The sequence below is a fragment of the Mangifera indica genome, chromosome 2, assembly GCF_011075055.1.
Source record: "Mangifera indica cultivar Alphonso chromosome 2, CATAS_Mindica_2.1, whole genome shotgun sequence".
In the NCBI taxonomy this organism is placed as follows: Eukaryota; Viridiplantae; Streptophyta; class Magnoliopsida; order Sapindales; family Anacardiaceae; genus Mangifera; species Mangifera indica.
The window spans coordinates 12,832,299-12,904,387 of NC_058138.1; the positions used below are offsets into that span (position 1 = coordinate 12,832,299).

General features: G+C 31.1%; 5 protein-coding genes across 5 annotated transcripts in view; 2 read left to right on the forward strand and 3 right to left on the reverse strand.

The window, feature by feature from the left end:
* Window positions 1-3,795: 3,795 nt before the first annotated feature.
* Window positions 3,796-9,164, reverse strand: LOC123208375 (E3 ubiquitin-protein ligase RHF2A-like). Its single transcript, XM_044625847.1, has 9 exons — window positions 9,005-9,164; window positions 8,719-8,851; window positions 8,586-8,632; window positions 7,034-7,096; window positions 6,835-6,943; window positions 6,347-6,729; window positions 6,125-6,232; window positions 5,622-6,014; window positions 3,796-4,001 (listed from the first exon to the last, which is right to left on the reverse strand). Exons 2-8 carry the CDS (start codon window positions 8,848-8,850, stop codon window positions 5,669-5,671), a joined length of 1,188 nt encoding a protein of 395 aa, XP_044481782.1. The 5' UTR covers window position 8,851; window positions 9,005-9,164; the 3' UTR covers window positions 3,796-4,001; window positions 5,622-5,668.
* Window positions 9,165-12,823: 3,659 nt separating this feature from the next.
* Window positions 12,824-14,574, forward strand: LOC123208374 (capsanthin/capsorubin synthase, chromoplastic-like). The gene has a single exon (XM_044625846.1). It carries the CDS (start codon window positions 12,987-12,989, stop codon window positions 14,478-14,480), a length of 1,494 nt encoding a protein of 497 aa, XP_044481781.1. The 5' UTR covers window positions 12,824-12,986; the 3' UTR covers window positions 14,481-14,574.
* A 9,618-nt stretch (window positions 14,575-24,192) lies between these two features.
* Window positions 24,193-26,061, reverse strand: LOC123208553. Its single transcript, XM_044626085.1, has 2 exons — window positions 25,989-26,061; window positions 24,193-25,319 (listed from the first exon to the last, which is right to left on the reverse strand). Exons 1-2 carry the CDS (start codon window positions 26,059-26,061, stop codon window positions 24,193-24,195), a joined length of 1,200 nt encoding a protein of 399 aa, XP_044482020.1.
* A 23,875-nt stretch (window positions 26,062-49,936) lies between these two features.
* On the reverse strand, window positions 49,937-51,265 carry LOC123207588 (extensin-like). Its single transcript, XM_044625072.1, has 2 exons — window positions 50,413-51,265; window positions 49,937-50,367 (listed from the first exon to the last, which is right to left on the reverse strand). Exons 1-2 carry the CDS (start codon window positions 51,248-51,250, stop codon window positions 50,057-50,059), a joined length of 1,149 nt encoding a protein of 382 aa, XP_044481007.1. The 5' UTR covers window positions 51,251-51,265; the 3' UTR covers window positions 49,937-50,056.
* A 13,213-nt stretch (window positions 51,266-64,478) lies between these two features.
* The window catches only part of LOC123209473 (mitochondrial fission protein ELM1-like), a 7,735-nt gene continuing 124 nt past the window's right edge, over window positions 64,479-72,089 (forward strand). Inside the window, exons 1-10 of the mRNA XM_044627547.1 lie at window positions 64,479-64,834; window positions 66,427-66,662; window positions 67,371-67,467; window positions 68,979-69,128; window positions 69,225-69,350; window positions 70,752-70,883; window positions 70,971-71,034; window positions 71,301-71,394; window positions 71,471-71,579; window positions 71,708-72,089. The exon at window positions 71,708-72,089 is cut by the window's right edge and continues 124 nt beyond it. Of these exons, the coding sequence (XP_044483482.1) occupies window positions 64,652-64,834; window positions 66,427-66,662; window positions 67,371-67,467; window positions 68,979-69,128; window positions 69,225-69,350; window positions 70,752-70,883; window positions 70,971-71,034; window positions 71,301-71,394; window positions 71,471-71,579; window positions 71,708-71,809 (1,293 nt within the window). The 5' untranslated portion in view covers window positions 64,479-64,651 and the 3' untranslated portion in view covers window positions 71,810-72,089. The remainder of the gene's footprint in view (window positions 64,835-66,426; window positions 66,663-67,370; window positions 67,468-68,978; window positions 69,129-69,224; window positions 69,351-70,751; window positions 70,884-70,970; window positions 71,035-71,300; window positions 71,395-71,470; window positions 71,580-71,707) is intronic.

Sequence of the window (72,089 nt, forward strand, 5' to 3'; positions counted from 1 at the left end):
GAAATATACATTTTGATCCATTTTCATTCTCTCAGCCTAAAAATCTACATTGCACTTCAAAGCACGGTTAGAACTACATCCAACCAAAAATCCACATTAAAGAGTAATTAATGAAGTTTAAGTTTTAATAACTGGTTCTTGGTCTGTAAATGAGATTTTCTTCCATGGAATTCAAGACCTGCTTAATTTATTTGGTCTCTAGTTTCTATAAAAATAATATTTGTAATATTTCACACTTCTGTTTTCTTTTTGTTTGATTCATGAGTTAATTTTGCATGATATGAAAATAACAGGCATATTTTGATAAAGTCCACAAAATATATGGTTGAATTCAAAACAAATTTAGATATTTTATACAAGAAGATGCTTAAGCCTTTTTCTAGAAATATTAAACATTGTTTTAGCTTTTGAGGTTAACAAACTGGAATGGGAACTACAATTATTGAAAACTTACTCTTCATGTTGTTTGATCTATTTGGATAAGCTTGTTGAATCCAAAAAATATGCAGACAAGCAGCAACCATGAGATCACCATAGTTGAACTTGTGTTTGAAAGTTTTTCAATGGTGGGAATGTCTTAGTGCTAGATTCGAATCGAGTTGAATCGAGTTTGAGTTTGAAACAACTTAAGTTCGACTTGATTTAAGGGAAGCTGAGCTTAAGTTTAGACAAGTTTAAGTTTGGTGAGGTTTATCTCATTTGAAGGGAGTCGAGCTCAAGTTTGGCTCGAGTTTAGTTACCGCATTAAGTTAAGCAAAACTTTAAACTCAACTTAATATTATAGTTAAGCGAAAAATGACTAAAAACGACGTTGTTTTAGTTGATTTGAATCAAATTCTTTTAGACTCGTAAGCTTGACAAGCTGAATATGCTTTAAAACTTGAACTTAAGCTTAAAAATATTTAATTCTCAAGCTTAAGCTCACTTTCAAATTTGCTTCAGTCAAATTCATTTCGAATTTGTTCAAACCGAGTTTACTATGAATCTCCCATGTCCAAGCTGTATATGTCTTTCACATGTCCCTCGTACAAAACTTAAGAATTCCAATTAATGAAATATTACAACTTTTCATTAAATTGAAGACTAGGTCAGTGAAAAGACATGTTAGATATGCAAAATTTGTAGTTTTTCAATTAACGTTGATAACGCAACGCCTGAAGAAGAAGCACACCAAGTTAGGTTAGGACTGATTTTTGTCCGCCATATATATAGACATGTTTGTCGAAATACAGATGGAAAAGATATTTTAAAACTTTATAATAAAGTTAGCTTAAAACTTTAAAAACAATATGAAAATTTTAAAAATATATTTGAAAATTTATAAGACCATTCTTTGGATAAAAACGATGACGCCTGCTATCACAAAGTACTCTAGTAAATTTCTACAACTCAGTTCAATATCTTGAATTAATCGAACAGAAGTAGTAAGAGAATATTTATCTGAGAGTTCCAAGAAATTCCTTTTCCTCTAGCCTCCGGGCATGAGAAATAAAAAATAACCTGAGCTTTTTTTTTTTTTTTTCCCTTTTTTCATTTCGGTCTACAATTTCTCTGATCACTTACAATTCATGATGATCTCATCAGTTTATCTTGGATTAATATCAATTACATGTGCAGGGTTTGTGGGGTTTCTAGTGTTGGCAACTCTCAAAGAGATAGAAAATCCAGATCCCAACCTAGGTGTCCCAGTTCATATGATAGCAATATGTTTTTCAACCATTTTGGCCAGCATCTTTCTTGTTTGTTCTCTTCACTGTGCTCATTTGTCTTACCAAGGCTTCAAGAAACTTAGTTGCAGGAGCATTAATGGATCTCCACCACAAATGGTAATGTCTAGCAACAAGATTGTGCCTGCTTCATCTGTATAGCATAAATTCGAGACCTTTTCTTAATATTTCAATATTACGATGATATGAATAATAGGCTAGTTTTATATACACAAAGCCTGGTACGTGCATGGATTTTCCTTTGTTTTGTCTTTCAAATTGTTCAGTCTGCAAAAAATTAACGGCCACCTTTGTCTAATCATGTGGTTTAGCTTGTGGAAAATCTTTTGTTATTTTCATCCGTTGGATGCGTCAAGTTTTTGGAATTAATTTTATTACTTCTGTTTGAATATGTGAATTCAGGAAAAATAGAATTTTATCTATTTTGATGCAAGTCCTACCATATATGTTTAAGCTGCCATAGTGTGCATTTGGGACTGTAGTAACCATTTTATTTTCAAGTTTGATAAATTGAAGTTAAAATTTATTATAATTCAAACTGATTGCTTATAATCGAAAATTCATATTATTTCTTATCATAAAACTATTGTTGGAAACAATGAAACATGCTAAAATTAACATTTTGTGAAATCTGTAAATTGAAACTTGGGTACCCGATTCCACATTCTAGTTTTCGGATGATTCAAAAAAGCTGCGAGATATTGACATGAGTCATTTTTATGACTCTATTTGCCCATATACTGGTTTTCTTTAGAAGACATGATCTCTCTATGTTTTGATTTCCATGGAAAAAAAATGAGAATTTTTCTCTGGAAAAAAAAAAAGTGTAATCCTTTTCAATTGGGGAGGCAGTTTGGATATTTAAGAGTCCAACTACGACCACACCAATTGTCCTTTGACAATTAAGCAAACTGGGTGAGTCGACATATCACGGGTGGATCCAAAGCCAATAACTATATATACATATTTTTTATATATAATTGAAATATATAAATGATGTATTATTATGTGATCGAATGTTAAATTATCAAAATTTATAAATGTTAATTATTGTGGTTAGATTATTATTTAATTATACCAGATAATTTTTATTAAATTATGAAACTGTAAAATGCTATCAGTTTCACTAGTCGTGAATGTTATCTCTAAAAATTCTAATATTTTATTAATTTTATTGACCTCTACCATTGTGTCCTACAATGTTATCAACGTTGATGTGAGTGACAGGCAAATATAGCCGTGGTTTGGCTGATATCTTCACTAAACGAATCACTAAAACTCACTTGAAAAAAAAACATAAAGTCACTTAGGCTCGAAGGGCAGTGGGAAAAAGGAAAATGGTACAATTGGGAACAAATTAATGAATAAAATTGAAGACTGCCAACGTAGGGAACTATATAACACCTGTCTGCATCCATGCAAGGCCATTTCTTTGGAAGACTGAATATTTCAAGGGGAGTTTGGTTTTTGGAAATTAAAGAGTTATAGTGGTAATTTACCTTTTTTTATTTATATTATCTTATTTATTTTATCAAATAATAAAAGAGTGATAATTTTTTATTACTAATAACGATATAATAAGTAATACAACCTTACTTTAAACAATTATCAAGATAATATTTTGTTACAATTCTATCATTCTTTATTAATTTTTTGATACTAAATATACATTAATTTTAATTAATATAATAAGTAATATAAAATATATTTTAAAATAATATCTTAGTATCATTTTATTACATTTATTCTAACACAATAATTATTTATACCCATCAAGTAATCTTCAAAGTAATCTATCTTTTTGATAATTTTATATTTTTGTTGGTCAATGATTACCTAAATCAAATGCACCCTAAAGGGAGTTTGGTTTAAAAAATTTTTTATTATTAAAATAGAAAAATTACCGTAAAGATATATTACTTTAAAGATTACTAAATATAAATTATAACTATTTGATAAAATTATATAAAAATACATAAATATAAATAATTATTGTTTTTCTTAAAAATAATAAAAAAACATAAATATATTATTTTATTCAAATACCCTTAGAAAATGCTTGCATGGATGGAAAACATTAAAAACATCTTATATAATATCATTCAATTTACCATCCAACACTCAAACCATTAAGTTTTCAATTTACAATCATCAACTGTTTTCTATGTTCAAATAAAAGTGGTTTCTGTCTCCAGCTTTATTCTGAATCATCTTCTCAAAGGAATTTCTACAGGATGAAAAGAGGCAAAGCATCACATTACAGTATGCCAATACCTGAAAAATGGAAGGTCAAGGTTAATATCAAAGGCTTCTACATAGTTGAATATTTACTCACTTGCAAAACATATCAATCATCAAATAATAATCCAAGATTCAAACAAAAACAAAATCGGAATTTGAAAGCTTTAATTCGAATCTAGGTAATATACACCCCCCAAGCTACAAATTCCACTCTGCTTCTCGCCCTCAGCAATCCTTGAAAAACCTTTTGATATTTCATATTAAAAAGACAAATATACAAAATGCTGGAAGATGCCAAATAATTGAAGTCATCCTAAATTGTCACACTGAAAGGAGAAATCTTCCTGCCAACACTAATTTAGGAATATGACAACATAGCAAAACCCAAATGATTTAACGATACACTTTCAATTTTAGCATTGACACATGCAAAAACAAGCAGACAAGCCTTCACACAAATTTTAATATACCCAATGTAATAAACAACTATTCCACCTCTGGTTTGGGTATGTGGCTTTCATTGCATAACTTGGGTAACTATACTTTGCATTCCAATTACCTCTCCATATAGTCACTTTAATCATGAAAAGACAGCTAGAGAACTAAACCAGCGGCCATCAAGGAAGCAAAATTTCCATGAGTAGACACAAAATAAGCATGTTACAGTAACTCTTAAAATTGAATCCGTTATCTAGAAGCTCTATCCAAATCTAGAAACTTTCCACACATGCAAACAAGTAATCAAGTATGCTCCAACACAAAACTTGAAAAGATTGGTTAGCTAAGCAAAAAGTTGCATCACAGGAGGGAAGTGGAAAGCTGACAGTGAACACCTTAATCAGAGAGTAACTATTACACGACATTAAACACAGTGCATCAACAAAAACTGTAGTACCACCCCAGGCATATTAAAAATAGAAAGATGAATGACTCAGACTCTGTAATAGCCCAGAATTGGCACACATTCACCAAAGATTTTATTATATGTCCTTGTAATGTTAACTCTAAGCTCCCCCCCTCAGATTGAAGGCAACATTCATCTACTTAATTTGTTCACATGTGCAAGAACTAGGAGACCAAACTTCTAAATTTTCTGTTTTGTTGTTGAGAACCCTATGATAAATAAAAAACATCATGACATTATAAAAATGCATCATTATTTAAAGACATCTTGTTTTGATAGGAGAAGCCCACACGTTTTCCAAAAGAGTGGGTTTAGTTACACAATATACAAACCAGAAGACATCTAGGAAATATTCACCAGAGAAGGATTCAGTTTTTACACCCAGAAGACATCTAGGAAATATTCACCTGAGAAGGATTGAGTTTTTACAACCAGAAGACATCTAGGAAATATTCACCTGAGGCGGATTGAGAATTTACACCCAGAAGACAATATTTCAAGTTTCCACATCATTGTTTTCTTTTGATTAAAAATTTCCAACTTTTGACAGATGAAAATAATTTGTAACATTGAAATTGATAAAGCAACCAAAAACAAAATTAATAAATGATTTTTCAACAAAAAAGAAAGATATCAATCAAAAGAGGGAATTATAATCACAAGCGAATTGGTGAACATGTATTGAAATTTAAAATATAGTTAAGAGAAGATACATGCATTTATCCAAATAAAGAAAGAATTTGAATTACCTTTCAAAATAAAATGCCTTGTGCTGATAGAATGGCTGGAACTAAATTTAATTTGAGCCAGAACTAGCAGCACATGAAGCTTGGCCCTTATTATCAGTCACAGGACTATTGACCAGACTTCCAGATATTTGCTGGTTGTTTGATTCAGGACCTGAGCTATTTGGATTGTTCAATTCAGTAACTAAGCTATTTGTACCGTTTGTTACAGATGCAGTGTCAGTTCTAACATTGTCTCTGGTTTCTAGATGCTCCATCATGCGTGATACTGTAGCAATTCCAATTCCAGTATTAACCTCCCTTCTACCTTCAGAACCAAGATCTGCCGTTGTATTGTTGCGAGAAAAAAATCTTTCTTTCCATCCCCTTGTACTCTTTGAAATAGACTCCTTATACCTGAGGAGAAGATAAAGGTGGTCAAGTTTCCTTAGCACTCCAACTTGAAGGCAATCATATGATTTAATCAAACCTTGTCAAAAGTATAGAATTTGTTAAGCAATTGATACCTCATTGAAACAGCATTAAATCGGGATTTAAGAGACTCTGAAAATGATTGGAACTCTGATGGTCCAGCTCTATCTTGACTATTTGGGGAAGATTGATTAGGTGAGCTCCTAAAAGAAAATAATAAAAGCATAATTGCAATTTGATACAAAAACAAAGAATTATAAATATTTTAAACAAATAGATATTTTCATGAACATAATAGTTGAAAGAATGGTAGATACCTATTATTTGCGGTATTTCCCTGCTTATTTGGAGAAAGAGCATTTGATCCAGATGGTGAAGCTAAACCATTGTCACCTTGAACAGAAAGCAGTTGTACATTTGATCGTGAAGGATCTTCACCCACAGATGGAGGAGATGAAGGTGTAGCTGTAGGAGCTGGTTCACCTTCTCCTCTCTGAATAGGAGATGAAGAGACAGGACCAGCTGGAGTTGAATTAGGATGACCTGAGAACACTAAGAACTGTGGACGGCCATGAGCTGATGATCTATTCCTGTGGCCTTCCCTTCTAGAAATGTGGCGTGCTCGCCCCATTGCAGCAGCTGCAGCTAAGTGCTGGATTATACGCTCTTCAAGTTCAGCATCATTTGCACCCACTGGCAACTGCATTGAAGGTAACAACATTGAAATGACACTACCTTTAGCAACGAGATATATGTGGTAGTATTGACCAAATAAGCTTCCAAATAGCATAACAAGAGTACAAACATGCTGTAACTCAAAATCTCCCAGAGTTGGATGATGAAATATGGTAGCATTTCTAGATGTATTAAAACTAAAGTTTCTCTCCCGCTCTACAGCCTCAAGCAATTCCTGGCTGCCAAAGTGAGCAAAATCATAAATTCCGTAGAACTAAATGTGTGAGGTAAATAAAGAAAACAAAGAAGACATGGTATGGGATGAAAACCTGGTAGGATCCTTCAGGCTGATAGCTTGCCAACACATGGGGCACTGGGAACTTCTCTGACACCTACAAGAATGAAATAATATTCGAAACTTGTATCAAATATCTGTTTCAAATCTAGAATTGCTATAAGATTTTGACTAGATTCTCTTCTGATAGTGAAAATATATAAAAGGTAAGTTATAACTAGTGATTGGTCATAACTTACATGAAAGCAACCAGAAAGCAACACTCTAATATATTGAATCATCATTAGCCAAAGAATATTAAAGGGAAAACTCTATCAACATCAGGAAATCTAAAATTGACAATATCAAGAGCAAGGCTCACATATCAACAGTGTCACATGGCATGAGAAAGATTTAACTTGGAGTTTGCATCATAAAGAGATTGAAGATGAAGCAAATTCGAATGTTTTCAAGAGACAGATAGCCACATGCAAGCATTTCTAACACATTCCCAACAATGGAGGAGTACATATGAATCATAAGTTGGTTTTCAATTTATGTTTTCATAGTAATCTCGACCGAAAACCAGCACTTTTAATTACAATCCATGCTTAATAGTTAACCAACCAATTTCTATTTGATGAAGCCTGTAGCCTCTCATCTGAGACATTCAACCATCAACACAAGAAACATAAAAATATTAATTTTACAATAGCACACCTACATCCAACCAAAGATCCTAGCAATAGATTTCCTCAGAGTTTGAAATAACCAATTTCACAGCAAACTAGCATGAGTTCCCATGTAAAACAATTTATACATTCAAGGATCTTGAAACTGCTTGATCCCATTTCATTTACTTAGCATGCAAACTCATGGGGTAATCTAGCATCTTTTGTGACATTCAAAGCTATCTATGTTTTTGGAATCAAATTTGATTGAATGTCTATCCTTGAATGAAAACGTGAGGCTTCCATTAAATTCAAGGGGGCAGAAGTGATTTTGAAAGCATCAAACATGTCTTTATCATGTTCAAAAGATTATTAGGGACATATATACAGACTTATCTTGTTTTTATCCCAACTATAGTCAAGTATTGAGCCTTTTTAAATAAAAAATTTAGCTATATAATCTCAAGAAGAGTAGAAATCAATTAAACATTTATCGGAAAAACAATGCACCATATAATCTTTATTGCATGTTCCCGTGCCCCATGAATCATGATTAACAAAGGTTACAGAATGAAGAACATCAAACAAAGATACTAGCTCCCAAGAAATGGAAAATAATTTTCAATCCAACAGAGGCTATCAGAGGTCACTTGGGTGTCTACATTGGCATATTAGTTAAACCAGCCATATGTAAAACTACAGTTGCAAGATAACTGATGACACTCTTGTAGTTTGGCCAGGACATAGCACGAATATAACTTCATAACAATTATTCACATAAAGAGCGCCTTCATGTCATTTCAAATCTAGCTTGTCGTCATTAATTAGCAATCCCAAAAACCAAAACACTGTTATTACTAATAATTTGTTTGATATGAACTAATGAATCCATAAATAAGAATTTAAATCCCCCCAAACTGGTATGAAAATAAATACCATTCAAGAATGCACTGAAGATGGAACTCATGCTTGCAACTAGTCACCTGCATATAAAACAGACAACGCCTTCAGAACTATGTAAAAATAAAAATTCAAAAGAACACGCCATCAACACTGAATTCTAAAGTACCGTTGAAGGTTCACTCTCAGAAAAGGCTTCCAGACATATGCTGCACGCATCATCACAAGCCTCTTGGATTCCCCCTTCTACAAAAGCTGCAGCCGACGTCAAATGAACCTCAGACTGCTTGTTCTCATCCATCCTAAAACGAAACACCCAGCCCAAACATTGAGATTCCAAAACAAAAATGAACAAAAACCTAAACAAATAGTCACTTCACCAAAATTGAGTCGGTAAAAATTCAGAAAAAGTATAAAAATCATTCATTAAGTAACCGAATTGAAAAATAGTTTACCTATGGAGGGAAGATGTGGGAGTTTTGGGATGGATTGAGAAACCCTAGATTTTAGATTAGAGTGGAAATTATTGAGTTGGGAGTAATGGTGATGACTTTCGAGAAAGAGAGAGAGAAAAGACTAAGCTAGCTATTCTAGTCGTTCGAATTGCGACACGTGGCAAAGCTTGTTGATGATTGAAATATCTACTCTATTTTGACGAGTCTAGCCTTGCTTTAAAGTGGACCGTTTAGTCAGTCTATAATGGCCCATTCCGTGAGAGAAATTACAAAAGGCCATAAGGCTTACTCCCACCCAAAGGTTAAGATTTAAAAATTTAAAAATTTAAAAATTTATTAAATTTTATAATTATTATCAAAAATAAAAATATTATTTAAAATTGTTATTAAAAAAACTAATTTATCATCTTTTTTATCTTAATTTTAAAAATTAATCATTTCTCTTTAACTTAATTTAAAAAAGATATTTTTTCACTCCATCATATAAGATTTTCATATTTTAGGGTTAAGAGTCACCTCTCAAAGTTAAAAAAACATTATACTTATACCACAAAAATGCATTCTCTCTTTCCAACAACAATTCTTTATGGTGATGCACTCCAATGCATCATCAACCCTACCACCAATATCTTCTCTCTCTCAGATGGTTTTTCAACATAAAAACTACCAAAAATTAAATCCAAATGGTTGAATTTATCGTACGAATCTATGCATCAACTAATGCACAAATTGACCAAATGACATCCAGATTTGTGCGATATCGTTCGATCAATTTGTGCATCATCGAGTATAGATTTGTCACACAAATCCATGTGACAAATCTAACCATTTCGGCAGGATTTTGGGTGGTTTTCACATTAGAAAACTACTAAGGAGGGAGAGGAGATGTCAATGGTGGGGTTGACGATGCACCGTAGTGAATTATTAGAAAGAACAATCGTGAGAAAGAGAGAATGCATTTTTGAGGTGTAAATGTAATATTTTTAAATTTTAAAGGGGATGGTTATTAATTCTAAAATATGAAAACCTAAGATAATGGGTTAAAAAAGTAATTTTTTTAAAACTAAGTTAGAGAAAAACTGTTAGTTTTCAAAATTAAGATAGAAAAATGACATAAATAGTTATATGGTTGAAGGATTATTTCCGACCCAAAGATTGTTGTTTTTCCAAATTTCCACATTTTAACTATGAAAATCCCAAAAACCCACTTACAAGTGGTTAAATTTAATGCTTTCTATCAGAGTATACTTAAAATGACTGTTTTACCCTTTTCAATTGAAATGACAGAAATGTCCTACAAGCCAAAAGTCTATATTACCCTCTTTCAATAAAATGACTAAAATACCATTCAAATAAAAGACCAAATGCCCTATAAATTAAATAACCAAATTACTTTAATCCAAATTACCGTTGTCAATACTAACCGGTTCACTCTACACAATTTAACTAGTAATAATGTGCATTTGCTAAGTTCATTTGTTATCTTCTCTAGCCTGAAAACAATATAGTATTTTGGCTTGAATTCCTGATTTTTGCTTGGAAATGCCTTTGATTTTGTTGGAATGAAATGCAAAGAGTTGAATGTAATGCAAATGCCAATACTGGTCTGCTTGGAAACCTAGAAATGCAATGCAAGTACTGGAAACCTAGAAATACAATGCAATGCGATTATAGGCAATTTTGATTCAAAAATGTTGATTGGAAGAACACAGAATATTTCACTGAGAGCAATAATCCAAAAAATTTACATACCCCAACAAATTTCTCTAATGTAATTATCCAACTGTCATATAGTTCAAAATCAAGTTCAAAATCCACAGATTCATATATTCAACAATTTGTTTTATCTTTCACTCTTCTTGTAGATTTCTGATGTCCCGAAAACCCTACAAATGTAACCAACACATCAACTAAAGCAATAAGCATAACAAGTATGCTAACTAAAGTTTAGCATATTTTTTAACTCTAGCGCTCCCAATTGCCATATTTTTTACACTAGTCCACCTTATGCCAACTAGGGAATTCCACTCCAAATTACAATTTTCTTTGGCGTTTTCACGGATTATGCATCTATAATTTTTAAACCATTTACCAACGTAAAATATCATATATTATATCATCTGAACACCCATAAACATCAAAACAATGTATGCATTAACAGTAAATCATTACAACGACAATATACTATCATTCGAACTTAGAATTTATAAATATAAAATAAAAATTAATCTTAATACCTGTAGATAATAATTTAGGGTTTTTCCAAAAGTTAAGTAGCACAACAAAATTATATTTAATTAAATTAGTTAGAATTGTTGATTATTTTTATTTAAATTCTTTAAAAAAATAATAATTCTGATTAATATATCTTGTAATTTTCTCTTTTCAAATTAAAAATAATAAAGTAGTGAGAAGGTGTCCCACCCAAACTCAACCTAATCTATGTTAGGATGAGTAATAGCCTGTCCCAACAGGATGTGTTTGCCTTCCCTGCTCTCAATTCTCAACATATAGATTTTGGGTCAATGAGTGATTAAATTTGGTCCTGCTGTATATTAACCAGAGGCTTCTATGTTTTAAATTATAGGCTTGTAACTTATATAATCTATTTAGTATTAAAAAATAACTTCCAAATTATCATTGAATCATGTTTTTAAAAGGGTAAAAGACTTATTTCCACCAAGGTGCACTGTAAACTCAAATTAATTTAATACTTACTAATTTATTAAATTTTATTATTACTGTCAGGGTAAAATTGTTATTTAATAAAAATAGTTAAAAAACTAAAAATTTATTATATTCTTCCATTTTCTAAATTTAAAAATCTAACAATTTTTTTTAATTCAAAGTTTGAAAACTTACCCTTTTCCCCTAGGGTTTTTTCACCCACACTATCGATGACCAAAGATAACGACAACCTTCTTCTCTTTCCTCTCGACTTCTCTGTCACGTACGACTACCAATACCAACTAGAATAAATGGCCCGAAAATGGACATTTCTTGGAATCTTTGTCAACTCCTCTTTGTGACGAAGATTGGTGCGAAACATCAATCTTCAACATCGTTTGTCTTTGGAAAACACCGATTAGCACCAAGATGAAGGATGCCAAAGATCGACGTTTTGCACCGATCTTCGTCACTCTTCACTGCAAAAAAGAGTCAATAGAGATTTTAGGAAACTCCGGTTTTCAGGCCATCCATTCTAGCCTGTATTGGTGGTGATTCGTGGCAGAATAAGAAGACTAACTATCGATCTGAGAAGATAAGTAAAAATGAAACCTTAAAGAAGAAAGAATAAGTTTTTAAATTTTTAGTGAGAGAAAATTGTTAGACTTTTCAATTAAAAAAGAAAATATAATAAATTTTTATTTTTTAATATTTTTATTAAATAATAATTTTATTTTTGATAATAATAATAATAAAATTTAATAAATATTTAAATTTTAAAAAATTATTGTATATGAATAGGGTTAAACACTCAACCCCGGACTGGAATACTCTTTTCGCCTTTTTTTTAAATCCGTTTACCATTCGACTCTTCCCAGTCAACGGAGAGAGACTTTGGAGTGGAGAATACGAAAGTGTGAGGTCGGTCCCATTAACCGACCAGCCTTCCTCAAAAGAGAAATTAATTAATATAAAAACAAAATGGGAATGGTGGGGCCAGCACGTGGACGGCCAAAATTTAACGAAACAGAATTCTAAAATCATGTGGACTTACCAACCATATACATTTTGTTTGTTTTATTTTTTGTGTAAAAAATTAACTTTACTTTTAGGGTGTTTAAATGAAGAAAAAATTAAGTCAGTGTTTTATCTTAAAGGCGGATTAAAGATTTAATAGGAAAATCCCACTAGTTTGGCGCCTGCACCTAAACTGGCGAGGGAGAATCATTTCCCTGTTCTTGGTTGGAGATTCCTCTCTGTCAATTCTCCATTATTGGCATTAGCCCACTTCTTCTATTCTCTTTCTGACTCTGCCATGGCAACTCTTTTCAGGCAGTTTTCACCGCCTCCTGCTGCTATGACATCCCAAATAAATCACTCACCAACACCTTCATTTTTTCCGATTCAAACGACCCACAGCAAACCTTCGAGAAAATTAATCAATCACAGAATCAATACTAGCAAGTTTGGTAATTTTCTTGAGCTTACACCCGAGCGCAAACCTGAGTTGCTAGACTTTGATCTCTCCTGGGTCAACCCCTCTGATCGCTGTCGCTTCGACGTCGTCGTCATCGGCACCGGACCGGCTGGCCTCCGTCTGGCTGAGCAAGTCTCAAGTCACGGAATCAAGGTATGTTGCGTTGATACTTCACCGCTTTCTGAATGGCCTAACAATTATGGAGTTTGGGTTGATGAGTTTGAAAGCATAGGACTTGAAGATTGTTTGGATAAAACTTGGGCCATGACTTCTGTTTATATAAATGATCATAAAACCAAGTACTTGGACAGGTCTTACGGTCGACTTAGTAGAAATAAACTCAAGTTGAAGATGATGGAGAATTGTGTCAAAAATGGGGTTAAATTCCACAAGGCTAAGGTTTGGGAAGTGAATCATCAAGAGTTTGAATCTTCAATCATTTGTGATGATGGAAAAGAGTTTAAAGCAAGTCTGGTTGTTGATGCAAGTGGTTTTACAAGCTCTTTTATTGAATATAACAAGCATAGAAATCATGGTTATCAGATTGCTCATGGAATTTTAGCTGAAGTGGAGAGTCATCCTTACGATTTAGACAAGATGGTTTTAATGGATTGGAGAGATACCCATTTGGGGAATGAGCCTGAATTAAGAGCTAACAATAAAAAACTCCCTACTTTTCTGTATGCCATGCCGTTTGATTCAAACTTAATATTCTTGGAAGAAACTTCATTAGTGAGCAGGCCAGTGTTATCTTACGTGGAGATAAAGAGAAGAATGGTTGCCAGGCTTAGATATCTTGGAATCAGAGTGAAAAGAGTGATAGAAGATGAAAAATGTTTGATCCCAATGGGGGGTCCTTTGCCCACAATGCCTCAAAATTTGATGGCAATAGGTGGGACTTCTGGGTTGGTTCATCCTTCCACTGGGTACCAGGTGGCTCGGACTCTGGCTTTAGCCCCTGCTGTGGCTAGTGCAATAGCAGAGTGCCTCGGCTCCACCCGGATGGTCAGAGGCCGGCCACTTCACCGCAAAGTTTGGAATGAGTTGTGGCCAATGGAGAGGAAAAGTAGCCGAGAATTTTATTCTTTTGGTATGGAGACATTGTTGAAGCTTGATTTAAATGGGACTAGAAACTTTTTCAATGCATTTTTTGATTTGGATCCTTACTATTGGCACGGGTTTCTGTCCTCAAGGTTATCTTTTGGAGAGCTGGTTTGCTTGAGCTTGTCTTTGTTTGTACGTGCGTCAAATTATTCCAGGTTCGATATTGTTACCAAGTGTCCTATGCCTCTAGTTAAAATGATGGGCAATCTGGCACTTGAAGCCATTTGAAGATTGAGGGTTGTAGCTATAATTTCGTTGAGCAATTGTGCTTCTTTCATTTACGAATTCATGTTGATCAAGTATAAACTCGCTCGATTATTGATACTCGTTGTTAAAGTTGGTATAGAATCCAAAACTCTTTTGGATAGGACAGACTTAATACATTGAAATTGTTGTATATATGTATCGGTCAAATGAGTATTTCTCACTCAAATTTTGATGCGTTCTTAAAGTCACATTTGTAAAATTTGAAAAACCCAAAGTCTCATCTATGAGTCAATTAGGTTAAAATTTTTTGTTAGAGACTAAAGTAAAATCATTATTTTATTAATAATATTAAAAAAATATAAAATTTATTATTTTTTTCTCATAAGTTTTAAAAACTAACATTTCACCCCTACTTGAAATTTTTTAAATTTGAAAAATCACATTCCCCCCCCCCCCATCAAAACCTGAGGGATTTTTTTTTTCCCCTTCGACTACTATCTTTGATGTTGACGACCTCTCCTCTCTATCCTAAACAGTTGGCCGACACAAAGAAAGTAATCTAGAGTAGATTTTCCTCTAATGAAGAGATTCCAGATCTTCTCATCGCCAGATCTCTTCATCTCCGACGAAAAGATATACTCCAGATTACTTCCCATTCATCGGTTAACAGTTTAGGGTTGAGAAGGGAGGTTGTTGACACCAGAGGTAGTGTCAAAAGGATGAAGAAAAAGTTTGGGGAGAGGGGAATGTAACTTTTCAAAGTTAAAAAACTTTAAACAACGATGAAGTTGTTAGTTTTTAAAACTTAGGAGGGAAAATATAATAAATTTTATATTTTTATAATATTATTAATAAAATAACGATTTTACTTCTACTTTTAATAAAACATTCTAATAATAATTTGGTCATGAGTGAGATTTTACATTTTTTAAACTCCACCGATATAACTTTGAAAATGTATTAAAACTTCAGTGGAAAATAGTCCTTATGTATATATCCAATCAACGTATACTATCATAAATGGGCTGCTGTAACATAAACAACTCATATACGAAGGAAACAAATATGGCAGGTTGTGTTTTGAATGTGTACTTTGAAAAGTGTAAGCCCAAGCCTGGAAAAGGAAAGAAATCAAAAGAAAGAGAAGTCCAGAATCAAAGAATAGCATGTGTACAAGAGTTTTTTTTATCCCTCTCAGGCATAATATTACTATTAGTAGCCTATAAAATGAGTGGTCTCCTTGATTAAGAGGACCTTTTAAGGCAAAACAAAATAGAAATAATATTTTCTCTCAATTTGTCACATTTTCTGATAGGAACCAATTGTGGATTAAAAAAGAGCCAGTGCCAAACCCTACTATTCTATTGTAATGGTAAAATGGTTTAAATCTTTTTGTAGCCACCAAGTTACAACAAGGTAGCAAGTACTAACAATTTTGTAACCCCTAAATAAGACATGGTATTTATATACAAAATAACCCCTAAGCTAAACCTAGCTAGTATATTGTGTAGTCTTGCTCCACGTTAGTGGTTTCCTATATCCAATCGACTGTAATGTATTCAAGGTTGTTAGTGACTCTATCCTCTCTTTCCACTCCTTTTCGTGTAAAATTTTTCTAATCGCTCTTCTATGTACTTTGGATTGTATAACGATCAAATTCTCTTCTTGTTTCTCTTCTTAGGATGTCCACTTTGCTGCTATTCCCTAGGCCTTCAATGGATCAATCTCCATTCCAACCACTTAACATTGCCCTCCCCATTGAAACAAACCTTGTCCTCAAGTTCTATTTCCTCGTATAATCAGCTAAATGTGGCAAAATCTTCCTATGTTGCATCCACTGGTGGACTCTGTGACTATTGTAGCAAGACTGGGGCTTTTGTTGGCCTCGATGAACATGAAATAAGATGCTAGAATAGCCACTTGAACAATGATGGGTTTCTTGTAAAAACTATAAGATGGTAGGCCATGGATCGTAGCAAGCACATATCCTTTAAATGGCTTTAAGAGCGAAACATGGAATGTGAGGTGTATCTTACTATGCAGAAGAAGTTAAAGAGTGTATGCAACAGGTCACACCGTCTTCACTAAGGGTTCAAAGTATCGCCGGTTGAGTTTGTTGTTGGCTTGCTTAGCAATAGTAGTTTGCCAATATGGTTGTAACTTCACTAGGAGACTAGATCCCTTAGTGCGAAAGAACTGTTAGTCCTCTTTTCATTGGCCATGTCTTTTATATGCATTTGAGCTTCGTAGAGACGCAATTTAAGCTAAGAGTATGCATTTGAGCTTCGTAGAGACGCAATTTAAGCTAAGAGTATGCATGGTCCGGTTTGGTTTAATTTGAGAAATTTTTAAAACAAACTCAAATAAGTGGTTTGGTAATCTGAAAATAAATCAAACCAAAACAAATTGAAAAATTATGAGTTAGTTTAGTTTGAATTATGGGTTAAATGTTAAAAAAAATATATATTGTAATTATTAAAATACAAGATTGTTAATAAATATAACATTAATGTCAGTCGCTCAAATCACTTAAATTAGAATAAAAATGTATTTAAGACAAACAGGCAGCCTAGCAGATAAAAATGAACTGAAAATAATAAGGAATAATTTGAAAATATAAACCCTTGTAAGACTAATGTATCTCCATAATACAAAAATACGAGAAAATAATTCTCATGCTTCAAGTTTATATAGAAACATAATATATTAAATCCCTTTTAATTTATTTTTATAAGGTTTTATATTCATATTTTTTATCCACAAACATTTAATAATCATTTAAAATCAAACAGAACAGAAGTTTAATTATTGCGAAGCATCAAGCAAAGATGTAGAAGGAAGAAAGTAGAAGACTTTCTCATAATTAAATTGAAGAACATCAATTATATGTGGGCAAATACAATAAAGCATAAAAATCACCGAAATTGTAACCTAAAACATACATACATACATACACACACACACACACACACACACACACACACACACACACACACACACACACACACACACGTTATAATTCTATACAAATCAAACTATTTTGCAATCTAAACCAAACCAAATTGTAAACTAAATGGTTTGGCCTGATTTTATGACCTGAACCAGTATTTGCACATTTATAATTTTAGTTAACAGAGAAGTGTTAAAGTAGGTATCTTTACCCCGATCATTATATCAATGTATTTGTATTGTAATCATATTTCTATTAATATAATAGTGATTTTTCATCAAATGTCTTTTACTTTAAGTTAAATTACATGAATGTGTTTAGGATGGTGGAACCATGACAAGAGGATAAATACATGTCAACTGATCATGAGAATTTTATATTCACATATAGTGGTTATTCTGGAAATGTTCAGAGTCTCAAATTATCCTAACCTAAGACAAATAATTTGGTTAGTGCTATTGTAGTGTTCAATGATTGTAACACCTTATCCAAAAGTACTACCCTCTAAAGGGAAATATAACTTCATTTGACTATTTGAGCATGCAAATCACTTAAAACCCCATTCAAACATTCATAATTTATAATACTGTAAAAAAACCTTATTAAAATATTATTTGTCAAAAGAATAAAATAGACATCAATTATGATGATAATTAAAAAAAAAACTGAAAAATCCACATTCATTATTATTTCTCCAAAATAAGGTATGGTTCCTGAAGAGACTAGAGCCCTTGAAGTGAAACCAATCTCTGAAATATATGAACATAAGAATACGTAAATCTCTATAAATTATGTTTATATAAAAAAGTTGTGGACCTATGAAATGGTTAACATTGATAAAATATTTTCATTTGCAGTCACTACTAAGATTATGAATTGTGATGATTTTGAACTATGTATTATGGATGAATGTAGACAAAGACATGATTGATTTAAGTGGGAAGAAACAATTCAGATAGAATTAACTTCTCTTAGAAAACGTAAAGTATTTAGGCCCATGGTCCAAATGCCTATAGATGTCCAACCCATTAAGTATAAAGAAGTATTTGTGAGAAAAATGAGATTGTAGATAAAGCAAGACTTATGGCCCAAGGTTTTTCATAAAGTTCGGATATAGACTTTGATCAAACATACTCACCTGTGATTGATATAATCACATCTAGATATTTGATCATGTTAACAATCTTTGAAGGACTAGATATGCATCTAATGGACATAGTTTTTACTTATTTGTATAGAAACTTAGATATTGAAATCTATGTGATCATGTTAACAATCTTAGAAGGAGTGGATATGCATCTAATGGACATAGTTATTACTTATTTATATAGAAACTTAGATATTGAAATCTATGTGAAGCTCTCTAAACGATTTAAATTGTTTGAAGCAAAAAAAATCAATCTAAGAGGCATGTATTCAATCTAATTATTAAAATCATTGTATGAATTGAAATAATTTGGAAAAAATATGATATAACTGTCTCAATGAATACTTGATAGAGTAAGGTTATATGAATGATCTTATATATCCATATCCTTTTATAAAAATTTCAAAATCAGGATTTGTCATTATAACAGTATATGTTGATGATATGAATTTAATTGAAACTCCTGAGGAACTTATAAAAATTCTCAAATATCTAAAAAATGAATTTGAGATGAAGGATTTGGGAAAAACGAAATATTGTCTGGACTTACAGATTGAACACAATTTAAATGGAATACTTATCGGTTAATCAACCTATACTAAAAATTTGTTAAAACACTTTAATATGGATGAGATTTATACTTTGAGCACCTCAATGGTTATTTGGTCTCTTGATGATAAAAAGACCCATTTCATTCTAAAAAAGAAAATGAAAAAAAAAATACTCGGTCTTGAAGTACCTTACCTTAATCTTATTGATATCCTATTATATTTGACCCAATACACTAGACCAGATATATCATCCTAGTGAATTTATAAACCTAATTTAATCTACACCAACCTGTTGATACTAGAGCCAAATCAAACACATATTTTATTACCTATGTGGAGCTAGACATCTAGGATTATCTGTTTTGTTAAATCCTTTAAAAATCTTAGTTTGGTTGGATATAGAATTGCTAGTTATATTTGTTACCCTCACAAGGCCAATTACAAACGAGATATATCTTCACTTATAATAACATAACAATATCATGACGTTCTACCAAACAAACTTTGATTGCAACATCTTCAAATCATTTTAAGATTTTAGCTTTCCATAAAGCTAATTGAGAATGTATATGGTCACGATCATACATCATATTCAAAACACATGTAGTCTTCCTTCTACAACTAACACTATTTCTATATCACATGAAGACAATGCAATTTGTAAAAGAAGAATACATTAAAAGAAACATAACCAAACATATTTCACCGAAGTTCTTTTATACTCATGAGTTCTAGTAAAGTCGAAAAATTGATGCCAAGGAAATACGCTCAAATGATAACCTTATAGATTTACTCACGAAGACATTATCAACATCAATCCGCAAGGAAAAGCTTGGGCAATTGGGGGTGGTGGAAAAACACTAAAAATACATTTGCATTATACATATAAATATTTGCTTTGGTTAAAAAGCTTAAGGGAATTCAAGCAAAATTTCTTTTTAATACAATATTTTGTTTCTTTATATTTCGATCCCGCTTTAGTTTCTTCTATTATATTTACAACAAAATATAAATATAAATATAAATAAATAAATTAAAGCTTATAAAAGGAACCTTGGGCTTAACTAAAGTTCATCATATATGTGATGGTTTTGTAATGAATTAATCTAAGCCCAAACAAGTCATAATTAGATAAACCATTTTATACTCGAAGTATTATTCATAATAATAATATAAAATAATGTTGTAACACATTCACTGTTAGTACAATTACAAATTCGTACTTATGAAATGCCAACAGAAAAAGTACCACTAGTACACTCGAGTTGTAGAGAGAATCATTACAACAAAATCTTCATTATAAGCTTCAAAGGGTAGCTTTAGTAGCAAAAAATGAGACTCCACATATAAGGGAGTATGAGTTCAAGTCTTTTTTGATGTCATTTTAAAATTAAACTCTCACTAGACTTGGGGTTTTACTTGTTCGGTGTGGTTAGGCTGGTCCAACTCAGATGGGTTCCTCGTTACTAAAAAAGAAATCTTTATCATGAGATCTAATTGGAACAAAAATAAGATGATCACTATTATCAAAAGGTTTCCACTCACAAGAGAATTGAAATTGTCATCCTATAACAAGATTCAATAACCAAAAGTTACGACTCTAACGATCTTTCAAGATTAAATTCCCAGCAGAAACATAAAGACAAAATTTGAAGTCGCAAACAAATTTTGGAAGCCTATAATATTTAAGTTATTATATATATTATATTTCGAAGTTCTTCTTAAAGATCAACCCATGACCTTGTTAGAAATTTTCTAATGTAGACTAATATTAATTATAATTTTGATTTAATAAAACCGGGCAGTCCAATACTCATTTACAAATGAGCTTAAATGATTAATAAGGATAACTCTAATACACTTAGAGATAATAATCTGGGTAAGTAATATAAATATGAGTCTTAAGGTTTATATTAAACCTTTGATGGGGGCATGGAGGGTTGGAGTCAATTAACCTACTATATATTGATTAGATCTCTACTCCAAAACTTTTTACAGTATAATTTGCTCCATTGAAAGTTGTCATTCAAGAAAGTTTATAGAGTAGAAGACTAGTTACGTCGAAAGGTAATTTGGACAGGTAATTTCAGTAGCTTTACAAATTCAAACTACATGACAATCTAGACATTCCTATAACCATAAAGTATCTAATTCAATATTTTATATATTATGTGTAGATCCTGCGAATTGAAGCCTTGGTTTTGATTTTCCTATCTTGTTTGTGCATTGCAGCAGCAGATTTTCATGCACATACAGTCATACTAACACTGGTGCAAATTTTTATTGATTCTATATTTATACAATAAAACTATGTGTATACATTTTTAGTATACAAATGTATACATATATGGATGTATAATGATGTAATTGAGTAATTTTAAATTAATGATAAAATAACATCCAATCATATGATGACATATCTATAGATATACACATTTATGTACTAAAAATATATATATATATATATAATATTGTTTATGTTAGTACATAGGTAAAATATTAAAAAGTAAACAAACAAATAGGAAACCCTAATCTACTCAAGCACGTAAAAAGAATAAAGCCATAAAAGCTTTTTAGTGATGTTTATTAGGAACTAGATACAAATCCTTCAAATTTTCCTTCTTTTTAATTTTTGATTCATTTATTAACACGATCTCTATAAGTTCTATGGAAAAAAGTTTTATACTAAAATGACAAAGCATAGTGATCCAATCATTGTAACAACAGATGAACTTGGAGAAATACTTGCATGTTAACAGTGCCATTGGACACCTGGAAACATTAATTCCAGCTTTGAATGGAATCCGTGCAAGATATGAAGTCTGCCATAATTGAAGAAAGAGAATAGTTGACATGTTGTGTTATAACATTATTCAATGCAATAAATTTTTTTTATTACCCAATTATTAATTTACTTTTCTTTCATTTAACATATCAATCGTTAAATTTAAAAATTAATATAAAAATAATTATTAAACCATAAATTTTCTTTTTTTAAAGATATGACAAAACTGTTCAAACAAATCAATAAGTCTTTAAATCATCAAAATTTCTCTCTCAAATGACTAGAATCTTATTACTTATCAAGATAAGATAAATATACAATATTCAACTGAGTTATGCTTTATAAGAAAATCTACAACATGCAGGATTTGTCTTTTTTTTATATAGAATTTCAAATTAGATAATTGATAGAACAGTAGTGTTCTTTTAATGAATAGTTGTTCAACCTTTTAAATTATCTAATGTGACATATTATCCATACCATCCACTTGACACAACACATACCTGTGAGTGTTATATAGTCAGTTATAGGGAAAAAAGGACATGCTTTCCTCCACTCCTTGATAGACAAATCTCTAGTTCCTTTAAACTTTGGGGACCAATGCTTACTTGGCATCCCATACACCAGGTACAAGCTCTTCTATAGTTAGTGCTCTCTAAATCTCCCCTTAATCCCTTTAAATGTCTATATGCTAGCAATGCACAATTTAGTTATTTTATACTTTCAAATACACCACCTTTGTTCTCTCTCAAATCCCCTTACATTATATTTATGGTCTTTGTGGTGTCCACAGGTTTAGTTTGCAAGGTTGATCCTTGTGCCATTGTTTGGCTAACCTCAGGTGGGAAAAGAACCTTTAAAGCATTATCAATAATCATTTTAGTTTACTTGGGAACGTTACCCTACTTAGTCAGACAAGTAATCCCCAGGGCATTGTAATTGGATTCACAATTACTACACCTAGTAATTTAAAGTTTTACTAGTCCTGGTAGATGCTCGAACCTAAGCCCCTCCCTTGGAAGTTCTAATGCTCCACCATTTTTGCTAACCCTTAGGGGCTTACCCATTAATTATCTTAATCTCTTTATTCTATAAAATCTACAAAACTTTAACTCAAAAAGTCATAATTACAGATGTTTCATATAGGTATGTGCATGAAGCATCTCATAGGTATCATCATGTGATAGCCCTTATGCTTTCACATTGGATTCATAAGGTAGAGATCACATTGTAATGACTTACAAACCTATGCTAAAGATCACACAACAATGACACATCATGCCAAAGAGCACACAATGATATCATGTTATCTCTATCTTATAAATGTTACACAACATTAGTATTTATCCTCATCTCCATTTAACTTTACACTAGAAAGCACATATACAATGACTATCATTTTCCTTCTTATGCCAAATATCGCACAAAATTGGCATATACTCAATATTTTTTAGTATTAAATTACACAACATTGACTCTTGTTTCTTAACCTTATGACATGAATCACACAACCATTGTTATTCATATACCTAGTTGTTTCAACATAGTGTACAACTCTTAAAATCAATTCAATCTTAATGTTCTTATCACATCATGCATGCCTTAAATCACACAACTTAAGACATTTTGTCACATACTTTCATCTTATGTCACATAAATTAAGGTTACTTCTAATATTCAATTGCCTTATATCACATAGATCAAGGCCACAAGACATTTATAAATCCTAGTGCACACAACTTAAGGCTATAATAGTAATTTAAGGTCCCATTCTATTGTACAACTTCATAAACAAAAGTTTATGATCTATGAACGACTGTCCATTATTTTAGTGAATGATTGGGTGTTACTATCTTTCTAACGACCATTTTTCATTTCATCCATACACTATCATTCATCCATTATGAACAATTCACCTTTTATTTTCTACCTTACATCTAAACGGTTTTTCTCCAACATGAATGGGCATTCAATTGTGTCTATAATTCAAATTCTTAGGTTTTTTTACTCTTGTTTCCACTCCTAAAGCATTTAAAAAAAAAAAAAAAAGGGCTCTATGTACCTTAGTCATAGAAATCATTGTAGAACTCACTTTAAAATGCGTAATTCACATTAATTCACCTAAATTTCCCTTTCTGAATTCTTCACTTCATTACTAAACAATTACATACTAGTCCTCATGCCAACAATACATATAATTCATGTTTTTAAGCATAAGAAAATATTACTAAATAAACAAAATGTAACATCTAGTTTGGTAAAGTATTATATAATGAACTAACTTTGCATAAGTGAGACATTTATTCATCCCTCACATTTTCTATGCTAAAACATTGGTCGGGGAAATACCAACCATTCATTCGGAGAGCAACTTGTTGTTTCACAATCGGAAAATGTCCCATAATCTCCCCTTTCAAACTAGATATGTAACAAGTATTGTCCATAAAGGGCAAGTAATAAAGACAGTTGCTTTCTCCTCCCCACTTCTTTGTATTGTTCAATCTTGAAGACATTTCACTAAGGAAAATAGCTTCATGTTCATCTCTCAAATGGTTCACCTTAACCCATTCCATCTTAAAGAAATTTATTGTGTACAATTCAAGGTGGTAAGTCCTCAGAGAGAAATCAACAATCAATAGTTGGTTCTTTGAAGCCACGAACCTCACATGTTGAACATCGCTCAATTGAGGTAAGCCTTTTAGATTTAGAAGAATCACCTCACAAGTTTTGACACTTAGAACACCAATTTGATACTCACTTGTAATACAAAAAATCCTTCCACCGAAAACCACAATGTCCATAATAGACCAAGTTTTCCCTTTAAAAGAGAACTCTTGCCATCTGTTCACTCTAGAGACAAAGAACATCAATGTGTGATACACTGGAGAAAGAACTGCAAGAAGAAAATTATCTTTGGCATCTCCTATGGAAGCAAACGCAGCACGGTCAGGGCAACACAAATAATTAGGAGCTTCAAACAAACGAGGGTATCTGAGCTCATGGCCTGTGATAGGATTGATGACCCAAACATTAGTAAGAATATCTTCCATGATTAAATATCCATTTGAAAGACCAATACAGAAATTGCGAGCAAGGGAAGGAAGCTTAGTTTTAAATGTGTCTAAAGAAGTTATTTCGTAGAAATAACAAGATTTCTTAGCTCGAGTTGGAATATATATGACAAGAGGTGGTTTTGAAGCCATGAATGTGTTCTTGGTTTCCGAATAAAACAATCTCCAGCTTCTACAAACTTTGCCAAAGTTGAGAAAATCTGCAACATTCAGATTGTTAGATTTAGAGAAGATTTCAAGAAGTTCCTTAGGAAGATCAGCCCATGGTCTTGACTCTGCAAGGTTGACAGGAGATGTTCTTTGTTTCTTCCTCAATTTTTCGAGCATTCTTTTCTTCTCTATTTTGGGTGGTGTGCCTGCATTTTACTCAAATAAGAAGACAAAAAAAAATTTTCTTTAAACTAAATTTAATCTTACAACTCTTAAATGTAATATTATGTTATTTGACTAATGCATTAGATAGTTTTTCTAATAAACTTATAAACAATTAAATAGAAAATAAAATTAAGACTGTTTCAATATTAGTTTTATAAATATTACTAAAAATTCAAAAAAAAAAAGAAAGTTGAGAAACATTAAAAGAATCTAGTTCTTTAACCTTTTTAACACTGCACCTCACCCACTTAAATAATCTTTTGTCAGAATGAAGGCACTATCAACCAAATCTAAACCATACATGGTCTTAGAAAATTATAAGTCAACACCACAAATGATATTATCTGGAAATTTCTTTAGAAAATATATAAATATAAATTATTACTCTAATTTAGATCAATTTAATAAAATATATGTGCGAATGAGACTCAGGACTATCAGAAGGGTTAGATTATAAGTTTCAATTTATTAATTTACGAAAATTTCAAATATATAAGAATCATGTAAAAAATATATATAAATTAATTAATCAAAAGTTCACTATTAAAAACACTCATTAAAGTGGTTAATTATAAATAAACCTTACCAATTAATACAAGTAGAATAATTTTAAATATATCTATTTAGACAAAGAATGTGTGTGTAATTACCTGAGATTGTTAATGCTTGCACTTGTGGTCGAAGATGATAACGATCAACGCCGCCTCTCACTCTCGCTTCCATATCTATCTATTTTTTACACAGTGTGCAACTAGGGTTTGTAATGCTTATATACAATGAAAATACAACTATGTGTTTAACATATGTCAAATTCTGATAGGTACAACCAATTTTGATATGTATCTTTGCAAAAATGGTACTACATTTATATCTATTGTATTTATCTTATTATTACACTTTTGTGTAATTATTCAATTTATTAGCCTAAAAATAACTTGGATGAAATTTATTAGTGAAAAGTGTATCTTTATAAGTTGGATAATTAAGAAAAAAAAAGAAGAAACTTTTTAATAAATAACACCATTAATATAAGTCTAGACTTGACAATTTGTGTCATCGGATCGTGTTTGTGTCATATCAGTTCAAGTATCAAGTTAGAGACCTTCAACTCTAACCCATTTTGAATCAGAACGTGTCAATTTTTTTCAACCTTAACCCAACCCTTTAATGTTCAGAGTGACCTAGCACAACCCAAATTAATCTGAAATTGTCTATTGTTTTCACACTTCTAAGTGTTTTTAGCATTTTAATTTTTTCACAAAATTGCCTTAACCTATTGTTAATAAAACACATAATATAATACTATATCTTCTATATAAATGGTATAAAAAATTACATACCAAAAATAATCTTACTAACCATATCACATTCTCACTCTTGAATAATAAAATTATATATATATATATATATATATATATATATATATATATATATATATATATATATATATATATATATATATATAATCATATAAGTAATTACAATTATATAAACATACAACTATATGCAATTTCTAAGGATTTCAACTATTGTTAATATTGTCAGTCAAATATTTATATAATTTATCCCTAAAAATTTCTACTAAAGTAACATTGTTTTTCACATTTGAATTAATTCAGGTTATTTCTGTATCAACCCCTAATACTACCCCATTTAGTTTCGAGTTATATTGAGTTGTCCCAAAATAAATTTCATATAACTTGATTCTTTGTGTATTGTGTCATATTGAAAATTGTTCGCTCTAAATATAATAGCTTTAAATATAAAAGAAAATTTAATTCATATGCCCTATAGGATTAATTAATTTGAAACATGCCCATACTTATGAAAATTTATTATGTAGCCCAAAACCTAATGTAACACCCATAGGTACGTCTTGAGGGCAAAATAGTCTTTATACATGAGTTTATACGATGTATGAGTAATTTAATGTAAATTAAAAGTCAAAATATGAGTTTTCTGTGACACATAGTCGTGTATAATAAGGTCATACCCGTGTGTTGTTGCCGCGTCAACCAAATAAAAAGATTCTATATAAAATTTAAATTGCATGACACACGACTATGTATGGGTGGTACATGCTCATGTGTGTCGTTGCATGTTTCTAGTTTTATAAAATGTACATTGCTATGTTTTAGGGATATTATTCTAAATCCCTAAACACATGAATTTTCCAAGAAAGAGAGAAAGTAAGAAAGTTTGATATTCCAGCTTTGTGGTAGCAGTTTTTGGCGGCATTTCTAGTGGCAAAGATTGGAGTTAATCTAAAGAAAAGAAGGCTTGTTCATGCACCTTGCTTTTTTGTGGAATTGAGGTAACTAAGATCACCTCTAAGTTCGTGTTTGCGTTTTTGTGGACTGATAAGCCTTCCTCTACCATATTAGTATAAACTATATCAATAATCATTGATGTTAATGATTTATTTTGTCATGGTTTATAAGAATGAGAAATTAATAGATGGAGCATGATATTATTTTCTTGACCTACAATAGTTAAGGGATTGTAAATTGCATTTTCTTTCGATAAGGCATGGTTGTTAACAGATTGATGCGATTAGGTATGTTTTTATGTTAGGTGATTGATTGTTCGTTATGATTTGTGTACTACAGAGTTGTTCTATTAAAATACTTTGAAGTTTGGAGATATTTTTATTATAGTTCGTAAAGTTGATGTCTAAAGCCATACAATATGTTATTATAATGCTTTTAATAACCTAAGATTTTGTGATATGAGATAGATAATTAGAAAGCATGTGAAGATTGATTTGATTGTGAAAGTAGGTAAATCTGTTCGTTTCTAGGTTTGTCACATGGTCATATGGTATGAGACACAAACTTGTATATGTGATACCTAGTTTCAAATTGAGTTTCTTTGACAATCTGACAATTATTGGATGTTCTTTGACAATAGATGGAGCATGATGTTGTTGACTGATTGACTGATGAGTTTCTTTGACATGTGTAGTCTTAGCACGACTGTGTGTGCGAGTGCAAAGACCATAATACCTTACAAAGTGGCACGATTAATATGAGTTTAAGAAAGGACATTGCATTAATATAAGGAAAATGGCACAAGCTTGTGTTTAATAAGAGCATAAGTCTGTGTAAATAGAAGAATAATATATGAGAAAAAGCCACAAAGAGGTTAGTCATGTGTAAGTAAACAGAGGGGCGCACCCCTGTGTGTTTATAGACACACACTCATGTATGTAGAAAAGGAAGAGATTTAGGTTGAGAATTTATGGATCGTTTAGAGTGATAGTGCAAAAATCCTAGGAACGTAGTAGTACTCCACGTGACAAAGAAATAAGTTTAGTAAAGCACGAGATAGGTAATAAGGTGAAAGCTAAGATAAGCCAAGTTTAATTAAGGCTTCAGATGTATACATGCTAGACATTATAGGATCATTAAGAAGGGGCATCATGAGTATACATTCCCTATATTGTCTATAGTAGGGCACATCCATAATAGGACACTAGACCCGCAAAAAGGTACTTGTTTACAATAATGTCAATTAAGATATAGTTTGGTGTAGTGGGACAAAGAGACAACTCACGTGGCCAAGATGTCAAATCCTTGTATTTGATCCACTATGATTGGCTTAGTATATAGTTTCAGTTACAACTTCCAGATATAATTGCTTTCATCGAGTAAAGTATGGTCATGCTAGATAAGAATCCGAGGAATGGTTCCTCAGCTATGGAGTATAACATAGTTTGATCCAAAAGATAAGAATATAGCCTAGACATTTCCTAGAGTTTAGTATAAGCACATAGATGACATATAAGACCCACCATCATCTAATTGAAGTTTAATTCAACTTTGGATGATAAAGTTAGTATAGGTCGAGATTAAAATTATTTTAGGGATTCAAGTAAAAGTTAGTAGTAGAGTCTCCTACTTATTGAGTGTTTTATCACTCAATCCATTGCTTTCATATATGCAGGTGTAGGTGATCATGAGATCTATGGGATGAGTGGTGATCAGTGAGCATAAAAGCTACAAGGGCATTCCAATCATTTTAGTTTTATTAGTTATTTCTATTATGATTTATTTCATGTATTTGACTACACCTATGAGGATTTTCAGTTTATATTCTTTTATGCTTGGACATCTTTTGAACACTTCAAATATTTATTGTAAAGGGTATTTCAGTAGTTTTTAAAGCTTAATAAATGAGGTTTTTACGTAAATGTTTTATGAGTTTTATTGCATGCTTTACTACATGTTTTAAATTAAATACATACTCAAGGTAGTCAAACTAGTGACATTTTCCTTCGCAGGTTCTGGAAAAGGGTGTTACACCTAAAATTTTAAAATCTAAAACCTATTATTTATTTATTTTAATTTACTATTACAAAATTTTAAGTAATAAGTTATAATAGTAATGATTCCTAATCCTATGAGGTATATGATTTTAAGTAGGGAAGTTAATCAATAACTTCTATTACATGTCATATATATCTTCACATTTTCTTATAAATTACTGAGTGGTTTTAATGTTTTAAGAACATATATATATATATATATATATATTGTAAATGTAATTGAATAATTAAGTGTACTACTACCCTCCATCGCCAACAAAATTGAGTCAAGCCCAAGGACATAGCCACTAAAGTATTAAATGCACATCATTCTTAATTAATGCGTCATTAGACGTGTTGGCCACTTTTCTTCATTTGGTGGAAAACCACCATTATATAACACTTCCCCATTTAGGGGGTGGAGGGAAAGGTTTATATAGAATTTTGCATTGCCTTCCAATGCCAAAAAAATTGACTCATGCCCAAGGATATTAAATGTTGCCACCTAAAGCATTAAATGCATACCACCCTTAATTAATGCGTCGTCAAGTATGTTGGCTATTTTTGTTCATTTGGTGAAAAACCACCATTATATAACACTACCCCTTGGATATTTACAACTTAACAGATAATTACACTAGTCTTGCTAAAGAAAAACCTAGTGCGATAAAAAACCAAAGTGTAACACCTATAGGTATGTCCAAGGTTACTTTTGTCTTTTGGCTTAATTTGTGTATTTCTACTTGATTAATTAAGTATATGTGGAATTTGAGATGCACAAACATGTGGGAAGGCCACATGACTGTGTATGTAATGAAAAGGGCAAAATAACCTTTTTCTAGTTGATGCATGAAAATAGGCTAAGTGTGGATAACATGCATACTCATGTATGGTTGTATACATGCTCATGTATAGTCAATGATTTTGAATTTTGGATAAGAAGCAGTTTTGCGGTGATTTTAGAAACTACCATTAACGTGTAACGGTATGCACAACTATGTATGAACAATACACTCCCATGTGTGACGTTATTTTTAGAAAATAAAAAAAAACTGGACACGTTTGGCTCATCCATTTATTCTAATTTTCACTGCTATTATAAAGGGTTTAGAGAGATATTGAGTTTTCAAGGCCATAGGAAGCAAAGGAAAGCTTTTTGGAGATTAATCTCAGCCACATGAAGACTCGTCATTATCAGACGAGAGGTAAGTATGGTGTGTTTCACTCTTTATTGATCTTGAGCATTTTCCATTGAAGTTAATATTTCTAGTAGTTGATGAGGCATTTTCATGTGAGAATTTGTTTATATGTATGATGTTTGGTTATGTTTTTATTTGATTTATACTTGATGGTGTAATTGATGATTTAAGGTGATTAGTTAAACATATCTGTCATGAGAATATGTTGTACATGTTAGATACTAACCTGATATTTTATAGATTAATGAATTCATGATTTTGCATGAAGTATGAAGGATTGGTGTTGATTTATTAATGAAAGGATTAATGATGCCTTTAAGAAATTTATTGTATACTATGATATAATGCAAAAATGACTAATGGTAATCACTTGGTTAAATTGATGGTTAAATTCCTTTAATAGTTTCATAGAGATGATATTGAACACTGGTTGATGATATTTGTGCAGTTGGAAAAGGTTAAAAATCAAGTTAATGGTTATGTATAGACTGATATAGACGTGGTTTATAAAGATAAATGCTACTTGTGATTTCGTGATAGTTATGAGTGTTATTGGTGATGTAGAAACATATTTCATATAATTAAAAGTGTAGTATTGTATTCTAACTTCGTTAAGTTAAAGTTAAATGCCTAGATTATACGAGTTCAGTTCAATTTGAATTTTGGAAATTTTGCAATACACACACACTTGTGTGCATTTGGGGGAATTTCTCCCCATGTTAGGTTTAAGCCATAAGAGTGTGAATTTAGGAATGGATACACACTCGTGTGGTATGGGGCACATGATCATATATGCCACCTTGATTACAGCCTTGTGTATAATTGAGAAAAATGGAAGAGGAGGTTTAGAAAACCAGTAACGATTATAGATGATATTAGTAATATCGATTTTACCCCTGAGAGAGATGAATATGAGGAAAATTAATGACAAGGCCCTAACGAAGGCAGTGTGTGATGGAAACTATTATGAGTATGTTTAACCATATGGACGATGACATGGATCTTGATTGGATCGGTTCTGAGTTAAAAACCAAAAATGATGTATTATATTAGTTTGAGCCACTGCACTGTGTGCAATGTGCTAAACCAATGCATAAATTTCATCAAAGTATATATCTGGCCTTTGGGAAAAGCCTTAAGCTAGAAGCCTTGTTTTATATCTAGCAATATCAATTTTCTCATTTCTTCTTCTCACAAATATTCATTTATATCTAACAAGTTGGACGTCTTAGGTGTTTGGACTATAGACCCAAACACTTGACGTTTTGTTAAAAAAACTAATTTTCTCTAAATTGTTTCTTCTCATTTAGGCCAAACATGCCTTTGTCTACATTCATCCATAATATGTAGTTCAAAATTTTCACCATTCATAATTTCAATAACTACTACAAATAATAATACATCATCAGTGTTAATCGTTTTATGATTCCACGTCTCTCTTGCATAAGCATAATTTATAGACATTTATGTATTTTCATTTTCCTGTTTTTCAAGGATTTGTTCCACTTCAAGGGTTCTAGTCTCTTCAAAGACCGTAATCTCTTCTAGAGAAATAACAATGAGTGTGGATATTTTTAATTGTTTTAGGATCATCATGATTAATATCTATTTAATTCTTCATCTTTCATTTTCAAAGAATAGTGTCATTTGATTTAAAAGGTCTACCATACTTTTGACATGTAATAGATTGATCAGTCAATTTGAATATATTGTTCAACAGTCACATTAATTCTTGTTGGTGCATTGACAGCTAGAATATATGATCTTATTACTTTTTTCGTATCCACAAATGCATTACGCATTCGGTTAACAATAATTTATAAACATACTATCCTATGCACTTTAGTTTCATTTTGAAATGTGCAAAGATCTAGATGAGACATGATAGGTAAATACCAAGTGAATTCATATCTAACTTTATGAGGCATTTTCTTTTTCTTTAAAGGTGGGGGTGTTGTCTCATCAAAATGACAATCTGTAAAATATGCATTAAAAAGATCATTTGTCAATGGTTCATGATATCTAATAATGTATGCTAAATTATATTCAACATAAATTTTCAAACGACATTAGAATCCTTTTTTTTTTTTTTTTTTTGCGTTGAGGAGACGTAATAAAGACATATACAATATAACCAAATATTTTTAAATGAAATATATTAAGTTGGTGACAAAGAACCAATTGTAGAGGAGAATATTGATGATAAAAAGAAAGTCACAAGTGAGTTGACATTGTAACATTTAATATAATATATCCTCACATAGAAGTTAGTAATTAAGTTATTAGTAAAAATGTAGGTGCAATTATCTAGAATCGTTTGACAAAAGATTCAACTAATTCATTTTAAGTGTGAACATGAGGGATTGAATGCTCAACATTAATCCTCATAGATAAACAATAATCAACAAATACCTTAGATTTAAATTCACTAGCATTGTCTAGTCATATTAACTTGTCGGATAATCTTAGAAGTGTGCATCAATTAAGACTATAAAATAATGAAATGCCTACTTAGTGGATGAATGGATTCACGTATATCTCCTTGAATCCTATGTAGGAATGATGAAGATTTGACTCTAACCTTGAAAAGAGATGGTCTTATCATTAATTCACATTTTGAACAAGCAGTATATAATTTCTCATTAGACAATAAAATTTTGTTATTATTTAATGTATGTCCAAATGAATTTTCAATAATCATACGCATCATTGTAGATCTTGAGTGACCTCGACAATTAGGTCAAAACATAAAAAATTTTTGATCAAGAGCTTTTGATTCGATACTACGTAGGTTTCAATTGTCTTTACGATTATATAATACAATCTAAATGATAAAGTGAACAATTTTTTTAGTACAAACCTTTGACTAAATGCATTACAAGTTATACAAAAGAATTTTGTATCATTTTCAGTCATGGTTTCAATATGATAACCATTATTTATATCTGTAAAACTAATTAGATTTCTTTTGGATTTACTTAAATATAATGTATTATTAATACTTAAGTTGGTCCCTTTTTTCATTACAATTGAAGCTCTTCTAGACCTTCAATTTGGTTTGTTGACTTTGAAATAGTGTTTACTTTATTTTCAATTAATGATAAAGTTAAGAAAATTTTCTTTTTTTTAAGAATTGTATGTGTTGTTACACTATTTACCAGATACATGTCTACATCATCATCTTTTGGTGTTAAAACTTCAATTTCAAAATCTATATCCCTTTATTTAAAAATTACATTAGTCATAACATATATAAAATAATGAAAGGAAAAAGTACATGGTGATAAGTATATACATGACTCTTTTAACTTCAAAACATGAAATTGAGATAGACTTTAATCCTAAAAATCTTGGGTGTTCATATCACTATCAAGTGACTGACATTCTTACTTTTAAAAGAAGCCTAAAACATTAAGATTCGTTGATCAACATGATCTGAATTACCAACAAATTTTGATTATATCTTCTTCACATTATTTGTTATGGATGTTTAATATAGATCTATCAAATGTTTGCGTGTACAATAGATACATGACCAATTATTTTTACACCCAACGCTAATTTTTAAATTCCTTTCCCGATATTACTGTTGCAAGAGCACATTTGATGAGTGAAATATGGAAAATATCTTTTCTAACATGTTTTCTTTATAAATTTTTTCTGCATATACCTCATTTAGGAAACTATTCTAAACAAGATAGAATTGTATTCACTTACAGATTTATAATCTTGTAAGTAAGTCCAATCATATTATGCCATTAGAAGCACTATTATTTTTTTATGTTCAAATCTATCTTTTAGACTATTCCATAATTTTAGTGGATTCATTATATTGCATTTCGCACTCCCCTCAACTCCTATTAAAATTGGCTCATGCCCAAGGACGCATTAAATATTGTCGTCTAAATCATTAAATGCACACCGCCCTTAATTAATACACCGCCCAAGCACGTTGGCCACTTTTCTTTGTTTAGTTGAAAACCACTATTATATAATAGCTCTTGGTAAGAACCTTGGGATCAACTAAAGTTCATCATATGTGTGTTAGTTTTGTAATGAATTAAGCCCATACAAATCATAATCAAAGAAACCATTTTATGAATAAAACTATACGTATAAATAAATTGTATAAACTTTTGTATATAAACTAAAGTAACCATTTATAATTGTGTTATGTAAATGTTAACTTTTTCTCTCACTTTAGTTTATGATACTAACACATCAAATTATACATAAAAGTTTGTACAATTTGTTTGTACCAATAAAACTATATATTTTCATTTTTGATACACAATTTGGATACACAAATGACATGTCATCATGTGATTTGATTATTTCAAATTAAAGATAAAACAACATCTTATCACATAATAATACATCATTTGTTTACATGAATTGTATATAAAAATGGGTACATATAATATTGTTCTTACTTATATATATTATATTATTTTCATTTTATACACAAAGTGTTATTCATAATAATAATATAAAATAATGTTGTAACACGTTCATTGTTTGTACAATTAAAATTCCACATCTATGAAATGTCAATAATTACTCAAAAATTTTTGGACTTTTTCTTTCATGGACTTTCACATGAAAATATAAATTCAAGTCAAACTAACTAAAACTTAATTACAAATTTGGGTACAAAAAATAATCCAGTTCAAGCTCGAGCTTGAGCTAAGAGGCTTACTTCAAGCTTGAAAGAATTTTTTTAACTTTAAAAATTATTTTTTAAATTTATCTTTTTAAATTTATGATCTTTAATAAAAAAGAACCTTAGAAGAAAAAACTAGGCTGGAAAAAAAAAGTTTAACAACTCATTTCACCTTCAACCCTTTGTTTTTTACTTTTCTTTTTTTTTCCTCAACACAATTTAAATTCCATCCAATGTTTTCATTTATTAGGGAACATATTTTTTAATTAATAATAGGTAATTTAAAATTAATAATTAAATTTAAAAAATCCTATAGTATCAAATCAAATTCAATTCTTTCAAAATTCATTAATCTTGAGCTTAGACTCAAACTTAACTCATATGAGTTAAGCTAAACTCGAGTAAACCCATACTTGAGCTTGACTCACCTCTACCCACGTCAAATCCACACCAGGTGAAACAAATAGTATGTGCAAATCACCCATAAATACATTCACACGATGATAATAGCCCAATTCTAAACTAATCATCCTTGTTATTTGATTGATTTAGAAAATACCGCCATTGATTTCTGGAAGGCTTCACAGTGGTAAGATTACTTTTCAAGTGCTTACACGCAATTGCATCGTCTTCCGTACCTTGTTAGATTAGTTGCCCTGGAAGAAATCATGTCACCAAGAAACAAAGCCTCATCTCTCAAATTCTCCAATCTGATCCCCTCCATTCTTGATAAATCTATCTTGTAAACTTCAATATCTTTCAACAGAGAAATGTTAAACTGATCAACATTCAGAAGTTTCTTATTTAAAACCACCAAACTGACAAAGTTCAGCTCCAAACATCTCCCGTTTAATATCCCAATATGAGAATCATTAGTTACAGCATATATTTTCCCAAAAAAATAAACTATATACTCTATTTTTGAAGGCTTCCCCCACAAAATTATATTCTTACTTTCCACTGGTTATCTCTGGACAGAGGTGTTCAATGGGTTTGGCCAACCACGGTCCAGCCCGAAGCACAGGAAAATGACCCAGCCTACTACTGTAACAAACTGAGTCAGGGCCTGGAAACAAGAGGTGGTGAATGCAAATATAAAATCATATGCTTGGATTCCAAGTAACATAATCTCTAGCTTTGGCAAACTTCTCCAAATATGAGATAATTTGTTAGACTCAAAGCATCTAAAATGATATCAAGGAGTTCGCAAGGAACATCACGTTGTGGTCTCCATTCATTGTTGGTTATTACCAAAGATTGGCAATTTTTGTTTTTCTGGTCAAAGATGATAACGATCTTCGTCACCTCTTACTTTCATTTCCAACTTTATCTATGTTTTACACACAGTTCATAACTAAGGTTTGTAACGCTTATATATACAAAAAAATATATCTATTTATATTGACCTGTGTTTAGTTTTTATCAAATTATGATAGATATTGTCAAATTTGAAATGTGTTATTGCAAAAATCATATTTCATTTATATCTTATTATTACACTTTTGTGTAATTATTTAATTTTTATACCCTAAAATTAACTTGGTTAAAATTTATTATTAATAAGTATGACTTCATGAGTTCAACAATTACAAAGAAAAGAAAGCTTCCAATACATAATACTTTTAATATAACTCCTTTACATATGAAAAATTATTATACAGCCCAAAACCTAAAATTTTAATGATTTATTTATTTTAATTTTAATTTTATTATCGTTTTATAATAATAATTATTATTATTATTAACATCATAATATAAATTTAAAGTAATTAATTATAGTTGTAATGATTCTAAGGAATATTTAATTTTAAGTTTAACTAGGTAAGTTAATCAATAAATTCTATTACCTTATTTGTATTACATGCCATATGTATCTTCACATTTCCTTATAAATTACTGAGTGGTCTTAATGTTTCAGGAACATATATAAATACATTAAATAATGTAAAAAATATATATACAAATACATATATAAATATAAATAAATAAATTATAGCTCTTATTTAATGTATTTATATCCCTGGGCTCAACTAATGTTCATCATATGTTTCCCACAACATCATACCCTCTACATAAAAGCGAATGGAAAGGATTTTATCTTGGTGGTGTGCATATATGTGGATAACTTGATCTTCGCAAGAAATAATCCAACCATTTTTGTAGAATTCAAAAAGGTGATAACTAATGAGTTTGAGGTGAAGGTTTTTAAGCATGCTGATCTTAAGAGCTATAAAATTGATGATATATTAAAATTTTCAAGAAAAAGGTTTAGGTTTGAATTTTTATCACATCAGTAAAACTTTGACTTATCTGATATAGTAATTGTGGGTCTGATTACTATACACTGAGTTTATCTTTCTAACTAATATAGATGAAATCTTTGGTTACAACAAAAAAAAAAAAAGATTTTAGGCATGTTATACTATTTGGGCATAGAAGTGAAACAAGGAAACAAAGGAATCTTCATCTCTCAAGAGGGCATGTAAGAGAAATGCCCGTGAAATTTAATGTAGAGAAATTCTAGTCCATAAGCACCCCCATGGAACGTGGAATCTAGTTATAAAGCATGATAATTGAGAGTAGGTGGATCTAACAACTTTCAAGTGCTTGGTATGAACCTTATGATACTTAAATATGCACAAGACAACATATCCTTTATGTAGTTAGGCTTGTTCGTTGCTACATGGAGACGCCAACAATCACTCACATGAAGACAATTAAGACGATCCTACGGTACATTAAAAAAAAAAAAAACCACTTGAACTTGGCCTATTTTACTCAACATAAGAAGTTGTCAATCTTGTTGGGCATTGCTTGAAGCTTGGATGAAAGAAATAACACTATATAAGGGCGTTTGATTTGAATAATATTTTATTATTAAAATTGAAAGATTACTTTAGAAATGAATTACCTTTAATATTACTGGGTATAAACTATTACTATATTTGATAAATTTTGGTAAAATTGGGTAAATAGAAATAATTATTGTATTTGGTTAGAAGTAATAAAAGAATATTGGTATATTATTTTACTTAAATTATTTTTTATTCTAAATTATTTTTTATGTTACTTATTATATTAATTGAAAATGAAATTATTTTTATTTTAAAATAATTAATAAATAAAGATATAGTTATAATAAAATTAAAATTATCTTGGTAATCTTTTAATACCTCAGATAGAGGTGGTAATCATATTATCTTTTATATTATTTGTCACATCACCATTAATAATAGAAGATTATCGAAATCTTTTATTACTTATAAACCAAACAAAGTAATGTAAATAATAAAAAATAAATTACTAGAGTAATCTTTATGAAACCCTAACCAAACACCCTTAATGTGGTATTGAGGTTTGTGTTCATTCATGAGAGATATCATATTCTAAGGCTGAGTATAGTCCAGTTTAACAGAGTTAAAGAGTTTTTTCAAATTAAATTGAAAAAAATAGTTTTAAAAATGTTCAAATCAAACCAAATCATTTTAGGTTTCAAATTAAATCAAACCAAATTAAAAAAAAATATAGTTTGGTTCGATTTTATTACGGAATAAATTTATTAAAATTATTCACTTCTAAATATATATTATTTAATAAAATTAATTATATTATAGTTTTTTAAAACATAAAAAAAATGTAAAATAAATATGAAATTTAAATACAACATACATGTAAAAAAGGGCAAAATAAATATGCAAAAAAATCATACACCTAATTAATTGTTTATTGAAAATTTTGTTAATATAGTTATATATATATACTTTAAAAAAATATGATTTATGATATGGTTTAGTTTAAAAATCGCTCAAACCACAACCCAAACAAAAAACTATTTTTTAAAAATTTGTCAACCTAAATCAAACCATTTTACAAACTAAATTAAACCAAATTATATTTTTTTAAACGATTCAATCCGATTTTACGATTTGAACCAATTATGCACTAGAGATAGAAATTTTGGCTTGAATTTAGTGGTCTTGACCCTTTTTGACTCTAACGGAAAGGGATTTCCAGATAGAAATAGGGAAGAGGAAAGAGACAAGAACAAAAAAATCTATGTAATCAAGGATGGGGATATATGTTTCCCCTCCCCTCCTCGCCTTGCCCTATCCCAGTCCCCATCTCCATTCTTTTATAATAATATATTTACTTAAAATACTAGCATATCTTTATAATTTCAAATTATTTATATTTTTCAAATTTATTTAGGCTTTTGTTGTACATATTAAAATAGTTAATATATGATATTTGTGACATTTGAAATAGTGAGTTGGTTTTACTTTTACTTAATTTTGTTATTTAATATATTTATGTTGTGTTTAAAATATATGAGAAAGGGATTTTTTTCCCGTAGGCACGGGTAGCAGATTTTTCCCCGTAGGGATGAGAAAAAGATTTTTCTTCATGGGGGAGGGACGGGAAATTCTTGTAATCCTTGCAACGGGAACGAGGACGAAGACTGGGATTGAGATCCCCTCTCTGCCCCTCTCTATTGCCATCCCAATTATGCACACCCCTTCCACTTTCACCTAGAGTTTAAAGAAACAACCAACTGTTGCACTATCAACATATGAAGTTGAGTATCTTTAGCGTCTATCATGCAGTTTTGCTATGAAGTTTGATGAAATTGCTTAATATGCAGCAATATAGGAGCTTACAAAGTTCCTTTTTACAACAAATCAAAACTTGTAATAGCAAAGAATCATTGATTTCACAATAGAAGCAAGCATATTGATACAAAATATCATTTTTAAAGCAAACACGTAGCAAGAGTAGAATTGAAATATGCTAAGTCTCCAGGTCAAGCTACTGATTTCTTCGCCAAAGCACTTAACAAGTCTCAAGATGTCATTTTCTAAGCAAACATGCGCTCATATAAATACTTTAGATGGCTCTATATTATCAATCTTAGATTTGAGGCAGTCACACTAATGGCAGCTCAAAAGTTTTCTCAAAGTAAAATTCAACATGAACGTTTATTTCTTCTTAAGAACATGCGTAGTTTCAAGATATGGTAAATAAATATAATAGCTACCGGTTGAAAGTATGGGTATACACGGTTCAGTTTGGTATGATTTGAGAGTTTTTTTTCAAACTAAATTGAAAAAAACGGTTTGAAAAATTTGCAAACTAAACCAAACCAAACTGAAAAATACGATTTGGTCTAGTTTGAATTACAGTTGAACCAATTAAAATCATTCATGTCTAAATATATATTATTTAATAAAATCAACTGATTAATAGGTTTCTATAACATAATATAAATATGTAAAATAAAAATATGAAATATATATCTATATAAAATATACATGTAAAGAAGATGACAAAATAAATATAAGAAAATAAGTTGTAGACTTAATTGTTCATTGAAAAATTTTGTTAAATATAACTATATATGCATTTAAAAGAATACGGTTTGCGGTTTGGTTTAGTTTGAAAACCACCCAAATCACAACCCAAACTGAAAAAAATGATTTGAAAAATTTTCAAACCAAACAATAATTTTTAAGCGGTTTAGTTCAGTTTTACAGTTTGAACCGAATTATATATATCCTCAACTGAAATTCTATAAAAGTGACATGTGTTTCATACATTTCGAAAACTTTAAAGATTTTGTGCAAAAGCTTATTCATATTTAAACTAATAGGATATGTAAAGTCAGATAGAGATTGAAAGTATGTAGACCTAGCCCTAATTTGTGAAATGAACAAGCAAAGAAGACGAAGGGAAAAGCAAAGACCTTCAAGAAAATGTGAGAAAAACTGAGGGAGATGTATTTGTTTGTTAAAAGCTATAATTAAAAATTACATAGACCATATCTTATATATAAGTGTGGTAAAAAATATCAAAATAGCCTTTCATTTTATCAAATGACTGCTAAGGCCACTTCATTTACAAGATAGCACCTTAGTGTCTCGGATTTGACAAAATTGCACTTTCACCCTGTATACTAACATCTCCCATTAAGCTTGACCCTTTTTGTAGGTTCGTCCTCTACCAACACTCTTTCTCCATCCCAGAGTGCACATCAGTTTAAAAACTGGAATTAGCTAGAGAGAAGCAAGGGCTGCTAGTTGCTTTTTATTCCCAGAGAGGCAGTAAGCCTTGGATCAACATGTTGACAATGCAAATTAGCAAGTTCAAAAGAGGTAGAGGAGAAAGAATAAACTAGACACAGACTCTTTTGTTACTCTCTCTTTTTTTTTTTCTTTATTTCTCTCTCTTTTCTTTTATTTTTTCTCATCTCTCTTTTATTTTTTCATTCTTTTCTCTCATTCCTTCTCTCTTTTTTTTTAATTTCATTTTTTTCTCTATTTCTCACCATATATATATATATATATATATATATATATATATATATATATATATATATATATTACAATTCTCTGCTTTTTTTTTCTTTTCTTATATCTTCTCTCTTTTTTTTTTCACATCTCATATCAAAAGCTTACACAATAACAATAATACAAAGAGTTATTCAAGTTATATTAGAGAAGTCCAGAGAACAACCTTTGTGTTAAAAAAACAATAGTGAAACAGAAAGTTTAAATAAAATGAGATAGAGGACCTCTTTATTTATACCTCCTGATCAATCACGCCTTAAGATTTCTCCAGTTCTTTGAACATATGACCAATTTTTACTAGACTACTTTTATCACATGAAGTCAATATCCAATAGACTTTTATATAACCACAACATCACAATATACAGACAATTTACTAAAAAAAATATGACACCTCTATCACAAGCAAAACTTGTTACATTTACTTTTTTCAGCAAAAACCAAAACACTATTAAACCTGCTAGACCTTCAGAAATAAATCCATTTCATACAACCATGCAGAACTCACAGATACTTTTTTTTTTCAACTTGTTAGACCTTCAAAAATAAATCTATTCCATACAACAATACAAAATTCACAGAGACAGGTTACTGTTCACAAACTGATGACTTAATCAGAAGCATTCAACACAGTTGGTAAATAAAAAAAATAAGAAAAATAGAAAATTGAGAACAACGACATGCTCATGCTTAGACATATCCAAGTATATTAGTAAGCTATACACTTCCAAGACAACACAAGATGATTTCATTAATTAGCAACACTACAAAAACACATCAAAAGCTCATATATTTTCAACACAATACAAGATAATTTCATCAATCAACAATATTACAGAAACACATCAAAAGCTCATATATTTTCAAATCAACAAAAGATATGCACAATTCATATAACAATAGAAACATATTTTCTAAACACAGAAAATCATACATTATTCTTAGAGTTTACCAAGTAACCCACACTGCACACATTTAAAAAAGTATGAAGATTCTCAAATTTAACAATTGACAAAGCTTTGGTAAAAATGTTTGCCTTTTGGTGTTTAGTAGGAACATACTGAATCACAACATTTTTAGTAGTCACTTAGTCTCTTATATAATAAGCATCAATTCCGATATGTTTAGTGCAAGCATAAAAAACATGATTTGTAAAAAGTACATTTACACTTTGGTTGTCATACCAGATAACCGAAGGTTTTGAAAACTCTAAATGCAATTCATTAAACAAGGACTTTAGCCAAGCAATTTTAATGACAGTATGAGTGATTGCTTAATACTCAGCTTCTATGGAGGACAAAGCAACAACTTTCTGTTTTTTTGAACTCCACTGAACCAAGTTTTTGCCAAGAAAAACACAATAACCTAACTAAAGTCAGAATAACATTCTAACTAAATATTCGAGGCATTATGAAATAAAAGACCATAATCAAATGTTCCTTTGATGTACCTCAATACATATTTATAAGCTTTTCATTGTAATTGAGTAGTAGCATATAGGAACTGATTGAGTTCATTAACAGAGTATGTAATATCAAATCTAGTAAAGGTTAAATACTGTAGGGCTCTTAGCAGACTCCTATACAGTGATAAATGTTCAAAATTTTCACTATCTTCTAGATATAGTTTGGTTTCAGTTATGAAAGGAATGATATAAGGTTTACACTCAAACATATTTGCTTTAGACAAAAGATCTTTTGCATACTTAGTTTGACTCAAATGAAGACTAGTATGATTTCGAAACACTTCAAACCCTAAAAGAAAATACAATGCACCTAAATCTTTTCGTGCAAACTTTTGGTTTAATTGAGCAATGACATGAATGACGACAGAGCTATCATTGTTAGTTAATAGAATGTCATCCACATACACAAGTACATATACAATAACATGACTAGATTTATAAATGAATAAACTTGTATTAGAAATGAAAGAAATAAAACCCCAGATGATCAATGCATTTCTAAGCTTCTTAAACCAAGCTCGTGGAGCTTGCTTGAGTCCATAAAAAGTTTTATTTAACTTGCACACTTATTTATCATTCTTAGAACACTCAGAAAAACCTTCTGTTTGGCTCATGAACACAGTCTCAATCAGATCACCATTTAAAAAGGCATTATTCACATCAATTTGTCTAATTTTCCAACTGCAACTCACAATAACACTCAAGATTACTCTAATAGTGGTAGATTTAATGAGAAGACTAAAGGTTTCGAAATGGTCAACCCTAAGTGTTTAATGGAACCCTTTGGCAACTACCATAGCTTTCTTACTTTGAATAGAACTATCGAGATTGTGTTTAACTTTAAACACCCATTTAGACCCAACTAAATACATGTCATCAGACAAAGGAACTAAGGTCTAGGTGTTATTAGCAACTAAGGCATCATATTCAACTTGCATGGCTTCCTTCCAATCTGAATCAAGTAAAGCTTCAATAACAATTTGAGGTTCAATTTTGACAATAGAGGAAGTGAGAGACACATGTGCAAGGCATCTTGTGACATTAGAGGTGATGCATTCTTTGGGTTTAGGAAGTTTTCCTATCTTAGCTCTAGTTAACATGGGATGAACATTAATAATAGGAGATTTTGATTATTGACTTTAACTAGTGGAAGCAAGAATAAGAACAGTTTATTGGGGATTAAAACCATATGACTTACTTATTTGAGAGGAGGGAACTTATAGGTTATAGTACACTTATCTTCAAGTTTATGAAAAACCATTCTAGAAAGAAAAATTGTTTGTTTGAAATTTGGATCATGCAAAAAAGGAAAGACAGTTTGATTAAATTTGACACTTTAAGTTATATAAATTTTTCCTTAGGAGCGCATGCATTTGTACCCTTTGTGAGCTAGACTATAACAAACAAAGACATACTTTTCTATGTGAAAACTAAATTTATATGACTAATAGGGTCTTATACACCCAAATACTTTGAAAGCAAGATAGTTAAGACTTCTGTGAAACAATAACTGAAAGGATGACTAAAAATCAAAGACAAGAAAAGGAAGTTTGTTGCTAAGGTAAACAACAATTTGAAACACAAACCACCAAAATTTAAGTGGCATACTACAATGAGCTAAAAGAGTGTAATCAATTTTAACTATTTGTGCAATACCCTTAGGTACAGTTCAGAGGTATTTATATCTTTTGACCTTGTTTTAAGATATTTTCAATTTTAAATATATGTATGTATGTATAAATAACTCTATATGTATAGAAATACAAAAAAAAAGAAAAAGAGAAAAAGATGTATATAAAGAGAAAAAAGACAAAACAAAGAAACTTCAAGGCTTTTCCATCATCTTCCCGTCCATTCTAGTAGCCACCATTTCTCATGCTATTTTCCTTTGTTTTGTGAAGATAAAGGAAGGAATTGAAGGGGTTTTGGAAGAGAAAATAAGAAAAGGGAACAAAGAAGCACTTTGGAAGCCTTGGTAACCAAAATATCTCTTCTTTTTCCCTTTACCTATGATTATATATATATATTTGATACATGTTATATGAATATGTTCGTGTGTTTTGGTGTTGATTTAAGGTGATTTTGGTGATAAATGAAGCAAGACAAGGAAGAGGAAGCCAATTTGCAAAGATTGGCTTGAAATAAGGTAAGGGGTATTATCCTTGATATGTTTCATGTTTTATGTTTTTGGTTCCTTGGATCTATGTTATAAATGATGATATATAACTTGTATGAATTAGAGACTGTTTGGACTGTTAAATGACATGACAAGAAAAAAACTGTTTTAGCAAATAAACAGTGAAGACAGTTTTTTGCCACTAAATTTATCTCACGTTTTGACTACTTTATCTGGTGAATTATGAGTGCTATTATATTTTGTTGGAAAGCTCTTTGAATTCTATTTCCAATTATATATAGTTTGTATGAATTAGAGATCATTTGGACTGTTAATTATTGTATAAATCAAAAGGACTGTTCTAGCAAATAAATAGTGAAGACAGTTTTTTGCCACTGATTTCATCTCACATTTTGACTGTCTTATCTAATGAATTATGAGTGCTATTATAGCTTGTTGGAACGCTCTTTGAATCCTCTTTCCAATGATATATAGCTTATATTAAGTAGAAACCATTGGGACTGTTAAATTGTATGAAAAAAAAGGCTACCCTATCACATGAACAGTCTCATGAACAATATTTTCTAGTTTTTAGGAAGAAGGAAAAGGAGGAGAAAAAGGAAAGGAAAGGAAAGAAATGAGAGAAAAAGAAAAGAAGAAGAAAAGAAAGAAAAGCAAGAAAATGAATTCGGGGCTCAACATTCAGGGGTCGTTCCTAGAGTATAGTTTGGTGAGTTATGAATAGATTTAGATGGAAGCAAGATTAGTAAGATATAAGACACTCATATATGCTATGAACTATAAGAGGGCACTTTACACTACACCGCCCACAATAGGGCATGTCCGTGGTAGGACATAGACCCCTAGTAGGGTTCGCTCGCAGTAAAACATACTCGTAGTATAGCTTAATTCAAATTCAAAAATGGTGTAGTAAGAGAAAGGAAGAGAGCTCGAGCTTAGAAAAGTGTTAAATCCTTATAGTCAGCTTCTAGAAAGTATCAAATAGACACCAGATAGAACAAAGTATAACCCAAAGTATATTCTTCAAGTACATTCTTCAAGTACACAACCTTATTATGAATAAAACTAGGTAAGACTAACTGACCAGTATGAGATATATAGAGATTCTCACCGTTTCCCACTTAAAGTTGATTAGCGCCTTGATAAGTAGAGGTTGTTACAAGTTGAGAGGGATTAGCAATCACATGATTAGTGGCTCTTGAGTCCATAAACCAAGCACTATCTTAAAGGACTAGGGTTAAACTCGAACTAAGCCCGTTCGAGCTTGAACTCGAGCTCGATTCGAATGAACCCAAAACTAGCTAGCCTTATACAAGCTCAAGGTACTTGTCAAATTTTTCAATTAAAAATTTTGATACAAAACGACGTCATTTTAATAATGAAAAATGAGCAGAACTGAATTCGAAACGAGTTTAAGCTTGGCTTTCACGAGCTCGAGCTCAGTTCGGTTCGAATTCAACCCTATAAAGGATAATGAGGCTAGCAATAGTATATTGGGGACACTTGGAGCAGTAGTAGAAGGAGTTTTAACAAAGTTATAAGTGACATTGGGCTAATAGTAACTATGGGTAAGATATGTTTGATGTCCATTAGAAGATGTTTGTGTAGGGCTAGGATTAGTGTATTGAGTTAATGGAATATTTGTATTATATTAGCGTGTGTGTGGAATTGATACTGGTTAGGATTGTTCTAAATGGTGATAAGGATCATGAGATAAAGCCATAAGATAAGGATAATAGGGTTGAGATGATGAGACAAAACTAGGATAGAATTGAGGCATGACATTTTGAGTACTGTAGTTATGACTATACCTATGATAGCACTAAGTGTGCCTAGGTTTATTTCACAGTTGACAGATAACACGACCTCTTTTTCCACTTCTTTCTCTACCCTTAGTAGAACCCCTATAAGACTGATAAGGAAAAGTGTTCTAACTAGAATAACTAGGGGTTTGCCTATAGTTAAGAAGACTAGAAAAATGGCTCTGATTATAATATGATGGTGGAGTTTGATTATATGTGTGTTGAGCATAATTCAGGGAACCAGGTAAGACAGATTTTTCAGGATATTAATGAGTAATGGCTTTAGTAGGAAAAGCTTTGTGAGTATTTTCTATAGGATTAAACAGTTTATCAGAAGGTTTAACAAGATTAACAGAATAAACACTATGAAATTCAAGAGAGATGTCAGATGTAAGATATTACTGAGCTTTGGCAAGTCTAAGCTCATGTTTTTGCAACAGATATTGTGCATCTTGAAAAGTAGGTTTATCATATTTAGACTCAATTATGGAATTAAGAGTAATTACAACTGAGTCATAATCAAAATCTAATCCATCTAAAATATGACTTAAAACCTTATCATCGGTAACACTATACCCTCCAAACATACGGATCTCAACATACTCTTTTATCTTCTCAAAGTATTCAATATTGCTCATGTTATTCTTTTGTGTGCTTTGCATTAAGTTTTTAACATGCAAGAGTTAAGACTTAAACTCTAGTAGGAACTCATTTTCAAGAGTGACCTATAGATCATGTGGATGTTGACACTTGGATATAGCCCTAAACATACATATAGAGATAGAAGACAGAAGCCAACTCATTAGTTGTTTATCAATCTTTTGCCAAAGTGAGTATTTTCTTAATGATTAATTGATCTTCATTTTGAATTTGTATGTAGAGAGAAGGATAGTTTGAAAAACCTAAAAGATGATTATCTAAACCATGGGTGCCAATAACAAACAAGACTTGAGACCTCCAAAAATTGAAATTAGACCTATCAAGTTTGGGGTTAATGGATTGTAAATGAGAAAAGCAACTAAAGGTTCCTAGATTGGTGGAGATACCTTTTACAATAGAACTAGTTAAGTTTTCCATAAGAATAGAGTTATACAAGTTTAACAGGCCCAAGAAAAGATACACCAGGATGATAGCTTATAACTTTTACTTCTTAGGTTCAGATTAGACAATGCGAGTCTTCAGCTTTGATACCATGATAGGATATGTGAAGTCAAATAGAGATTGGAAGCATATAGACCTAACCCTAATTTGTGAAATGAACAAGCAAAGAAGACAAATGGAGAAAGCAAAGAACTTTCTGGAAAATATGAGAAAAATTGAGTTAGATGTATTTGTTTATTAAAAGTTGTAATTAGAAATTACATAGACCACAACTTATATATGAGTGTGGTAAAAATATCAAACTAGCCCTTTAGTTTTATCAAATGGTAATTAAGGACACTTCATTTATAAGATAACACCTTAATGTCTTAGAGTGACAAACTTGCGCTTTCACCTTTGTATGCTAACATAAACAAAGAGATATATTTCAAAGTAAAAGTTAGGCTTAAATGACTAATGAAGTTGTAACTATATCTGCAAAGCAAAACAACCCTCATAGTGCATAACAATATGAGTAACCAATTATTTTTTATAACAGTGAAAATATAGTACCTTATGATCATCAAATATGCAGCTTGTGTCGTTGGAAAGGATTTAAATTAAGGTTTGATTTATAGAAAGTAGAAGAGCTGATTTAACTGATGTTAAAGGTGCACCCATACATGCCCTGAGCAATTTTTATAGGAAGAATTCTTAATGGAGAACAAATGAAGAGTCCCATAATTAAATTTACCTAGTCTTGGATTCTTTGCATTAGAGAAAATAGGCCAAAAGACTTATTCCCACCCAAGGTTTGATTTATTCTCAAACTTTTATTTGCAAAGTTTTAAAAACTTAAATACTCATATTTCTATTAAAATTTTATGTGAAGATTATGGGTAAAACCATTATTTAACGAAAAACATTAAAAAAAATTGAAATTTTATTTTATTTTTCCCCTTTAGTTTAATAAACTAATAATTTCCTTTTACCCAAAAGTTTCAAAAGTTCACTTTCCCCCTAGAGTGTTTTTCTTCTTTTTCTGAAAACCAGAATCTAGCGAGTTGACTTGGTCTTCCCACCCATGCATTCGATAGCTCTCTCTCTCTCTGTCTTCATTTTATTTCATTGAAACTAACCAAACCAAACGGCGTTTGGTAGCTCCCGATTCGAACGCGTCACTCACAATTCTGTTTAATTGAACATCCAAAAAATGAGCCAAGAACTAGCAAGGCGCATGTTTACCTCCATTGATATCTTGTGTAATAAGCATGCTCATACCTGAATTAACATTTTATTTTTCTTATGGATCAATATGGGTAGGATATAATAAAATAATATGAATTTCTTGGCTTATTATTTATATGGTATAAATCTTAATTAATATCAATAAATTCATAATCGCGCTAGAGAATTTTTATTAAAACTAGTATTCATCATGTTATATAAATTTTAAAAATTTATATTAATTATTGTCGTAAATAATCTTGAGGTCCCTCATATTAATAGAGCATGCATGCATGCATGAAAGTAATTCCAAAATTGAATTTACAGCCATCCTGATTTAGATAAAATAGTAGAAAATATCTCAATGATCCATGATAATCAAAAGACTATTATCTTATTTTCTTAAACAGGTATTACAACGACATGGTTCAACAAAAGCAGAGGATACCATGGCTGAAGAGCCCCTTAGTAGCTGGGTTGATGTCAAACTTTATATTAATTGATTAGTTTGCGCACTAGAATTGGTGGAGGAGGATTTCCATAGTCATTGCTTGGAGGGCAGTTTGAGGGAGATGGTGGAGGAATATACACTACTGGTGTTGGTGGACATGGAGTAGGCTCAGAAGGTGATGGTGGAGTTGGAGGCGGACTTTGAACTGGAGTTGGTGGCGGGGAATGTGGAGGGCTTTGCGTTGGTGGACAAGGAGTAGGACAGGGAGGAGGGGAATAAGGAGGATACACAGGTGGGGGTGGAGAATAAGTCGGTGTTGGTGGTGGAGAATAGGTTGGAGGTGGAGGGCTTTGAACTGGCGCTGGTGGTGGAGAATAGGTTGGAGGTGGCGGGCTTTGAACTGGCGCTGGTGGTGGAGAATAGGTTGGAGGTGGCGGGCTTTGAACTGGCGCTGGTGGTGGAGAATAGGTTGGAGGTGGCGGGCTTTGAACTGGCGCTGGTGGTGGAGAATAGGTTGGAGGTGGAGGGCTTTGAACTGGCGCTGGTGGTGGAGAATAGGTTGGAGGTGGAGGGCTTTGAACTGGCGCTGGTGGTGGAGAATAGGTTGGAGGTGGAGGGCTATGAACTGGTGCTGGTGGTGGAGGATGAGGAGGCCTATGAGTTGGTGGGCAAGTTGGAGAAGGATAGTGAGGAGGACGTGGAGGTGGTGATGGAGACCGATGTACTGGTGTAGGTGGACATGTTGGAGGAAAAACAGGAGGCCGGTGTTTAGGTGGACTAGCGGGAGGACTTCTATGATAAGTAGGTGGAGAAGGAGAAGGTATTGGAGGTTTATGAACTGGTGGTGGTGAAGCATAAGGTGGCTTTAATGGAGGAGGATGTCTATGCTGCGGCGGCCATGGTGGACGAGTTGGTCTCATTGGACTTGGAGGGCGAACCGTCGGAGGTGAAGTTGGTGGAGACTGATGTTGCGGTGGCGGCGAGTGCCATTGATGGGGAGGAGACGGCGATATGCATGAAGGCGATTCAGGCAAAGGAAGAGGTCTATGTATCGGCGGTTGTTGGGGTGCGGATGGTGGCTGTGGAGGTGGCGGAGGGTTTCCATAAAGAGGAGGAAATAGGCCGTTCCATTGGGTGGCGTATGAACCGCGGTGATCAGCTCCAGCAACACCATTGTTATTACTGAAAACAGAAGCCAAAACAAGAAGGCAGAAAATGAAAACGGAAAATGAATCCATGTTGAGGCAAAGGCACGGAGCTGAGTGGAAGTTATAAGCTGTAAAAGCAACGTTAAGGAACAAGTGGCGGATCTAAGAAACGGCCGTTACAAATCGTGGCAAAGGATCTGTCAACTGTCATCCTCAGATTAGATTCTCATTTTTCTGTCGGTGAATGCTTGAGTAAATAGAAACAGTTTTGAACTTTTGATTAAAATTAGAAGGTCAATCGTATACACCTTAACAATTATTATTTGTAAGTAATATTATTCTTAATTATTTTTAGTATATAAATACATATTTATATATATTATTATGTGATTAAATATTATTTTTTATTAATTTAAAATTATTCAACCATATAATAATACACATTAAATATATATCATACATATAATTTTATTAATTATTAATATTTTGGCCTATATATCATTTGAGTTAGCTCGAGTTTAGATTATTATTCAATTTGAACAAATTAAATTAGAATTAAAGAAATGTTAGATTAAATCCGATATGGTTTAAACTCTTTTGTCCGATAAACATTCATGTAATAGGGTTCATTTACAATTCTTAATTATTTTTTTAAATATTTTTTTTATGCCTATATTCATACTAAATTTGTGACTCCTATTTAGATTTTAGTCGTTATATAAATTTATTTCTTTAAATTAAATACTTCAAATATAATCATAGGGGGAGAAAATGAATTTTTTAAAATTTACTCATAAGAAATTAATGTAAGTTTTCTAAATTAAAGAAAAGAAATGATATAAATTTTTTAAATTTTAGAATTTATAAATAAAATAATAATTTTATTTTTACTTATAACTAAAAATTTAAATAATAATTAATCTATAAATAAGTATTTAAATTTTTTATTTCCCGTAACTATAATTTTGAATTTGGATGGAAAATTGTCCCTTTCCCTATAATAAGATTATATACGGATGTAATGAGTGGAAGAGCAAATATAAATGAGCCGGTTACCGAGAGAAGAAGGGGAAGATGTGGGCATCCTTTCTTGTGATTGGGAAGTTAAAATTCGAAAGCGACATGCTGTCAAAGTAGAAAAGAAATGAGTTGGAAGAAACGTGGGCCTAGGCCGAATTAAAATGTTTAATCTGAGCCGCTAATGCTAGTTGTAGTCGCCCTTTTTTATACCTGTCTAAGACACGGGCATTAGAATTTTAAGGACTCAACAGGCAATGCGTGATTTCTTCCTTCCTTTTCTTCTTACTCGTCAACATCAGCACCCAGTAGCATCCGAATAAAAAATTTTATATTTTTTCTCATCTTTTAATATAAAATTAATTCAAATCTATCTTAAATTAAATTAATAAAACAAATTTATTTAAAAAATTATTAATTTCAATCACTTCAATATTACAATATTTGAAATAAATGTTGATTTTAAATTTTTATTAGTGTGACAATCAGGCTAACTTCAGCTTGACTCATTGAGTTTATAGATCGAATTGAGCCCTAAGTTTATACAATAATAGGCCTTTAGATTGAGCCGACCCATTGATTTTTGAAGGTCCAAAGCCCAATCGTATATACATAGAATCGAGCCTTAATTGAATCGGTATTAAAATTTTTAAACATAAATTATTTTTTAATTATTAAAACCGAAAACAATATTTCGAACATTTTATTTACAATTGTTCACTTGTGGAGAAATATCGTGGTTACATGATGAAAAATATTATAAGTTTATCGTATAGTATAAATTAATTAATGTATATATTGTATAAATTACAAAAATAAATAAAATATATGTACTATACCATTTACATACTATACTATTTATCTACTTATCTTCAATATCCAAATCTCTGAATTCTTTAAAAATATCTTCTATCATACAATTCTATATTTTGAAATCAGCTTTAACCCAATCATTCATAATATTATTGTCTCGATCATGTTTGAGTGTAAATTAGATTGTCTATCATACAGCACGCATCCACCCGCACTAAAAGCAGATTTTAATGTTACGATCGACACCAAAGGTGTTAGTAGATCTTGGCCATAACAATAAGCATAGGAAAAGTTTTTATCTTATCTTTCCACTATGCCAAAACATCTAGTTTTTTAGTATTATATTTTTGAACAATTTCTGGATGATAGTTAATATTGATATAATTATAAAAATGACCATAATTTGTACTTTGATTGGCAAATTACTTACCTTTTAAGCAAAAGAGACCATATTTGTGACTTTTTTGGTTTAAACTATCGGAACTTACCTCTACTATAGAACTTTATTCAGTCCTTCCATATTTTTGTTTATAAATACTATACGTATCAAGTAAAAAATCTTGAACATATTCAACAAAATTAACATTGTTATTAATTGACAAATTTTGATTAATAATATCAAATAAATTTTGTAGTGCATTAGTTATTATCTTATTATCTAAAATAATAGTTGCAAAATAAAGTAAAGAAATTTCACTCTAGTATTTTAAAATTTTTGTTTCATTTGCCTAGATGTATTCTGGAAAGTATGATGAAACTCATGAGACCTATATTCTTTAAAAATACCACTTATTTCTACTATATTATATATTATTGAATAAGTTGTTAGATAATACACATCTGAGTAATGGTTCATAGTTGTCTTCAATGGCTCTAATATATTCATTAGAGTCATAGCTATCTCGCAATCTTGATCTATCAAAAAAACATGATTCGTCAAATCTTTTGATTGCATATTAAAGTACTGTGTTATAGGAACTTCATATCTTTTACACGCTTTCAACATGAGATATGTTTAATTCCACCTTGTTTTAGTATCTACTTCCAAATTTTTTTCTTCTCAATCAGATTGATTTACATAATTGATGATATGTTTATATCCGTGATGTGGATGATAAAATGTATACAATGACATATATAATTACTTGTATATGTTTTTTTATCCAAGTTTAAGTCTTCTTGAGCTATTAAATTAATAACATGACCTGCACACCTAATATAAAATAATTTTTCATTAAATTGAGGAGATAAATGATTATATATATTCAATAATTTTATCATCATTTTTGATATTACCAAAAGTAATTAAAAAATATTATTATTAATTTTATATTCTTAAAAAATATTTACCAATACACGATACCGGAACTTACCTCTAGTACAAAACTTTGTCCAATCTTTCTATATTTTTGTTCATAAATACTATACATATCAAGTAAAAAATCTTGAATATATTCAATAAAATTAATATTATTATTAATTGACAAATTTTTATTAATAATATCAAATAAATCTTGTAGTACATTAGTTTTTATCTTAAATAATACACATCTAAGCATTAGTTTGTAGTTGTCTTCAATGACTCTAATATATTTATTAGAGCCATAGCTATCTCGCAATCTTGATCTATCAAAAAAATATGATTCGTCGAATTTTTTGATTGCGTATTAAAGTACTGTGTTATAGGAACTTCATATTCTTCGCACGCTTTCAACATGAGGTATATTGAATTCCACCTAGTTTTAGTATTTACTTTCAATTTTTTTTTTTCTCAACCCCATTGATTTACATAATTGATGATATGTTTGTACCCATGATGGGGATAATGAAATGTATGCAATGACATGTCTAATTACTTATATATGTTTTTTTAATCCAAGCTCAAGCCTTCTTGAGCAATTAAATTAATAACATGACATGCACACCTAATATAAAATAATTTTTCATTAAATAGAGGAAATAAATTATTATACATATATTTAATAATTTTATCATTATTTTTGACATTATCAAAAGTAATTGAAAAAATAGAATTATTAATTTTATATTCTTAAAAAATATTTACTAATACACGATAAATTGTAAGACCATCATGCAAATATTCTAAATTTATAAATACAATAATTTTTTTGCATAACTGTCAATCAGAATTAATATAATTGGTAGTTACCCAAAGATACCATATATCTTGGTTTGTAGCAGTCCATAAATCAAAAGTTATTGAAATAACACCATTAAATTACTTAATTCTCCAATAACTTTTAATTTCATTAATTCATAATTTCTCAGAATGTCTAACCTAAGAGTTAACCTAAGAATTCTTTCAAATGTTGGTTGAATATTATTTTGCATCACCCATTCTAAAATTTCATCTTCTACATAATTAAAAGGTTGATCAGAAGCAATTACATATCTGGTTATATAGTCTCGCATCTTCATTTGATCGTATATGAAAGTTGACATTTCTCCTATGTGTTCGGAACCGTTCAAACCTCCTATTGAACGATGTTAAGACCAACGGACTGCAATCGAGTGAATGCAATTTATTTTTGTCCTCTGAGCTCATGTGAAATTTTTTTACAATAATCAATAACGTGCTGACGATGATGTCCTATGCCACTTGTACTTGCATATGTCAAACAAAAACCATAATGTTTATATACTATTCGGTGAATTAATTTTCCTTCTATCATTTCCTCTATTTGATCAAAGTGCTTCCACATTATTGACATGTGTTTTCTTTTTCTTTCTATTAAATAATGCGAACCTATACCTGTATCATTTTCACCGGTTGGTGTTCCACCAATTTAGATAATATCATCAGCACTAGCATGATAATATTCAAGTAGATTGAATTCATTTGACATTAAATCCATTTATAATATTTTTTAGTAATAAAATTGAAATAAAAATAAAATTATAAACACAAAGAATTATTATTTACAAATTCAAATAGTTTTCGAAAGAGAGTTGATGAGAGAAAATGAGATTGAAAATATATTGAAAGAATTGAGATTGAGAAATTAAGAGATTGAGAGATTTGTAAATAAAATTGAAAATGAAAAAGAGTTGGATTGGTTTATATAGAGAAAAATTAATTAATTAATTAATTAAAAAAAATAAACAAGGCTTTTGCCTTTGTGGCAGAAGTCGTTTTGGCTTCTGCCATCTATTTGTGGCAAAAGTCTCATTTGCTTCTGCCTAGACATGTTAATTAGGTAGGGTCAAATAGAGGTCTGACCCAAAACATGATATTTAAGCCCAGTCCAAAAAGACTCGATTCGACATTGTAGTGTATCAGGCCTGATCTATGGACTTTCAGGTCGGACTATAGGTTTTAATAGTAAACCTATTAATTGGCTCAATCTGGCCTTTCACTATTTAAAAAAGTAAAACTTAAAAAAAAATTGTTTTTCCTCATGGCAGAAGCAACTGAGACTTCTACCACAAATATATGGCAGAAGCTAGAAAGGTTTTTACCACAAAGGCAAAAGGCCAGTAGTCGTTGTTTAATTTTTTTAAATTTATTTATTCATTTATTGTTATCTATATAAACCAACCCAACTTTTCTTTATTTTCAATTTTATTTATAAATCTCTCAATCTCAATTTTTTTTCATTATAATATCAGTCTCATTTTCTCTCATCAACACTCTTTTAGAAACTATCTGAATCAACAAATAATAATTCTTGGTATTTATAATTTCATTTTCATTTCAATTTTATTATTACAAAATATTACAAATAGATCTAATGTCAAATGAATTCAATCTATTTGAATATTATCATATTGACATTGATGATATTATTGATGATGCACAAAATGAAATTGGTGGAGCACCAATAAATAAAAGTGGTACAGGTACAGTTTCGTATTATTCGACAGAGAGAAAAAAAACAAACGTCAATGGTGTGAGAGCACCTCGATCAATAGCGGAAACGATAAAAGAAAAATTAATTCCCCGAGCAGTATGTGAGCATTATGGTTCTTGTTTGATATGTGCAAGTACAAGTGACATGGACATCTTCACCAACACATTACTTATTATTGTAAAAAAATTTTACATGAGCTCAAAGGACAAAAACACATTGCATTTACCCCATCACAGTCAATTGGTCCCAAAGCTAGTTCAGTAAGAGGTCTGAGTGATTTTGAACATATGCGAGAAATGTCAGTTTTCACATACGATCAAATGAAGATGCGAGACTATATGACCAAATGTGTAGTTGCTTCTGATCAACATTTTAGTTATACAGAAGATGAAATTTTAGAATTGATTATGCAAAATAATGTTCAACCAATATTTAGAAGAATTCTTAGGTTAACTCTTAGGTCAAACATCCTGAGAAATTATGAGTTAATGAAATTAAAAGTTATTAGAGAATTAAGTAATTTTAATGGTGTTATTTTAATAACTTTTGATTTATGAATGGCTACAAATCAAGATATAGGGTATCTTTGGCAACTACCTATTATATTAATTCTAATTAGCAATTATGCAAAAAAATTATTACATTTAGAAATTTAGAATATCCGCATAATAGTTTTACAATTTATCTTACATTAGCAAATATTTTTTAGGAATATAAAATTAATAATTCTATTTTTTCAATTACTTTTGATAATGCTAAAAATAGTGATAGAGTTATTGAATATATGTATAATTATTTATCTCCTCTATTTAATGGAAAATTTTTTCATATAAGGTGTGCATATCATATTATTAATTTAATAGTTCAAGAATACTTGAGTTTGACTAAAAAACATATACAAGTAATTAGACATGTCATTGCACACATTTTGACATCCCCATTACAGGTACAAGCATATTATCAATTATTAAATCAATGAGGTTGAGAAGAAAAAAATTATAAGTAGATACTAAAATTAGGTGAAATTCAACATACCTCATGTTGAAAGCTTGCGAAGGGTATGAAGTTCCTATAATACGATACTTTAATACGCAACCAAAAGATTCGACGAATCATGTTTTTTTGACAGATCAAGATTGCGAGATAGTTATGACTCTAATGAACATATTAGAGCCATTAAAGACAACTATGGACTATTGTTCAGGTATGTATTACTCAACAACTTATTCAATAATATATAATATGGTAGAAATAAGTGATATTTTTAAAGAACATAAATCTCATAAGTTTCATCATACTTTCCATAATATATCTAGGCAAATGGAACAAAAATTTAAAAAATATTAGAGTGAAATTCCTTTACTTCATTTTGTGGTCATTCTTTTAGATCCTAGAACAAAAACTAATAGACTACAAAATATATTTGATGTTATTAATGAAAATTTGTCAATTAATAACAATGTTAATGTTGTTGAATATGTTCAAGATTTTTTACTTGATATATATAGTTTTTATGAATAAAAATATGGAAGGATTGGACAAAGTTCTACACCAAAGGTAAGTTCTGGTGGTTCAAACAAAAAAAAGTCACACGTATAGTCTCTTTTGCATAAAGATAAGTAGTATGTTAATCTAAGTACAAATTATAGTCAATTTTGTAGTTATATCAATATTAACTATTATTTAGAAATTATTCAAAGATATAATATTGAAAAATTAGATGTTTTGATATGGTGGAAAAACAAGATAGAAACTTTTCCTATGTTTGTTGGCATGACCCGAAATCTACTAACACTTCTAGTGTCAATTGTAGCATCAGAATCTGCTTTTAATACAAGTAGATGCGTGTTGGATGATAGATGATTTAATTTACACCCAAATATGGTTGAGATGATAATGTGTATGAAGGATTAGGGCAAAACTAATTTCAAAATACAAAATCGTATGGCAAAAAATATCTTTGAAGAATATAAAGATTTAGATATTGAAGATGAGTAACTAAATGGTATAGTATATATATTTTATTTATGTTTGTAATTTATATAGTATGTAAATTAATGTATTTGTACTATGTTATAAACTTATAATATTTTTCATCATGTAATCATAATATTTCTCTACCATAAGTGAGAGATTATAAATAAAATATTCAGGGTATTGTCTTTAATTTTAATAATTGAAAAAAAAATTGTATTTAAAAATTTTAATTAAAATTTTAAAAAAATTTAAATGGGCCAGCTGGATTAAGGGTCGGGCCTTGGGCCTTCAAAGATCCATTGGCCAACCTGGCCCAAAGACCTATTACTGTATAGGCATGAGGCTCGGCCCATTGACATGTCTACTTCTACCACAAGCAGGAGCAAATTTTTTTAATTTTTATTTTTTTAAATAGTGATGAGCTGGATTAGGCCATTTTATAGGATTAATATTAAAACCCATAACCCGATTCGAAAGGCCCATAGGCGAGGCTCGACATGCTACAGTGTTAGGTTGGGTCTTTTAGACTGGGTTAAATATCGTGTTTTGAGTCAACCCTCTATTTGGTCTGACCTAATTTACATGTCTAGTATGACCCATTAATTATTCTTCAAACTAATCTATTAATAATATAGAGCAATAAGCTTATCACTCACCTTGACACCACAAAAATAAACTAAAAAACAAATTAATTTATTCCTATAAAGTCGTCTTTCATTTGAATTTTATTCGGAATCACTTGATCATAGACAACCATCTTTCTTTCCATTTCTTAAGTTTTAGAAGCAATTGATGAGAAACTTTGCTATATTAAAAGCAAATTTGAAGAATTTGGACTTTAGACTCTTTGTGATAAATTTTTATTTTATATCTAATATTAAATTCTTTAAAATTATAAATACATTTTTATAATTTGAGGTCGATTTCAATTCCTCCTTGAGATACTTATCCTCTCTTTGAAGTAGTTGAAGAGGAAAATATTAAAAGATTGTTCTTTCTTTTGTGCTTCATCAATATACTTTAGAAGAGAAGTTTGTTACAAAATGACTACATTAAAATAATAAGAACAAAAGAAAAATAGTGGGAAAATAATATTTACAGGTAACTCATGGATTGACCCATACTCATAAGATCTGGTACAAGTTTTAAAAATCATTACCCTGTATAAATTTATCCATTTTCAATCCACATCCATTTTATATATACTCATTTTTATCTAACTCGTATTCGGCCCACCCACCCATTTGCTAGATCTAGTTTTATGTGAGTCCCTCAGTTATAATGATTAAAAATTAAAAATTAAAAATATAAGAGTGAATTACATTTTCCACCCAAGTTTTGGCCAAAAACATTTTTCCATCTATATATAAATCATTCTTTTTCATCCCATATCCTCACATAGTGAAATGAAAATAAATTATCATATTATCCCTAATCATTTCACTTTTTAAAGTTATCATATTATTTTAAAAAATAAAAAAAATTATAATTATAATTACATTCATTTCATAAATTTAAGATATTTTATAAAGTTCAGATATATAAAAAATTATTTTATTATATAATCAGTTTTGAAACAATATGACTCATTACATATTTTGGGTAAATCAAATGTGTTAAGTCAACCCAAAAAACTTCTAAATCGAGTTAAAATTAAAAATTTTTAACATGATTACATATTAAGTCAGGTTGGTGTACAGGGTCTTTGACCATAAAAGTAATGTTTAACATCAATAGACATCATTCATATTGGAAGAATTCCAAACAGTTACAATGCATAATAGAGAAGTTGTAAAAGAAAAACATAATACACATTTCAAGTTTTATTGTGTGATAGAATACAAATTTGGTCTTTTCAACAGGAAAATGTAAAAATTTAGTTCCTTTATATAACATCGTTCTCTAAATACATACTCTTAGATGAAATATAAACCTGAAGAGACATGTCAAACTTAAACTTTGACTAACATATAATAGATATAGCATGATATAACAATACTTAATCAAACATGTGTGCAAAAAGTATAAACCGAAATCAACTAAATAACATTAAATGCATCGATAATTGAAATAACATTATCCCATCAATCTCATGCAACAGCTTGAGTTGAACCGCTAGCTCTTTGTATGCCCCACAACTTACCTCTTCGACTTGCAAAATCACAAAAAAGAAACACTTGAATGGAAATAACTCAATAAATAGGTGACCTATCAACACCTTGCACACAAAATCTCAAAAGCTATTGTGTTCTACTACTATCTCTATATGTGGTCACTAATTGATTTTTTCCCAACATTCTTCTATGCCTATCTATTTCAACTTGGCACCCTTGTGAATAGATAATTGTTGCCTAAGTTGAACTTGACATATATGATATTATGTGAAAGCATACAACATCATAGATTTCCTTTTTCTATTGTTGGTCAGGCTTCAAGTTACTATTATTGATTCCCTAGTCACATAAGAAATTTGATTACAGTCCCTTTCTTACCATGTATGCATAGTGAGGAAACTAATTAGATTATCATCTTTAGATGACCCACACCATGAGTGCATACATGATTCATCTCACTAACCATGCGAGGAAACTAACTAATGCCACTTTCCCTTACTATTCACACATAAACTGAAGTGATTGACTAACAAGCCTTGACATTAAGTGTATGATGTATATTATGGGTATCTCACTCTCTCTTAACCTTATTGCTTTCACATATGTCACTTTTGCACACAACTAGTTACTATCTCGATGTACATCACTTTTCTTAAATTTCTATATTTTCGATCCGAATCTAACTTATCAGGTTTATATTGTCATCCACATAGTCAAATACACCTAATTTAGCTAGCTATCTTAGTTTGCCTTTGTTAAGATCTCTCTAGGGTAATATTGTCTTTCTACACTATTTGAATAGGCGTGCCTAACCCTTGCTCTTCGTGCATTTCACTTAACCTATGCTTAGGTGTTCGCCCCTACTAAGAACGAGCGTTCATTTGCTCTATTTAGGGCTGGATTCGAGCTCAGCTCGTAGCCAGCTCGGGCTCAGCTCGGTTTTTTTATAGTCGGCTCAAGCTCGACTCGAGCCAAACTTGGTTCGGCTCGAGTTCAGCTCATTTTCGGTTCGGCTCGTTTACAGCTCGGCTCGGCTCATTTTTCATATCAAAACGACACCGTTTTGTATATATATATGGATAAAAAAGATATCGTTTTGTATAAAAAATTTTAAAAAAAAATTACCGAGCCAGCTCGAGCTCGATCGAGCCTAGAGCTCGGCTCGTTTTGGGCTCGAACCGAGCCGAGCTGAGCTCGAGCTCAAGCTGGCTCGACTCGAATCCAGCCCTAGCTCTATTGACTAAAAACATACTAGTGTCGTTAAATCTTATACTCATAATCACAATCGTCCTTCCCTATAGTGATTATTCATTCTAAAACCCCATGAATGAATATGCATCTTATACCACACGATCATTCAAACTAAAACCCTAGGACAAACGTGTGTTTAATGCACGAGAAACTATCATCATAATTAAGGATGAACGGACATCCTTGCTATGGAGGATGATTGTTCATCAATGTTTGGAAATCCTTAACTTGCTGGCTTTTGCATATTTAGGGTAACCAATAACAAATCTAACATATTCAAAGCATGTTATAGCATACTAGTTCATCCTTAACATATTTTTAGCTTTTGGAAATTAATAATCGCAAATCAACTACTCAAGTCACGAGATTCATCATCCAACAATCATGTTCCATCAACATATAAACATGTACACATAATTAGTATGTAGATCTTATATTCTCTAAAATCATTCTTTATCATTACCATAAACCATCACCATATATATCATGCTTTTGATAAATCACAACAACACTAACTCAAAATCACAATAATCAAATAAAACATTCAACTAGTTCAAAGAGGGTGAGGTCATCTACTTACTTGCCCGTTGTCTTAGCAACAATCTTTATGTGGCAATTGGACTCCCGATACTCCAAATACCTTTACATGTTTTATGGTCTCTCTCTTTCTCTTTCTCTGTGTGTGTTCTCTTATTTGTTATTTTGCCTTTTAAAATTGCAAAGTGTAAAATTAGCCAAACAACCTTCCACTTCTTTTTATTATGATGAAATAACACCATGAATGATCATGCACTCCCTAGCACAGTCGTCCATTCAATCACCCAATTAAAGACATGTCTCAAAATCATCAGGAAACGAATTTGTATCCAATTCAAAATTGTTGAACATATGCATGAGCATGCATACCAAACATACATTACCATTTATCCGTAACACTTATTCATTTTCATGTGCTCAACACAAAATGACCATTTTGCCATTCATAAGGCATGTAAAAATGTACACCCCTGTGGTGCACAACTATCCCTACCTTAAATCAACACATATTGAATTCAGTTCATATAAATTCAAAAAAAAAGATTAAAATACCCTTGTACATATCCGAAGGTGTTACACTTTGATAGATTTAAAAAAAACAACAAAATTCATTCAATCAACAATTGTTCACATAAGTTTTAAGATTGTATATGTCGGCCTTTAAATTGTCTTAGTCATTAATTATGAATTAAAATAAAAATCCAAGTCATTAATTTTAAAGATGTTAGAGATTAGACTAATTTTATGTAAGAGACTACAAATTTGATCCTTTCAATTGGAATATTTGAAAGTTTGATCCCTTTTTATAAAAAAAACAAAAGGTAAAAATATGATAACTCAATATCTCCTAGGGTGGTTACTAGTATTTCCTAAAACTTTTGATAGTTGGCCCCGCTGAATTGTATGGAACTACCCCTACAAAATTCCAATAACTTTTTAACAATCTCAGTCAGACCCAATCTATAAAATAAAATTTTGGAACACCCCTTCTTATACATGCGAGGCCTAAACCCTTTACATCTCGACTAAATAATATCTTAATAAATTTTATTACTTATAATCCAACACAATAATTATTTATACTTATCAATTTTTATCATATATAATAATAATTTGATTATATCTAATAATTTGGTAAATAATTTATCTTTGGGATAATTTTTATTTTTTCAAATAAAAAATTACTCAAATCAGTTGCCTATATTGTAACTTAAAAGCATCAAGATGAAAGTGAAAGTAAAAATTTCCTCAATTATACTTGTTATACACGTTTGTGGTCGGAGAATGTGTCTTCATAAAAAATCGTCTAAATTTGAAGCTAAATTGACGAAAAATGTGTGGATTTTTGTTGTTCGAAGCCTATTCGACTAAGTCTTTTTATCTTCGGGCTTTGTTGACTTCATTTGGTGTCATCAATGGTAGCACAAGAAGACACATAGAAGGCTGGTTGACGCCATAACTGGCTGGTTGTCATTGTCGTAGTTGCTGGAGTTTGCAACAAACCCAAGGGATTGGGATGACGGAGGAGAAAGAAGTTATTTTTTAAGGTTAAGGTTGAAAGTAAAATGTGAATTTTTAAAATCTACAAGAAAAAATGTGAAATGTGCTTTGGCCGTCATAACTTTTTTGGAAACTTATTTACGTTTTATTAATATATTTTCATACATGGTCATCTTTAATTAAAAAAATTAATTAAGAATTACAAAAAATAGTTGAATAAGCTGAATAGGTTAGACTATTACGCAACGAGAAGAAAATTAAGTCGAGTAAACTGAAATAAGAAAACGAGTACAAATCGAACTTGGAGTTGTCAAAGCCAACCTCTCAATGAAACCAACGCCAGTTTCCTCTCCAATTAGCTTGTTTACAATCAATTATTAAACTCTGAACTGAATCCTAAACCCCAACCCATGAGGCCGATAAGGCTTCCAGAACCCCCCAGTCCCACCCGTGGTGTGCCGGAGATCTTTTCCGGCGGTGCATACTCTGTCATCAGACGGGCTGTTATTATCGGAAACGGCTCTCCCGGTTCGGAGAATCAGTCCCTCGGGTTGGTCCGCGCTCTCGGTCTCACTGATAAGCACGCTTTATATGTAAGTTTATTGATAGATCTTAAAACTAGTGTAATTTGTTATTTATTTGCTTTAATCTTGTGGTTTAGTGATCAAATATCTTGAAATTAAACAACAGAGGGTTAAAATAATGCAAACAAAATTAAACGGTTAAGTTGTTGAGGACTCAATTGGGTAAACTGTAATGTTAAGGGGAAAAAAATGGACATGAGTGATGTGGATGATATCATACTTAGAATGTTTTCAGCTAGGTTGGTGATGTTTAGCCTTCTGAAAATGGTATTATGCTTTAAGAGCTGGAAAATTTTGGGGAGCCCAAGTTTCTAGAATGTGTGTTGCTTTATTTTTTGATAGAGTCAACTATGTAGCCGTATTTAGGCAAGAGTACCCTTGGCCTGTATGAGAGGTGGCTACTGTTCTGGATTTGGCTGTGGATTTAGTTTTTAAAGTAGATTACTTTTGTCTTTCTTAGCCCTTAGACTTTTAATAAAAGATCTTAAGGCAACAATTGTGCAAGATCTTGGGATTGATTTGTAAGGACATTAGCATGTCGATGAGGGAAGTAGCTTTCAAATTTTTGAAAGACTTCTTGGCCAAACGTACAGCTCTCAGCTCAATGTTCTAACATATTACTTTGGTCATGTTCCTCCTTTAGTGCTGATGAGGCTAGAGAAGCTTTAAGTGGATTTTCATTGGTATGGAATGAAAGTTAAGTGCATAGAGCCTTTTTAAGTGGCATGAACTTATTATGACTGAAGGCATGAGATGAGAAGAATAATCTATGTCTCCCAATAGAATTAACCATTTACAAACCCTTTAATTACAATTCAACCTTTAAATGTCATTGTCACTCATGTTTGACTCTTTCTTCTCCTTAACAGTTCACTCATCAGATTTAATGCTTCCTGATCAATTAAGATGTCTCTAGTTGGCATTTTTGCTGTGCTTATACTGTCTTTTAACATGGATGTAGGCTTACTTGTATTTTTTGTCATATAAAAATTTTGATATGATTTGAATTCACACAACCTGAATTCTTTGAAATATTGCTTGTGTTTTGCCATGTAAATCCTAATATGATTTTGACTTATATGTAAGAGCTTTGATCAAATTGTGCTTTCCTCCCCTGGTTGACAAGAACTCTTTCGTAGGTTTTCCTTTTCTAGTTTATGTTATCCAGTTAGATTGTAATGATAATTTGACTTAACATTGGTTCTTGTGTAATGTGAAAAATTCAATATAAATGGCTCTTTTTCTAATGACATGTATGCCAGGGTAACGATGATTAAGAATGTTGGCTTTATTCAAAAGATAAAAGTATCCTAGCTACGACCTTTTGTTAGAGATTTTAAGTGGCTCTCAGTTTAGAATTTGGGGAACACATCAGGGAGAGCAAGGGAATTTTGGGGGACAAAATTAAATAAAATTAATTGCTGGTGTTGGAACTTTCCTTGTTTTGCTTCTTATAATTTATTTAAGGTTACTGCTACTAGACGTAGCCACTATTTTGTAGGCTAGAATTTTTTGTTTTAGTTGCCTAATTTTCTTTTCAAAGCTGAAGTTAATTAATTTTTTCTGAGCTTTCTTATGCTTAATACTGTCATAATATGCAGCGAGTTACCAGGCCAAAAGGAGGAATACATGAGTGGCTTCATTGGCTCCCAGTTTCTCTTCACAAAAAGCTAGATTATGTCATGAGGCTAATTTTTGGTTACTCAAGAGTTTTGCTGACATCTCGAGGGGAGAAACTTGTGCCTTTACCTTTGGAAAATGGCAGTGCAGGTTTATCATCTGTACTTGAAGCTAATGTGAATCAGATTGTGACTATGGCTCGTGATACATATGAAAAGTATGCCGTTTTCTGACTATTTATTATTGACACCTTTCTATTTATGCACAACTAATGTGTTAAGATAGACTTGGCTGAAACCAATTTTATGCTCAGTGTTGTGACTGTATATTGATTTTGAAATTTCTGTTTGGTTTGAGCTGGGGCTTGATAGCAATAGCTTCATTTAATTATGTTCAGCAATGATCGTGGACGTGTACACCTAAAAAAGATATTTCTAATAGATGCTCTTAATACATTTTCTGTTTTTATTTGTTGGAAGAACACTCCCAAAGAAACAGAGAATTGAGGATTTCAGGTTCATATAACAAAGTATATACAATTAGTATGGGCTTTAGAAGTAAGAAGAAAATGGCTAGGCAATCAAGTTCTTTCATCTGCAAAGCGAAAAATGTTTTTGAGAAGGAAAAATTGTTTTTGACTGCGGGAAACCATAGGCCATTAATTTTCCTAATGGTAGTCTTCCATAACATATATACACATTTTAGAGTGGGAAACCCCCAAACTCTTCGTGCCCTTCATACTCTTTAACAAGACAATCAAATGTACCCCAGAATGTCTGTGGCATATTTGTTTTAAGGCTACCAAATTAATTTTATGGAACTTTTTCTTTTATTAGCCAAATCTGGCATTTATCAAGTTAAGATTCTGGAATATGCCTTTACATCCTTGGTCAAGCATAATAATGTTTTCAGTTAATTTTTCCAGGGATGGCCCTTTACTGGTAGTTGCATCTGGCAGAGATACCATTTCTATTGCAAGCTCTATAAAACGTTTAGCATCTGAGAACGTATTTGTTGTTCAGGTTTGTTAGTGGGCCTTATTATTGTTTCTGTTTTGTGGTTGACCAAGTATTCTACTTCATTAAAAATTAAAGGTCTGTTTGGTAAGGATTTGGATACATATTTGTTCTGAAAACGAGGTATACAACAAATTTTGAGGAAATGCATTTATGACAACATTTTTGAAACAGTGTCTGGATACAATTTAAAAAACTGTGTTAAGTCTGAAAACAGAAAGAAGTGGTTTTCTTTGTTTTCTATTTAGTTCTGAAACTATTACATTAACGAAATCTAATATTAAATATATTGAGAATAAAACTCATATGGTTGGATTATATCTTAGTTTGAATTTTTTTGAAATAGTTTTTTAAGTGCTTCAATTTTAGGTGTTTATCCAAGAAGATATTGATTCTTATGCATGATTAATTAATCAATGCCACAGTTATTTTTGTTATGCTTAGATTAGGCCGTATCTTATAATGTTTTGGTTAGGAAAGCAAGTTCATTAATGAATTTTCTTTGTTAATTGAACTGATGGGGATCAGGAAAGGGAGAGGAAGCAAGAAATGGTAGAAATTATAGATGGATAGAAATGATAGACTTGAGGAGAGGAAGCAAGAAAGAGGAGATATAATACAAGAATAGAAATGATAGACTTGAGGAGAGAAAAGAAAAAAGTGGAGAAGTGATAAAAGAATAGAAAGGGAAAGAAAGCATCTTTATTATCAATTTGTATTTTTGAGTAATCCCACAATAATAAATTTGGCATTCTTTTAGTGAGCCAATTCATAAATAAATTACAGAAACAAATACTTAGAAAATAACATAACTATATAGGAGGAAATAAATTCTCTCCCTGATAGGAAATAAGATCAATCTGAAGAAGTTTTCTTTAATTTAAACTAGGAAGAATCTAAAAACAAATCTTAGAGGTCACTAAGGATCCCTCGTGTCTGTCCTACATCAATCACAGTCGTAAATTTTATATTAATAATGTGGTACAAAATTGTCTTACAAAAGCACAATTATATAAAAAAAGTCTTACACTACTAACAATGGCTTCCCAACAGAACCTAGGGGACTCAGCACAATCACTGAAGAAACAGTCATAAATACAACTGTCTGGAGATTATTCATTCATGCATGAAAACTATTCACCATTGAATGAGACACATTTTTTATTCTATTGATCAAATGGATGCGTCATCTTTAGGGCTAGTCAGTTGTAGGGTTTACAAGTAACTTCTTGGTTCTATTGGTTCTTTTGTCTTTTCTCTCTTTTATAGTGAGTTTCCCTATGGAAAAGAGTGCATCTATTATTCAAAAATACTTTACATCCACTCAGTTCTGTAAATAACATTTTATAGTATTGCTGCCACTTATAGGAGATTTGGTAGTACAATATACGACAATATGTCTGCCCTAATGAGTATATAAACTCTCAAATTTTCATTGAAAATAAAAATATTCAAGTTTTGTCTTTATATTTCTATCGTCACTACTTAATTTATTTATTTAATTATTCTATTTGCAGATACAACATCCTAGGGTACATTTGAATAGATTTGACTTGGTGGTCACCCCTCGTCATGATTATTATCCTTTGAGTCCTGAAGCACAAGAGAAAATTCCACGATTTCTCCGGAGTTGGATAACTCCACGTGAGCCTCCTGAGAAGAATGTGGTATGTATCATTGTTGTATATGGTCCTTTTATGAGGAACTATAGCTTCTTCCTAGCACTGAAGTTTTTGGCCCCTGCTGTGGACTTTTGAATTCAGGTCCTTACTACAGGAGCTTTACATCATATTGATTTTGCTGCATTACGCAGTGCAGCAAGTGCATGGCATGACGAATTTGCACCTTTGCCAAAGCCCTTAGTTGTGGTCAATATTGGGGGCCTACTGGTAATTTCTTGATGCTTTAATTCTTTTATGTTACATGAACTGACCGGTATTTACTCTGAAATCTTAGTCGCAGTGTGGTATTATATTACAAAATTATTTTGGTAATATTAATTTGAAATTTTGAAGTAAGAAATTGAATATTCTGTTTTTAAGTTTAGAGAAGCTGTTTGATGTGACTTTTGAGGATAGTTTGTTCACTTATCTGTAATTATTTTATCAATAAATTATATATTTTCTTTGTTTCTTCGCAAAAAAGAATGCTTTATGTTTACTTTTTTGAATATAACATTCTGGAAATGAGAACAATGAAACGTGTTCAGTTGAGTTTTATGAAGTTGAAATTCTATATTTTAATATATAAAATTCTTCTTCATATATTTAGAAATCAAATTGAAATTACTTGTAAAAGTTTATGAGAATTCAATCAGTGGCATGTGTTTTTTTATTTTGAAAAATAAAATACAGAAAAATGGAGAAAACTATATAAGGTATTGTCCTTTCTTTTCTTCTGTTTTCCTTTTTAAAATTAAAAAAATGAATATTCATTCAGACATTGGGCTTGACACAATACAAAATCTTAAGCATTCAAATAAAGCATAAAGAAACTATAAAACAATGTTATATGTACACATTGTCGAGTATACAATTGGATAGATAGTTGATGTGTCATTATATGATTGAGTGTTATTTTATCCCTAATTCAAATTCACCTAGTGATATAATGATACATCAGCTGTGTACTCAAAAATGTGTGCACATAGTTTTATTGTAAACAATAATAAGCCTCCGATCAAAAGTGTATAATTGTGATCAAACCTAAGTTTAGACAGAAGAATTCCAACATCAAGTACCAAATAATAATTCTGTGTCAACAATTCTGTGTATGACATGAGGGATGTGAACTTAAGATCTTTGGGTTTGATATATTAAGAGTTGACCCAAAAAGTTAAGATCGTTGTTATGGACAAGCTGTGGTACATACTTGTATATTGGCAATGCATAAAGTCAATTTCAGCCATAATTTACTATGCTTACATTGCATCTCCTCCACAGTCCAATGTCTAGCTTCCCTTTTATGGTGTATAATGATGCTAAGACATGCTGAAACACATGAAAACTAATAAACAATATATAAAACCGTTAGTATGGATGTTTTACTACCCTATCGTCATTTGGAGGCCATTATTTTACCATGCAATATAAAAAGTGTTAGTACATCAAGTCATTGGCATGGACATTATACTAGCCTATCCTCATTTGGCTGGCATTCTTTTAACCAAGTAAAATAAAAATGTATGTGCTGAAACTTGTCCTTAAGATATCTCACATGGTATGATTGGCTTGATGTTGCTCTTCTTGTGGAACTATCATATGAGAATTCTGTATGTTTATCTGATTTAGTGCCCAAAATTTTTCACAGGCCATTGTCGATATGGTTCAGATCTTGCAAAGCAGTTAACGTCCAGTCTTCTCAGTGTCTTTGTGAGCTGTGGGAGCATCAGAATATCCTTCTCTAATAGAACACCTGAAAAGGTTTCAATGCAATATATATGTTAATTTTGTCATTAACTTTTATAAGAGATAGTGCTTATTAGTGTTCTTCGGCAATCATTGTCACAGGTATCAAAGATCATTATCAAAGAACTTGGAAATGATCCAAAAGTTTACGTCTGGGATGGCCGAGGTACCTTCAATTGTTTGAAATTTTTCTTGTGATAAAATCTAGAATAATACTGCATTTGCACTCCTTTTCTGCAAATTTTTGTATACAGATGGATGTAGCACATAATGAATTAAAATGTGGAAGTAAAATAGTCAATGCAATTGATAAGAATGAATAGTGTGACAATAAATTACTATTGTAAACTCACTTGGATGTATAGATTGTGTGTAATGTTACTCTAAAACATATAATGAAGTGGAATGGTTATTTAATGTTATGGATTGCAGAGCCAAATCCACACATGGGAAATTTAGCTTGGGCTGATGCTTTTGTCATCACCGCGGATTCAATCAGTATGATAAGTGAAGCTTGCAGCACTGGGTATGTACCAGGCAATTTTGTCCTGTTCTTATAATGATTTGAATACTAGTTTATATTTTCAATGACTTATTTGCAGGAAACCTGTGTATGTTATGGGAGCTGAGCGCTGTACATGGAAGTTTGCAGACTTCCACAAGTCTTTGAGGGAGCGAGGAGTGGTTCGGCCTTTTACAGGATCTGAGGATGTAAGTAAATTGTGAATTACATGGCGAAGCTAAACCAAAGTTCAGTTATTCCCTATAACAGAGTAGATGTAGTTCTGATGTTTAATTTTCCAGGTACCTGAGTGTTTATGTTTATTTATATCTTTCAGATGTCAGAAAGCTGGAGCTATCCTCCCCTTAATGACACTGCAGAAGCAGCTAATCGGGTGCATGAAGCACTTGCAGAGCGGGGTTGGAGATTACGACCATAAGGAATATCTGTTTACAAGATATAGTCACACAGTGGAATCAGATTCTGTTAGAGAGGACATTCCTTTGAAAATTTGTTTTGTTACAGCACATATAGGAATACCGACTGCAAGCATCAATAGCTGTCAGATTGTATTCTTTACCCCCCCAGGGTTTTCAGACATGGCACATGTAGAATAAAGAGTAGCTTCTACTGCGGCTTGTATAAAGAAGAGGGGCTGGCATATTTTTCCAGCTGTACTGAAAGACCTTCCAAAGTTTGGGTTTGACAGTGTTTTTGTT

Coding starts and splice junctions, on each gene's coding strand:
- LOC123208375 (XM_044625847.1), bottom strand. CDS start 8,850: ATGGATGAGAACAAGCAGTCTGAGGTTCATTTGACGTCGGCTGCAGCT. Junction 6,944..7,033: donor AGCCTGAAGGATCCTACCAG/GTTTTCATCCCA, acceptor TCACTTTGGCAG/CCAGGAATTGCTTGAGGCTG. Junction 6,015..6,124: donor TTTAATGCTGTTTCAATGAG/GTATCAATTGCT, acceptor TCTTCTCCTCAG/GTATAAGGAGTCTATTTCAA.
- LOC123208374 (XM_044625846.1), top strand. CDS start 12,987: ATGGCAACTCTTTTCAGGCAGTTTTCACCGCCTCCTGCTGCTATGACA.
- LOC123208553 (XM_044626085.1), bottom strand. CDS start 26,061: ATGGAAGCGAGAGTGAGAGGCGGCGTTGATCGTTATCATCTTCGACCA. Junction 25,320..25,988: donor GCAAGCATTAACAATCTCAG/GTAATTACACAC, acceptor AGTAAAATGCAG/GCACACCACCCAAAATAGAG.
- LOC123207588 (XM_044625072.1), bottom strand. CDS start 51,250: ATGGATTCATTTTCCGTTTTCATTTTCTGCCTTCTTGTTTTGGCTTCT. Junction 50,368..50,412: donor TTCTCCACCACCAGCGCCAG/TTCAAAGCCCGC, acceptor CACCAGCGCCAG/TTCAAAGCCCTCCACCTCCA.